The 56,568-nt window shown below is 33.2% G+C and overlaps 6 protein-coding genes across 7 annotated transcripts; 1 reads left to right on the top strand and 5 right to left on the bottom strand.

Moving 5' to 3' along the window:
* Window positions 1–17,451: 17,451 nt before the first annotated feature.
* On the bottom strand, window positions 17,452–24,034 carry LOC147472631 (putative protein arginine N-methyltransferase 6). The gene is made up of 13 exons (XM_086588416.1): window positions 23,650–24,034; window positions 23,487–23,552; window positions 23,334–23,402; window positions 23,189–23,224; window positions 22,678–22,743; window positions 22,287–22,355; window positions 21,095–21,172; window positions 20,245–20,323; window positions 19,493–19,587; window positions 19,298–19,382; window positions 18,845–19,056; window positions 17,937–18,055; window positions 17,452–17,815 (listed from the first exon to the last, which is right to left on the bottom strand). The coding sequence occupies exons 1-13, from the start codon at window positions 23,827–23,829 to the stop codon at window positions 17,773–17,775; spliced, it is 1,197 nt and encodes a 398-aa protein (XP_086444542.1). The 5' UTR covers window positions 23,830–24,034; the 3' UTR covers window positions 17,452–17,772.
* A 93-nt stretch (window positions 24,035–24,127) lies between these two features.
* Window positions 24,128–27,395, bottom strand: LOC147472630 (uncharacterized). Its single transcript, XM_086588415.1, is given in 4 exon segments — window positions 24,128–25,566; window positions 25,900–26,003; window positions 26,447–27,054; window positions 27,057–27,395. Coding segments are annotated over 4 exon segments (1,560 nt in total). The 5' UTR covers window positions 27,328–27,395; the 3' UTR covers window positions 24,128–24,989.
* A 4,243-nt stretch (window positions 27,396–31,638) lies between these two features.
* LOC147472629 (uncharacterized) lies at window positions 31,639–33,712 on the top strand. The gene has a single exon (XM_086588432.1). It carries the CDS (start codon window positions 31,789–31,791, stop codon window positions 33,577–33,579), a length of 1,791 nt encoding a protein of 596 aa, XP_086444558.1. The 5' UTR covers window positions 31,639–31,788; the 3' UTR covers window positions 33,580–33,712.
* Window positions 33,713–33,846: 134 nt separating this feature from the next.
* Window positions 33,847–35,589, bottom strand: LOC147472628 (high mobility group B protein 7-like). Of its 2 annotated transcripts, none has more exons than XM_086588434.1 (8): window positions 35,317–35,589; window positions 35,166–35,248; window positions 35,027–35,075; window positions 34,841–34,954; window positions 34,698–34,755; window positions 34,564–34,608; window positions 34,384–34,476; window positions 33,847–34,279 (listed from the first exon to the last, which is right to left on the bottom strand). In XM_086588434.1, the coding sequence occupies exons 1-8, from the start codon at window positions 35,436–35,438 to the stop codon at window positions 34,109–34,111; spliced, it is 735 nt and encodes a 244-aa protein (XP_086444560.1). In that variant the 5' UTR covers window positions 35,439–35,589; the 3' UTR covers window positions 33,847–34,108. The 2 variants fall into 2 exon arrangements, with proteins under 2 accessions (XP_086444560.1, XP_086444561.1); XM_086588435.1 differs by having other exon boundaries at window positions 34,841–34,945.
* Window positions 35,590–37,220: 1,631 nt separating this feature from the next.
* Window positions 37,221–38,844, bottom strand: LOC147472627 (uncharacterized). The gene has a single exon (XM_086588433.1). The coding sequence runs from the start codon at window positions 38,640–38,642 to the stop codon at window positions 37,356–37,358; it is 1,287 nt and encodes a 428-aa protein (XP_086444559.1). The 5' UTR covers window positions 38,643–38,844; the 3' UTR covers window positions 37,221–37,355.
* A 238-nt stretch (window positions 38,845–39,082) lies between these two features.
* LOC147472626 (CDT1-like protein b) lies at window positions 39,083–43,602 on the bottom strand. The gene is made up of 8 exons (XM_086588461.1): window positions 43,085–43,602; window positions 42,478–42,813; window positions 42,275–42,394; window positions 41,807–42,020; window positions 40,940–41,515; window positions 40,484–40,670; window positions 40,272–40,362; window positions 39,083–39,561 (listed from the first exon to the last, which is right to left on the bottom strand). The coding sequence occupies exons 2-8, from the start codon at window positions 42,807–42,809 to the stop codon at window positions 39,504–39,506; spliced, it is 1,578 nt and encodes a 525-aa protein (XP_086444587.1). The 5' UTR covers window positions 42,810–42,813; window positions 43,085–43,602; the 3' UTR covers window positions 39,083–39,503.
* Window positions 43,603–56,568: the final 12,966 nt, after the last annotated feature.

Here is a 56,568-nt window from a genome sequence, read left to right as displayed (position 1 = left end):
ATTCTACTAAAATACAGTCGTGTGCACTTCTCTATAAGCTCCAAACAGTTTCCACTATTGGGAAAACACATGGAAAGCGTAAAAACTTGTTGCACGCTTGTCCTAATTATTTGTAAAACTCGTTATCATTATCAATAAAATTTCCAAAAAAAAAAAACAACAACAACATTTCTTTTTATTTGAAGATTATATAAAAAAAAAAAAAACCATTATCTTTTATTCAAAAGAGTAGTATAAAAAAAAAAAAAAAAATGACAACAACAACAACAATAACATTTTCTTTTACTCAAAAAGTATATACTAGAAAAAAATCAATAAAAAAAAAAAAAAAAAAAAAAATTTTCATTTTTTCATTTTTTTGAAGAGTATATACTACAAAAATAACTATAAAAAAAAAAAAAAAAAAACCAACAACATTTTTATTTTTTTGAAGAGTATATACTACAAAAAAAACCATTAAAAAGAAAACAAATAAAAAACTCACAAAAACTAAGCTAACTGAACTTATTCTAGTAAAATACAGTCGTGTGCACTTCTCTATAAGCTCCAAACAAATTTCCATTATTGAGTTTCGCCATCAATTCAGAATATACGTGTTGGTCTAACTAATTTGTAATGCATTCTTCCATATGTTCCACCTCTTTACAAAGCCAAGATATTCATCTAGGAAATCTAACGTTATGACAGCTGGTTGTAACGAGTTTATATTTAGGAGGAGTGCATTTGCCGTTCAGAAAGAACTTGCGGCATAGCTTGTTCCACGCTTGTCCTAATTATTTGTAAAACTCGTTATCATTATCAATAAAATTTCAACTTAAAAAAAAACAACAACAACAACATTTTCTATTATTTGAAGATTATAAAATACAAAAAAAAAAAAAACAATAACAATAACATTTTCTTTTACTCGAAGAGTATATAAAAAAAAAAAAAAAAAAAAAAAAAAAAAACCAAAAATTTTCATTTTTTGAAGAGTTTATACTACAAAAAAACCAATACAAAAAAAAAACAAACATTTTAATTTTTTTTGAAGAGTATATACTACAAAAAAAACCATTAAAAATATAACAAATAAAAAACTCACAAAACTAAGCTAACAGAACTTATTCTACTAAAATACAGTCGCGTGCACTACTCTAGAAGTTCTTAACAGCTTCCACTATTGAAGTTTGCGCCATCAATTCAGAATATACGTGTTGGTCTAACTACCTTCTGAAACATTTTTACATATGTTCTACATCATTACAAAGCCACGATCTTCATCTAGGAAATCTGAAGTTAAAAACCCCATCTTGAAAAATTAACTTTTCACGCACATACCACGTAAAAGTGTTCATACAAAAGTCATGTCTCATTTTATGTGCTTTCTCTTATTAGGTGATAACTTGAGGAGGCTTGTAGAGTTAACCAACATTGTTTCATTTTTCAGGTTATTAATCGTTGTTTTCTTTGGCACAACAACTTAAGTTTTTTTAGTGATTGCAGAAAATAATGAACTACAACATAATGACAGTTGGTTCTAACGAGTTTGTATTCAAGAGGATAGGATTTGGAGTTCAGAAAGGACTTGTGTCACAGCTTGTTATACGCTTGTCTTAATTATTTGTAAAATTTGTTATCATTATAAATAAAATTTCCACTTAAAAACAACAACAAAACCAACTTTTTCTTTTATTCGTAGAGAATATACAAAAAAAAAACATTTTCTTTTATTTGGAGAGTATATACTATAAATAAAAAAATATCAATAACGACAACAACATTTTTTTTTTTATTCGTAGAGTATATACTATAAAAAAAAAAAAAAAAAAAAAAAAAAACATCATAATTTTCTTTTTTTTCGTGGATTATCCACTACAAAAACCAAAAAAAAATAAAAATAAAACCCTATAAAAATAAAACAAATAAAAAACTAACAAAAACAAAGCTAACTGAACTTATTCTCGCTCAAATACAATCGCGTGCACTACTCTAGAAGCTCTTAACAAAGCCTTCCACTATTGAAGTTTCGCCATCAATTCAAGAATATAATGCGGTTGGTCTAACTACCTTTCAAACATTTTTCCATATGTTCTACATCATTACAAAGCCACGATCTTCATCTAGGAAATCTGAAGTTAAAACCCCATCTTGAAAAAAATTAACTTTTCACGCACATACCACGTAAAAGTGTTCATACAAAAGTCATGTCTCATTTTATGTGCTTTCTCTTTATTATTGTGTGATAACTTGAGGAGGCTTGTAGAGTTAACCAACATTGTTTCATTCCGCTCAGTTTCGACACTGTTGTTTTCTTGGCACAACAATCTGTTAAGCTGCTTTAGTGATTGCAGAAAATAATGAACTACAACATAATGACAGTTGGTTCTAACGAGTTTGTATTCAAGGAGGATAGGATTTGAGTTCAGAAAAGGACTTGTGTGTCACGCCTTGTCAGACGCTTTGTCTTAATTATTTGTAAAATTTGTTATCATTATAAATAAAATTTCCACTTAAAAACAACAACAAAACCAACATTTTCTTTTATTCGAAGAGAATATAAAAAAAACATTTTCTTTTATTTGGAGAGTATATACTATAAATAAAAAAATATCAATAACGACAACAACATTTTCTTTTATTCGTAGAGTATATAAACAAAATATACTAAAAAAAAAAAAAAAAAAAAAAAAATCATTTTTTTTTTTTTTCGTGGATTATCCACTACAAAAACAAAAAAAAAATAAAAATAAAACCCTATAAAAATAAAACAAATAAAAAACTAACAAAAACAAAGCTAACTGAACTTATTCTGCTCAAATACAATCGCGTGCACTACTCTAGAAGCTCTTAACAGCTTCCACTATTGAAGTTTGCGCCATCAATTCAGAATATACGTGTTGGTCTAACTACCTTCTGAAACATTTTTCCATATGTTCTACATCATTACAAAGCCACGATCTTCATCTAGGAAATCTGAAGTTAAAAACCCCATCTTGAAAAAATTAACTTTTCACGCACATACCACGTAAAAGTGTTCATACAAAAGTCATGTCTCATTTTATGTGCTTTCTCTTTATTATTGTGTGATAACTTGAGGAGGCTTGTAGAGTTAACCAACATTGTTTCATTCCGCTCAGTTTCGACATAATCGTTGTTTGTTTTTGGCACAACAACTGTTAAGTCGCTTTTAGTGATTGCAGAAAATAATGAACTACAACATAATGACAGTTGGTTCTAACGAGTTTGTATTCAAGAGGATAGGATTTGGAGTTCAGAAAGGACTTGTGTCACAGCTTGTTATACGCTTTCTTAATTATTTGTAAAATTTGTTATCATTATAAATAAAATTTCCACTTAAAAACAACAACAAAACCAACTTTTTCTTTTATTCGTAGAGAATATACAAAAAAAAAACATTTTAATTTTTTATTTGGAGAGTATATACTATAAATAAAAAATATCAAATAAATAAATAAACAACAACATTTTCTTTTAAAGAGTAGAGTATATACTACAAAAAAAAAAAACTAAAAAAAAAAAAAAAAAAAACATCATAATTTTCTTTTTTTCGTGGATTATCCACTACAAAAAAAAAAAAAAAAAAAAAATAAAACCCTATAAAAATAAAACAAATAAAAAACTAACAAAAACAAAGCTAACTGAACTTATTCTGCTCAAATACAGTCGCGTGCACTACTCTAGAAGCTCTTAACAGCTTCCACTATTGAAGTTTGCGCCATCAATTCAGAATATACGTGTTGGTCTAACTACCTCTTCTCAAACATTTTTCCATATGTTCTACATCATTACAAAGCCACGATCTTCATCTAGGAAATCTGGGTTAAAACCCCATCTTGAAAAAATTAACTTTTCACGCACATACCACGAAGAGTGTTCATACAAAAGTCATGTCTCATTTTATGTGCTTTTCTTTATTATTCAGGTGATAACTGAGGAGGCTTGTAGAGTTAACCAACATTGTTTTTCATTTCCATTATTTTTCGATTAATCGTTGTTGTTTTCTTTGGCACAACAATCTAAGTCGTTTTTTAGTGATTGCAGAAAATAATGGACTACTACAACCTAATGACAATTATGTTTGGTTCTAACGAAGTTTGTATTCAGGAGGATAGGATTTGAGTTCAGAAAGGACTTTGTGTCACAGCCTTTTTGTTCAGATGCTTGTCTTAATTATTTGTAAAATTTGTTATCATTATAAATAAAATTTCCACTTAAAAACAACAACAAAACCAACATTTTCTTTTTTATTCAAGAGAATATAAAAAAAAAACATTTTTTTTTATTTGGAGAGTATATACTATAAAAAAAAAAAATATCAATAACGACAACAACATTTTCTTTTATTCGTAGAGTATATACTAAAAAAAAAAAAAACTAAAAAAAAAAAAAAAAAAAAAAAATTTTTTTTTTTTTCGTGGATTATCCACTACAAAAAAAAAAAAAAAAAAAAAAAAAAACCCTAAAAAATAAAACAAATAAAAACTAACAAAAAAACAAAGCTAACTGAACTTATTCTGCTCAAATACAGTCGCGTGCACTACTCTAGAAGCTCTTAACAGCCTTCCACTATTGAGTTTTCATGCCATCAATTCAGAATATACGTGTTGGTCTAACTACCTTCAAACATTTTTCCATATGTTCTACATCATTACAAAGCCAACGATCTTCATCTAGGAAATCTGAAAGTTAAAACCCCATCTTGAAAAAAAATTAACTTTTTCACGCACATACCACGTGAAGAGTGTTCATACAAAAGTCATGTCTCATTTTATGTGCTTTTTTTTATTATCAGGTGATAACTTGAGGAGGCTTGTAGAGTTAACCAACATTGTTTCATTCCGCTTCGGGGCCGAAGATTAATTGTTTTTTTGGCACAACAACTGTTAAGCCGCTTTTAGTGATTGCAGAAAATAATGGACTACAACCTAATGACATTTTGGTTCTAACGAAGTTTGTATTCAAGAGGATAGGATTTGAGTTCAGAAAAGGGACTTGTGTCACAAATTTGTTGTTATACGCTTTGTCTTAATTATTTGTAAAATTTGTTATCATTATAAATAAAATTTCCACTTAAAAACAACAACAAAAACCAACATTTTTTTTATTCAAGAGAATATAAAAAAAACATTTTCTTTTTATTTGGAGAGTATATATACTAAATAAAAAAAAAATATCAATAACGACAACAACATTTTCTTTTTATTCAGAGAGTATATAAAAAAAAAAAACTAAAAAAAAAAAAAAAAAAAAAAAAAAAAATCATAAATTTTTTTTTTTCGTGGATTATCCACTACAAAACCAAAAAAAAAAAAAAAAAAAAAAAAAAACCCTATAAAAATAAAACAAATAAAAAACTAACAAAAACAAAGCTAACTGAACTTATTCTGCTCAAATACAGTCGCGTGCACTACTCTAGAAGCTCTTAACAGCTTCCACTATTGAAGTTTGCGCCATCAATTCAGAATATACGTGTTGGTCTAACTACCTTCTGAAACATTTTTCCATATGTTCTACATCATTACAAAGCCACGATCTTCATCTAGGAAATCTGAAGTTAAAAACCCCATCTTGAAAAAATTAACTTTTCACGCACATACCACGTAAGAGTGTTCATACAAAAGTCATGTCTCATTTTATGTGTTTTTTTTTATTATCAGGTGATAACTTGAGGAGGCTTTGTAGAGTTAACCAACATTGTTTCATTCCGTCTCGGTTTCGACATCAATTGTTTTCTTTGGCACAACAAACTGTTAAGCCGCTTTTAGTGATTGCGAGAAAATAATGGACTACAACCTAATGACAGCTTGGTTCTAACGAAGTTTGTATTCAAGAGGATAGGATTTGAGTTCAGAAAGGACTTGTGTCACAGCCTTTGTTCAGACGCTTGTCTTAATTATTTGTAAAATTTGTTATCATTATAAATAAAATTTCCACTTTAAAAACAACACAAAAACCAATTTTTTCTTTTATTTCAAGAGAATATAAAAAAAACATTTTCTTTTATTTGGAGAGTATATACTATAAATAAAAAAAATATCAATAACGACAACAACATTTTCTTTTATTCGTAGAGTATATACTACAAAAAAAAAAAAAAAAAAAAAAAAAAAAAAAAAAAAATTTTTTTTTTTTTTCGTGGATTATCCACTACAAAAACAAAAAAAAAAAAAAAAAAAAAAAACCCTATAAAAATAAAACAAAAAAAAACTAATAAAAAAACAAAGCTAACTGAACTTATTCTGCTCAAATACAGTCGCATGCACTACTCTAGAAGCTCTTAACAGCTTCCACTATTGAAGTTTGCGCCATCAATTCAGAATATACGTGTTGGTCTAACTACCTTCTGAAACATTTTTCCATATGTTCTACATCATTACAAAGCCACGATCTTCATCTAGGAAATCTGAAGTTAAAAACCCCATCTTGAAAAAATTAACTTTTCACGCACATACCACGTAAGAGTGTTCATACAAAAGTCATGTCTCATTTTATGTGCTTTTTTTTATTATTGTGTGATAACTTGAGGAGGCTTTGTAGAGTTAACCAAAGATTGTTTCATTCCGCTCAGTTTCGGAATTAATCGTTGTTTTCTTTGGCACAACAACTGTTAAGTCGCTTTTAGTGATTGCAGAAAAATAATGGACTACAACCTAATGACAGTTGGTTCTAACGAGTTTGTATTCAAGAGGATAGGATTTGGAGTTCAGAAAGGACTTGTGTCACAGCTTGTTGTACGTTTGTCTTAATTATTTGTAAAATTTGTTATCATTATAAATAAAATTTCCACTTAAAAACAACAACAAAACCAACATTTTTTTTTTATTCAAGAGAATATACAAAAAAAATTTTTTTTTTATTTGGAGAGTATATACTATAAATAAAAAAAAAAATATCAATAACGACAACAACATTTTCTTTTTTTATTCAGAGAGTATATACTACAAAAAAAAAAAAAAAAAAAAAAAAAAAAAAAAAATTCATCATTTTTTTTTTTGGATTGGATTATCCACTACAAAAAAAAAAAAAAAAAAATAAAAAAAAAAAACAAATAAAAACTAAAAAAAACAAAGCTAATCGAACTTATTCTCGCTTCAAATACAACAAAGTGCACTACTCTAGAAGCTCTTAACAAATTTCCACTATGAAGTTTCATGCCATCAATTCAGAATATACGTGTTGGTCTAACTACCTTCTCAAACATTTTTCCATATGTTCTACATCATTACAAAGCCACGATCTTCATCTAGGAAATCAAGTTAAAACCCCATCTTGAAAAAATTAACTTTTCACGACATACCACGAAGAGTGTTCATACAAAAGTCATGTCTCATTTTATGTGCTTTTTTTCTTATTGTGTGATAACTTGAGGAGGCTTTGTAGAGTTAACCAACATTGTTTCATTCCGCTCAGCCGGTTTCGACATCGTTGTTTTTTTGGCACAACAACTGTTAAGTCGCTTTTAGTGATTGCAGAAAAATAATGGACTACAACCTAATGACAAATTGGTTCTAACGAAGTTTGTATTCGAGGAGGATAGGATTTTGGAGTTCAGAAAGGACTTGTGTCACAACTTTTGTTATACGCTTGTCTTAATTATTTGTAAAATTTGTTATCATTATAAATAAAATTTCCACTTAAAAAAAACAACAACAAAACCAACATTTTCTTTTTATTCAAGAGAATATATAAAAAAAACATTTTCTTTTATTTGGAGAGTATATACTATAAATAAAAAAAATATCAATAACGACAACAACATTTTCTTTTATTCGTAGAGTATATACTACAAAAAAAATAAAAAAAAAAAAAAAAAAAAAAAAAATCATCATTTTCTTTTTTTCGTGGATTATCCACTACAAAACCAAAAAAAAAAAAAAAAAAAACCCTATAAAAATAAAACAAATAAAAAACTAACAAAACAAAGCTTAATCGAACTTATTCTCGCTTCAAATACAAATCAAGGTGCACTACTCTAGAAGCTCTTAACAATTTCCACTATGAAGTTTTCGCCATCAATTCAAAAATATACGTGTTGGTCTAACTACCTTCTCAAACATTTTTCCATATGTTCTACATCATTACAAAGCCAATGATCTTCATCTAGAAACTGGGTTAAAACCCCATCTTGAAAAAATTAACTTTTCACGCACATACCACGTAAAGTGTTCATACAAAAGTCATGTCTCATTTTATGTGCTTTCTTTATTATTAGGTGTATAACTTGAGGAGGCTTTTTAGAGTTAACCAACATTGAGGCTTCGATTAATCGTTGTTTTTTTTTGGCACAACAACTGTTAAGCCGCTTTTTAGTGATTTGAAAAAATAATGGACTACAACCTAATGACAATTTGGTTCTAACGAAGTTTGTATTCAAGAGGATAGGGATTTGGAGTTCAAAGGACTTTGTGTCACACTTTTGTTGTAACGCTTGTCTTAATTATTTGTAAAATTTGTTATCATTATAAATAAAATTTCCACTTTAAAAAAACACAAAAAACCAACATTTTCTTTTTATTCAAAAGAAAATAAAAAACATTTTCATTTTACATTTTCTTTTTTATTGGAGAGTATATACTATAAATAAAAAAAATATCAATAACGAAAAACAAACATTTTTTTTTTATTCAGAAAATATATACTACAAAAAACTATAAAAAAAAAAAAAAAAAAAAAAAATTTTTTTTCGATTGGATTATCCACTACAAAAACCAAAAAAAAAAAAAAAAAAAAAAAATTATATAAAAATAAAACAAAAAAAAAAATTAACAAAAACAAAACTAACAACTTATTCTCGCTTCAAATACAACCAAGTGCACTTTTTAGAAGCTCTTAAACAGCCTTCCACTATTGAAGTTTTGCCATCAAAAAAATATATAATGTTTGTCGGTCTAACTACCTTTCTTCAAACATTTTTCCATATGTTCTACATCATTACAAAGCCACGATCTTCATCTAGGAAAAAAGTTAAAACCCCATCTTGAAAAAAAACTTTTCCCCATCTTGAAAAATTTCATACAAAAGTCATTTCTCATTTTTTGCTTTTAATGTTGTTCATACAAAAAGTCATATCATTTTATGTGCTTTTCTTTATTATTGTGTGATAACTTGAGGAAAAAGTTAACCAACATTGTTTTTTCATTTTTTTCGATGAATCGTTGTTTTCTTTGGCACAACAACTGTTAAGCCGCTTTTAGTGAAACGTAAAAAAAAATGGACTACAACCTAATGAAGCTTGGTTCTAACGAAGTTTGTAAAGGATAGGATTTTGAAGAAAGGATTTTGTGTCAAACTTGTTGTAGACGCTTGTCTTAAATTTTTAAAATTTGTTATCATTATAAATAAAATTTTTCCACTTAAAAACAACAACAAAACCAACATTTTCTTTTTATTCAAGAGAATATATAAAAAAAAAAACATTTTCTTTTATTTGGAGAGTATATACTATAAAAAAAAAATATCAATAATAACGACAACAACATTTTCTTTTATTCGTAGAGTATATACTACAAAAAAAACTATAAAAAAAAAAAAAAAAAAAAAAAAAAAATCATCATTTTTCTTTTTTTCGTGGATTATCCACTACAAAAAAAAAAAAAAAAAAAAAAAAACCCTAAACCCTATAAAAAAAAAAAACAAATAAAAACTAACAAAAACAAAGCTTTTAATCGAACTTATTCTCGCTTCAAATACAATCAAAGCACTACTCTAGAAGCTCTTAACAGCTTCCACTATTGAAGTTTGCGCCATCAATTCAGAATATACGTGTTGGTCTAACTACCTTCTGAAACATTTTTCCATATGTTCTACATCATTACAAAGCCAATGATCTTCATCTAGGAAATCTGGAAGTTAAAAACCCCATCTTGAAAAAAAATTAACTTTTTCACGCACATACCACCACGAAAGAGTGTTCATACAAAAGTCATGTCTCATTTTATGTGCTTTTTTCTTATTGTGTGATAACTTGAGGAGGCTTGTAGAGTTAACCAAACATTGTTTCATTCCGCTCGGGGTTCGGAGATCGTTGTTTTTTTGGCACAACAACTGTTAAGCCGCTTTTAGTGATTGCAGAAAAATAATGGACTACAACCTAATGACATACTTTTGGTTCTAACGAAGTTTGTATTCAAGAGGATAGGATTTGAGTTCAGAAAGGACTTTGTGTCACAAACTTTGTTAGACGCTTTGTCTTAATTATTTGTAAAATTTGTTATCATTATAAATAAAATTTCCACTTAAAAACAACAACAAAACCAACATTTTCTTTTATTCAAGAGAATATATAAAAAAAACATTTTCTTTTATTGGAGAGTATATACTATAAATAAAAAAAAAAAAAAATATCAATAACGATAAAAACATTTTCTTTTATTCAGAGAGTATATACTAAAAACTAAAAAAAAAAAAAAAAAAAAAAAAAAATTTCATTTTTTTTCGTGGATTATACAAAAAAAAAAAAAAAAAAAAAAAATAAAAAAAAAAACAAATAAAAACTAAAAAAACAAATAAATTTTTTTTTTTGGATTATCCAAAAAACCAAAAAAAAAAACCCTATAAAAATAAAACAAATAAAAACTAACAAAACAAAGCTAAATCAACTTATTTCTCAAATCAAATACAGTCGTATGCACTACTCTAGAAGCTCTTAAATGCCTTCCACTATTGAAGTTTCATGCCATCAATTCAAATAATATACGCGGTTGGTCTAACTACCTTCCTCAAACATTTTTCCATATGTTCTACATCATTACAAAGCCACGATCTTCATCTAGGAAACTGGGTTTAAAACCCCATCTTGAAAAATTAACTTTTCACGCACATACCACGAAGAGTGTTCATACAAAAGTCATGTCTCATTTTATGTGCTTTTTTTTTTATTGTGTGATAACTTGAGGAGGCTTGTAGAGTTAACCAACATTGTTTCATTCCGCTCAGCTTCGGACATAATCGTTGTTTTTGGCACAACAACTGTTAAGCCGCTTTAGTGAGTGATTGCAGAAAATAATGGACTACAACCTAATGACAGCTTGGTTCTAACGAAGTTTGTATTCAAGAGGATAGGATTTGGAGTTCGAAAAGGACTTGTGTCACAGCTTTGTTGACGCTTTGTCTTAATTATTTGTAAAATTTGTTATCATTATAAATAAAATTTCCACTTAAAAACAACAACAAAACCAACATTTTCTTTTATTCGAAGAGAATATACAAAAAAAAAACATTTTCTTTTATTTGGAGAGTATATACTATAAATAAAAAAATATCAATAACGACAACAACATTTTCTTTTATTCGTAGAGTATATACTACAAAAAAAAAAAAAAAAAAAAAAAAAAAAAAAAAAAAAAAAAAAAAAAAAAAATCATTTTTTTTTTTTTCGTGGATTATCCACTACAAAAACAAAAAAAAAAAAATAAAAAAAAAAAAAAAAACTATAAAAATAAAACAAATAAAAAACTAACAAAAACAAAGCTAACTGAACTTATTCTGCTCAAATACAGTCGCGTGCACTACTCTAGAAGCTCTTAACAGCTTCCACTATTGAAGTTTGTGCCATCAATTCAGAATATACGTGTTGGTCTAACTACCTTCTGAAACATTTTTCCATATGTTCTACATCATTACAAAGCCACGATCTTCATCTAGGAAATCTGAAGTTAAAAACCCCATCTTGAAAAAATTAACTTTTCACGCACATACCACGAAGAGTGTTCATACAAAAGTCATGTCTCATTTTATGTGCTTTCTTTCTTATTGTGTGATAACTTGAGGAGGCTTGTAGAGTTAACCAAAGATTGTTTCATTCCGCTCAGTTTTTAATCGTTGTTTTCTTGGCACAACAATCTGTTAAGCTGCTTTAGTGATTGCAGAAAATAATGAACTACAACATAATGACAGTTGGTTCTAACGAGTTTGTATTCAAGAGGATAGGATTTGGAGTTCAGAAAGGACTTGTGTCACAGCTTGTTATACGCTTTTGTCTTAATTATTTGTAAAATTTGTTATCATTATAAATAAAATTTCCACTTAAAAACAACAACAAAACCAACTTTTTCTTTTATTCAAGAGAATATAAAAAAAAACATTTTCTTTTTATTTGGAGAGTATATACTATAAAAAAAAAAAATATCAATAAACAAACAAAACATTTTCTTTTTATTCAGAGAGTATATACTACAAAAAACTATAAAAAAAAAAAAAAAAAAAAAAAAAAAAATCATCATTTTCTTTTTTTTTCGTGGATTATCCACTACAAAACAAAAAAAAAAAAAAAAAAAAAAAAAACCCTATAAAAATAAAACAAATAAAAACTAACAAAACAAAGCTAACCGAACTTATTCTCGCTTCAAATACAAATACAAGGCACTACTCTAGAAGCTCTTAACAGCCTTCAACTATTAAAGTTTGGCGATCAATTTACAATATACGCGTTTGTGTATATACATTCTGAAACATTTTTCCATATGTTCTACATCATTACAAAGCCACGATCTTCATCTAGGAAATCAAGTTAAAACCCCATCTTGAAAAATTAACTTTTCACGCACATACCACGAAGAAAGTGTTCATACAAAAGTCATGTCTCATTTTATGTGCTTTTCTTTCTTATTGTGTGATAACTTGAGGAGGCTTGTAGAGTTAACCAACATTGTTTCATTCCGCTCAGTTTCGACACCGTTGTTTTCTTGGCACAACAATCTGTTAAGCTGCTTTAGTGATTGCAGAAAATAATGGACTACAACCTAATGACAGTTGGTTCTAACGAGTTTGTATTCAAGAGGATAGGATTTGGAGTTCGTGAAAAGGACTTGTGTCACAAATTTTGTCAGACGGTTGTCTTAATTATTTGTAAAATTTGTTATCATTATAAATAAAATTTCCACTTAAAAACAACAACAAAACCAACATTTTCTTTTATTCGAAGAGAATATATAAAAAAAACATTTTCTTTTATTTGGAGAGTATATACTATAAATAAAAAAATATCAATAACGACAACAACATTTTCTTTTATTCGTAGAGTATATACTTAAAAAAAAAAAAAAAAAAAAAAAAAAAAAAATCATCATTTTCTTTTTTTTTTTGGATTATCCACTACAAAACCAAAAAAAAAAAAAAAAAAAAAAAACCCTATAAAAATAAAACAAATAAAAAACTAACAAAAACAAAGCTAACTGAACTTATTCTGCTCAAATACAGTCGCGTGCACTACTCTAGAAGCTCTTAACAGCTTCCACTATTGAAGTTTGCGCCATCAATTCAGAATATACGTGTTGGTCTAACTTTCCTTCTGAAACATTTTTCCATATGTTCTACATCATTACAAAGCCACGATCTTCATCTAGGAAATCAAGTTAAAACCCCATCTTGAAAAAATTAACTTTTCACGCACATACCATTATAAGAGTGTTCATACAAAAGTCATGTCTCATTTTATGTGCTTTTCTTTCTTATTATTGTGATAACTCGAGGAGGCTTGTAGAGTTAACCAAAGATTGTTTCATTCCGTTTAGTTTCGATTAATCGTTGTTTTCTTTGGCACAACAATCTGTTAAGCCGCTTTTAGTGATTGCAGAAAATAATGGACTACAACCTAATGATATTGGTTCTAACGAAGTTTGTATTCAAGAGGATAGGATTTGGAGTTCAGAAAGGACTTGTGTCACAATTTTGTTTGACGCTTTCTTAATTATTTGTAAAATTTGTTATCATTATAAATAAAATTTTCACTTAAAAATAACAACAAAACAACTAACATTTTCTTTTATTCAAGAGAATAAAAAAATTTTTTTTTTATTTGGAGAGTATATACTATAAATAAAAAAAAATATCAATAACGACAACAACATTTTCTTTTTATTCGTAGAGTATATACTACAAAAAAAAAACTAAAAAAAAAAAAAAAAAAAAAAAATCATCATTTTCTTTTTTTCGTGGATTATCCACTACAAAAACCAAAAAAATAATAATAATAATAAAACCCTATAAAAATATGACAAATCAAAAACTCACAAAAGCAAAGCTAACAGAACTTATTCTGCTCAAATACAATCGCATGCACTACTCTAAAATCTCCAAACAACTTCCACTATTAAAGTTTGCGCCATGTTGGTCTAACTACCATGTGAAACATTATTCCATATGTTCTACCTCATTACAAAGTCACGATCTTCATCTAGAAACCGGGTTAAAAACCCATCTTTAAAAATTAAGTTTTCGCTTACGCACTCCATTAAGAGTGTTGGAAAAGCACATATCTTATTTTATGCGGTTTCCTATCAGGTGATAACACGAGGAGGCTTTGTAGAGTTAACCAAAGATTGCTCCATTCCGTTAAAGATCGACATTTTAATTTTTTTTCCACAACAACTGTTAAGCTTAAGAGAGTAAGAAATTTATGGACTACAACCTAATGACAACCGGGTTTGAACGAAGTTTGTATTCAGGAGGATAGGATTTTGCGTTAGAAAGGATTTGGTTTCGAATAAAAGAAAATGTTGGTTTTGTTGTTGTTTTTAAGTGAAAATTTTATTTATAATGATAACAAGTTTTACAAATAATTAGGACAAGCATGCAACAAGCTGTGACGCAAGTCCTTTCTGAACTGCAAATCCTATCCTCCTAAATACAATCTCGTTAGAACCAGTTGTCATTAGGTTGTTGTCCATAATTTTCTGCAATCACTTAAGGAGCTTAACAGATTGTTGGGCCAAGAAACCAAAAGTGTCGAAACTGAACGGAATGAAACAATGTTGGTTAGCTCTACAAGCCTCCTTGTGTTTCCCAATCTTCCCTGTTGTTGCTCTATTAGCTGGTTCTCCCACTTCAAAGACTCCATTCTCAAGCCCTACCAACGGAGAGGCTCAAGTTACATTAACACACGCATGCCTCCCCTCAAACCAACTGTAAACCAATACATCTGCAGGCCGAAATGTTGATCTTCACTCATTCGAATCAATGAAAAAATTCACGGGAGCCTCCTTCTTCACTTGTACTCCATCCCTCCAAAATGCATCACATAAAATATCCCTGACATGATCAAGTCGGTTTTTGAAACCTAGAAAATTTATAAATTATGCTAACAATGATACTCCATGCATGAATGTTCTTGAAAAGATGTAAAAACTATTGCTTACATATTATATTAAGATTCTAAGAACAAATCCTAATTCGAATACTAGTGTGAGAATTCTAGACAATTTTCATCATAAAAAAGGAAACAAGACTTTGTCACTAAGTACACTTATTCATAAAGAAGCTCTATACAACCTAAAAACTACGTAAATTTTGCTTCAGGTTCTTACCCCCAATGAAGGATGTTTTCTCCTCAAAATGTCAAGAGATGAAGAAAGAAAATACCTCTGAAGCTTGAGAAAAAATTTTGCTAACACTGTGGCAAAAAGTGTGTCGAGCACAATATGTAACATGTCAAAAGAAAGTTGAAAATATCACACCAATCAATGAAAACAAGCAAATATCACACAATAAGAAAGAGATAGAACATAAAATGAGATATGTGCTTTTGTATGAACACTCTTACGTGGTATGTACGTGAAAAGTTAATTTTTTCAAGATGGGTTTTTAAACTTCAGATTTCCTAGATGAAGATCGTGGCTTTGTAATGAGGTAGAACATATGGAAGAATGTTTCACAAGGTAGTTAGACCAACACGATATTCGAATTGATAAGCATAAACTTCAATAGTGGAAGTCGTTTGGAGCTTTTAGAATAGTGCCTTGACCGTATTTGAGCGCAGAATAAGTTCGTTTAGGTTTGTTTTTGTGTGTTTTTATTTGTTTTATTTTTATAGGGGTTTTTTTTTTTTTTTGGTTTTTTTAGTGGATAATCTACGAAACAAAAAAAATGATGATATTGTTTTTTTTGTTTTTTTTTTAGTTTTTTTGTAGTATATACTCTTCGAATAATAGAGAATATTGTTCTTGTTATTGTTATTTTTATTTTTTATTTATAGTATATACTCTTCAAATAAAAGAAAATGTTTTTTTTTTTGTATATTCTCTTCGAATAAAAGAAAATATTGGTTTTGTTGTTGTTTTTAAGTGGAAATTTTATTTATAATGATAACAAGTTTTACAAATAATTAGGACAAGCGTGCAACAAGTTTGTGGACGCTAAGTCTTTTCTCGAACCGCAAATCCTATCCTCCCCGAATACAAACTCGTTAGAACCAACCACTACATGAAAATTGAGCATTGGCCACGAGGCACAACCTAGGTTTAGCCACCGGTCATTAGTTGTTGGGGTTCAACGCCCAACGTACCGGGCAAAGTTTTTAAGTGGTCGTCGGGTATTGTGTGTGTAGTTTGTGTTTATTTTGCATTTTGGCCACGGTTGTGTCCATTGTTTCGCCTAATCGTTGGATTAGACTTGGCTTTTGATATTCGGTTAAGATTTAATGAAAACCCTCGTGGAAAATGAGGAGCCTTGAAACAACTACCAAAAATTGATCAAAGAAGAAGACTCGAGTTCTCTCTAGCTTTGTTATCCTTCTTTATCTCCTTTATAAACATGAGCCTCTCTCTCTCTCCTCTCTCTCTCTCTCTCTCTCTCAGGCTGAAGATCGAGGACAGGCATTTAGTATTTTTCACTCACATACTCTCTCTCTCATGCTAGGGCCACGAGTACCAGGTTCGATTTCACTCTCATATTCATTTTCATTTTTACTTATTTTGATGTTAGATGCTAATTTAGGGTTTTCTAATTTTAATTGCTTATGTTAATATCAAGCTTAAGGGTTGGCCACTTTCAGTGTTTTTAGAACTTAATTAGCAGATCTAGGGTTCAGGGAATATCAATTGGAGATGATAAAATTACTTATTAGTGCCAGTAGAAATGTAGAATAATATCTCTTTATACTAAGTCATTATCCTCTCCTATAGGCCATCAGTCCTGTTCTTCAAATCAAAGCATGAAGAGTGCATTTGAATGTTTGAAGAATTCCCTTTTTGGCCAATCAACTGATGTACCATTCACTTCGTCTTGACTTGGTGTTTATAGTATCTATTTTCCGATGGTAAGTATGTAACGAGACCTAGATTATTTGTTGTGTTTGATATCATCTGCATAGTTACCTTGTTTATGTGGTTTAATTGTATACAACATAGTACCTTGTATATATCGTGACCATGAACTGAACAAACTTAAAATGTAAGACAATTTATTGTTGCGAAATGTGGATGATAAATGAGCTTTTTATGGCCATTCCAAACTCTTGTGATAAAATCTGTAACGTGGTGTTCATAATTTTATATTGTTAGTGGTTGAATGTCTATACATTCATCCGTATTTGTCACAGGATTTTATGAATACAAAACCCTCCTCGTGTATTTTAGCAGAATAATTCAGTTAGCTTAGCTTTTATTCGAACATTGTTGTACATATTATATTATGTTTCTAAGAACAAATCCTAATTCGAATACTAATGTGAGATTTCTAGACAATTTTCATCATTGGATTCTTTGAACAAATCCTAATTCAAATACTACAGGTCTGTACCACCCCCAAACAGAAGGATTTTTGTCCTCAAAGAGTCAAGAGATGAAGAAAGAAAATACATGTGAAAAATTCAGCTAACACTGCGGCAAAAAGTAAGTCGAGCACAATATGCAACTCTGCAGCAAACTGTGTCATCAGACACTCAAACCCAACAGGTCTTCCTCTGAACTCTTTGCCAAGCGAATCAATAAGGGATTCTGCATCTATTCCGACGAGGGCCCTGAACTGAATGGGCTTTAACGTTCTAAAGCTGGATCACCGCATTACTGCCTCTTTTACAAAAGACCGACCTCCAGATCTGCGACAAACCCAAGACGAGACAATATGAAACTGTATATATTAGGAAGAAAATAAGCACTGATCCAACATATTTAAAAAATTAAAAAATAAATAATGTGGGGAGAGAGGAATAAACTAACGCATATTCAAGGTGAATATTCAAGAACCGTGCATTTTCCTTGCTCTGAGACAGCACAACAGAACCTTCAATGACTTGATCTTGTTTGACCTCTATTGGCTCATAAAAGTAGAGCAGAGTCTGCACAATAAGTAGGTGAGTGCAAAAACAGGCCAGCTAAAACAATTTTTCATGCATTTAAAATATGGAGAGAAGTTTATGGAGCATCGTGCAAACCACTACCATGTTCACCATAAGAGCAAAACCAGTGAATATGAGTAGTGGGGTCATTTTTCTAGACCAGCACTAGTTTGTAACCATCTCACGGGTCGCTTAAAATCATATTGAAGTTTGATTCCATATGATTAATGCAGCCACAATTCCATATCGACAGTTCCACACCATAACTTACAAATACCATTATCGTTATAGGATTTCCTATTTTTCTCAGTCCTTGTATATGATAATATCCTAAATATTTACAGTTTTATACTAATATGCAGAAAGTGATAATAATAAAGCACTTGTAATTAGCCTTTTAATAAGAAACTCTATGACATAAGATTTTTCATTAGATGTAACAAGCTGTATTTAAATGAAAAAAATAAAATAAAAAAATAAAAAAATAGAAAGGACTTGCAGCGCAGCTTGTTGCACACATGTCCTAATTATTTGCAAAAACTCGTTATATCAATAAATTTCCACTTGATTAAAAAAAAACACTATAAGGTCATTGTTATTCATCATACAAGATACAAGGAATGTGGTGAATATAAAACACTCTAAATGCGTACATCGATGCTCTATTGGGTTGTGTATTTCATTAATTCTAACAATATAATGGATAACTCCACCAAATCAAGCTATAGAATAAGCACCAGAATCGGGTTGTGGCACACCTGAAAATAAGAAAGACTACAGCGAAAATACCTGTTGCCAGTGCGTTGGAGATTCCTCTGGTGCAGTGGACAGAACAAGCGCTTCATTGGATTTTACTCGCTTTTGTCTCTGGCTAGAACCTGGAGGATTTATATCAGAAGATGGATTACTGGTAGGTGCAGATTCTGTATGTTTATCGTCCGCGGAAATTGTGGGGCCACTGAACTCAACATCAAACCAGAACGCAAACCCATTAAAAGGGGCTGAAACAAAAGAGAACATATCAGATATTTTTTACCTCTATATCAGATTGTGGGGCAACGGTTTTTTTTATGTTAAACCAAAGGTGAAAATCCTCTTAAGCTTTAATTGAGGCAAAGTAAATAACCTGATACTCGTTATTCTTTCTAGCGGGGCAAAGATCCTAGCATTAATGTTTTGTACCAACTCCAGGAATCTTTGAAATAGAAATCCTCAACAAAGAACAAAGAAAAAAAAAATCACCTTGCATCATTGAAGTAAATCTATATTTTGCTGTAACAGATTCAAGCTCCTGAGTCGTGATTGTATAACAGTCCACATGCTTTACCTGTTCAGCGATTTCATTGGACATCAAGTTTGAGGACGGCTAGAAGGCATTCTATATTAACAGAACAAGAAATTAAATGAACCCACTTCAAGTGGAGCAAGCAGACTCACCACAAAGGGCCATGTCAAAACGTTCTCCCCTGTTATTGTCTCCACACACGGCTCCTCAAATGAACATTGTTTTGCCAGCGGCATCATGGCAGACACTGCAGTAAATGGAAATTTTTCATCAAGCAAAACTATTTTCCTAACCTAAATCAAACCCGACCACAGATTGACCACATGATATTTATCGACTCATCACTGTTGTGAGTCTATTGAGAAAGAAGCATCAATTTGTCCTTCACATGGTATATATGGGTTATGTCATTTCTTAGCTGACCCATACTTAAGTAATGACCATAAAATTCATGACTAACTTTGCATATTGAACCTTTCCATTAAAATGAACACAAAATCATATTAATCACAGATTTCACCCCCACCCAGACCATCCCAATTTATATTACATAAAGTGCTTCCCATGCTTACAACACTCCGCAAAATTCAACCAAAAGAACCAATTTTGGCAAGTCTTCATGACAAGCCCTCACTTTAAGCACATCGATTGCCCCAATATCCCTTAGTTACTGGTGTTTTATGAAGAAATCAGTATCCATCATGATGTCTTCTTCCTAACACATACATAAGACATTTATTACTAGTCAAAATTGCACGGTACTAGATGCTTTGGAGCATCCGTTTGGATGGATTGACCTAAGAGGTGGAACCCTATGCAATTGAGAATGATTACTCTCCAACCAATTATCACTTGAAAGTTGAAACTATCAGGAGATTGCATCCATCAAGTAGTGGGTACTCACTATCAATCCCATAAACATCGCGCCAGAAATCAATGCTTTCACTGTATCTTTCAGCATGTGTGATGGGAGCCATATATAACTGCAAAGGACACAAACTAAGATCAACTATTCATATTTCAATCTGATAACTAATAAACATACCGTAAACTAAAAGAATTTTTCATTGTATCAATTAGGGGTGCAAGTGGATATCCAAATATTCAATCCGATTGAATTCAGATTGAAAAAATCAGATATTATCCGAAAATTTAGGATATCGGATTCGATATTGCCATATCCAAGATCCCGAAAATATCCGATCCGATTTAAAAAATTAATCGTTATTATATATAATTTATTTATTTATTTATTATTATATAAAATCATAAACTAATAATATAAAACTATAATAACAAAATAATAATAATAAATGACAAATATATATATATTTATAATAGTTTTTATAGTGGTAAAATGAATTATTCAAAGCAAATAAAATTTTAATTAATATTAATTTTCGGATCGGATATTATCCGATATCCGAAATCAGATTCGGATAAAAAATTTAATATCCGTCAGATTTGGATTCGGATATCGGTATAAATTTTCAGATTCGGATTCGGATACAGGCATATCCGAATCCGAACCTATCCGTTTGCACCCTAGTATCAATGCAGCACCACTACAATTTTAATATATGGCAATATTTTTATTTGAATACCAAAAAGAGAAAAAAAATAAAAAGCGGATCTGCCGATTCTATATAAAAAGTAGCAAACTTCAAACGGATATAAAGTACACAAATGATTGCATCATAAGGCCACAATACTAGTTGCACGAGTAAAGTAGAACTCTCGGAGAAAAGTATTACCGTTGCATGTGAGGGAAGAATAAGTCCACCAGGCTTGAGCCAGCGGTCCCTCGCAGTAATTACACTCCCCAGCATGCTCTACATAGATATGCAACAAGAGAGAGAAAATCTAAACTTAGCTACAACTTTGGAAACTATAGTCAGTAACTAGCCTTTAAGTCCTACTACAGTACTACACATGGGTCTCCTAAATTTTTTGTTTGAGCGGAAACAGTTTTTAGTTGTGATTTTTTTAAGCATAAAATTTTAAAGGTCTGAAATTATCATAAAGCAATTTCAAAAGCAATAATTAAGAGTAAATCCTCAACACAAGATGGTATTTAGAATATTAACAGCAACTGATTGTTATTTTTTATTTCTATTGCTTTTTTGAGGCACAATAAGCTGAGATAGGTAATTGTTATCACTTGTGATAGTATTAAACCCTCCAAGGTGATGTGGTCTCTTTTCATGTTCCAAAGTGACAATAGCATTAGCAAAAAATGACTTTAAATCCCGAACTTATCTCGGTAAAGAAAAAACTTCTTCTTCGCGTATTTCCAGGAGACATAGTTTCACATAAATAGTTTATACATATGCTTTTTGCCAAAAGTTTCACCAGTACTCAAAACTTCCTTTTGACTTCATTCTAGTTTTTATTCTAAACTCTATAGTGAAATCAAACCTACTTCTGGATTATTTTCTTATCAAGCATTTGTTAAACCTATGTAGTATTCTAAAAGATCAGAGGCTTTTACGGACTCAAGGCTACCTTACAATGGTATGCTACTCTCTAGGACTTTCTATCTAGGAGTTATCACTCTCTTTAAAACTAATGATCTCTCTAATCATTGGCTACTGCATGCAATTAGGAACTCGTAACCCAGTCACATTGGAAGCAAAATCAGTCTTCGACTCTTCCCATATTTCTCACCGTCAAGTCGTCAACCTAACTTGCCTTTTAAAGTTTAATGCAAAACATTCCCTATATATTCATTTTAATTATTAATAGGGTTTTATTTATGCTAAACAGAAAGTGACGAGCCTATAATCAGGTATCAGGTTTGTAGGGAAACAGAACCAGGAATATTCATCTTTTCCATCATCAACAGAGTCTTTTCAGGTTTCTCAAATATTTGATCTTGACCAATTTCTCAGATAAAAAATTTCACATCTTTCTCATCATCAACGTAACACAAAAGATGTTGAATACCTCATAAAGGAGCATGTAGCCCATCCATTCTGAAATTATAACATCAACCTCCTCCTCAATTTCTACATCCTGCAGGGATCAGCACCATTTAATACATGAACAGTCCATCCAAATTGAAAATAAAGTTGAATATGCGATCGCCCGGGCATGTAGCCCATCCACTGTCCATATGACAAATTATAACAAACCATTCATATGAAAAAATCAAGAAATCCGGAAAACCGAGATGCAGTGGATACTTAACAGAACTTAAATTAAATGGTATGTATACACAAATATTTTCGTTTAACTTCATACCGAAAATAGGTACAAAAAACAAGCAAATGCAAAAAGCCGTTAGCAGAATCGTGGTTTAGACAAAGATTCTTTCTCTATAGCTTTTGGAACTCACCTCAACTCGTCCAAGTAAAACAATGATCTTGTCAGACAAGTTATTTGCCTTCACAACTTCCTTTGCCTGGTAAATAGTCAAAAGAAAACAATGTAAGGAAAATGGAAATGAAAATCCTAGGCTACATCAATTACAGCCATGTAATGACATAAGCTATCACATATATGTAATTATCAAATGCAACAAAAGACACGCACAAAGATGTGTGTGTGTGTCAGTGTGTGTGTGTGTGAAATTGAAGGGAAGGAAACTGGGCAACATTGGATATACTAGAATATGATAAGGAAACACGCTATGATGATGACTACAATCTTCACGTAACACGAGATATTGTTGGAGATGCTCTAGAAGCCTACACACGATAGTAGGATAGATTTAATATAGTAAGATGCTCACTCTCTAACAACTAAAGCTGTTTGAATACAATCCATTAGATGGTTTTGCATTGATTAATTGAGACAGGTGGATTAGTAAAGAAAAGGATATTAGTAAACAAGGAGAAGAAAGTAACCTGTATAGCAATCTGACTAGCATCCACTGCATAGACCTGGCAGAAAGTTTGGGAAAGCAAAATGGATAGTTAGTTATGATACAGCAATTGTTTAGGTGAAAATGGAATGGTGTTTTAAAGAAAGAACAAGTAGTAGGATGGTTACTCGCTTAGCACCAGCACGAGCACAGAAAATAGAAAGAATGCCAGTGCCACAACCAACATCCACTACAACCTGACAAAAAATAATAATAAATAATTAATTAACATGCTTGCTGCTGAATTGAGTTAAAGAAGAAGAAGCAGAAAAGAGTATTACTTTGCCAGCAATACAAGATTGGAACTTGGTGATAGCAGCCCTGTAAGTTTCAGTCCGCGTAGTGTCCTGCAGCAAGCAATCAATCAATCAATCAATCAATATATGTCTTTAATAATAACAACGTTCTACTACTAAGTTGATAATAAGAGAATAAAGGATGGACCTTTATCATTTCCTCATGGATTCCGACATGGGAATAAGACTGAAAGTAGGCCATGTCAAACTCCGTACAACGACTACTAGCCCTGTTCAACCCATTATTCCCTTTTCCACGAAATCGCTTCAAGTGTTGTTGTTGTTGTTGTCCATTACCAGTAGTCGGCCCATCTGAACTCCCCCACATCTTCTTTGCTGTCAACTGCTTCGACCAAAAAAATTGGAAACTTCTCTCTCTCACTCTCTAGTTTGGGCAAAATATATATGTCAACTGACCACAGTAAGTCTAGTATGTATGTCAAAACCAGCGGGCATCTGGGATTCTGCCTGCAACCAGAATAGGGCTCATGTTGGCATTTTTGTTTAGCTCGTCCCAGCCAGCCTTTTACACTTAGAAACCAAATTTGGACTGCCTTATAAATTTGAAACCAAAAAAGGTTAATTTATTAATCACAGTTTGCTAAAAAAATTCAACTCCATTACTGCACAAATCAACATATCAGGCATTTTCATTATGTACTGGATTTACAGATCAATCCAATTAAATTATTCAGCATATTACATTAGGAATATATTGATACAAATGGTAAATCCAACTGCGTATTATACCAACTCGGATCTTACTTACAAGTCCAACCTATTGTCTTCCCTAAAATTTATATATGCCACTATAAATTAAAATCTTAATGCCGGCATGGCGCCTATTTTAATAAACAATTTGTTAAGAAATCCAAGGCTGCCTGCGTTTAAAAATCTGGTCACTGACATTTCCATGAACAAATAGCTCTAGCAGACCGGCATGCTGGCTCCAGCCTTGTCAACTGAGTGAGGATGACTAGCAAATATTAGGTTGCAAGAGCTTCTCAGTACGCTGAAGAATACAAAAGACACATCGGTGGCAGCTTATGTTGAGTTGTTGACAAGACACTTGGCAATGTGTTTGCTTGCATAATGAGCAGACTCCACTTTTAAGAATCTTCTCTCTAACTCTGCAACCACAAATGCCTTCAATAGCACCTACCGTTGCAGACAATCATTACTATGTTCCCTCAGTAGGTCGAGTAGTCAAGTTGAATTGTTGGCAGCTCATCTTTTGTTCGTTAGACAATTGATCGTGCCTTTGCTTGCCAAATGAGTAGGATTTAATTGGAAAAAGAAGGAATCCCAATGGCAATCACTTAGCTTGTCTCTCCCATCTGATGCCTCACAGTGGAGAAGAGTTCATATTTTCCCTGCTTCTGCTCAACGACAGCGAAAATCTAGCTTTTTTCACCTGTTTCTTTTCCTTTTTCTTGCTAAAAGGAAAACGGCGCCCAAATAAGACTTCTTTGTTCGTCCTCCTTATAGTTACCATACTGAAGTCCCCAGAGGGATGGCTTTAATTGCATCCACAACTTTCTCCATTTGCAGTCTACGACTACCCTTCACCAAAACAAAATCGTCATAGTTCAAACGTTTTGCAATTTCTAATGCTAGAGCTTCAGCATCAAGCTTGCAAATAACCTTTGTTGTTCCATACAGATTGAGTCTCTCAGCTGCTGCAAGAAAATTCTTACCAACAAGTGCAACCAGACCAATACTGGTGACACAACAAAGCTTTAACACTGTCTCATGAGCCATTACCTCCATTGGGCCAAGTTCCAACATGTCCCCAATAATGGCAACTCGTTTGCCTCTGCAGTCAATCGCTTTTAATAAACTTATAGCTGCCATTGTACTGGTGGGGTTGGCATTGTAAACATCGTTGATAATCCTTATGCCATTTTCAGCAACATCAAGTTGAGACCTCATGTGAACAGGAGTAAACCTTGATATGGACAGAGCAAATTGGGGAAGAGAAACTCCCAGTAGAACTGAAACCGTAGCAGCTGCACAGGCATTGAGGGCCAAATGTAGACCTGGACTATGAATCACAAATTCCACCCTGAATATCCACACCACCTTTACAAATATTAGTACACTGCAGACAAATGGGCCTTGCAACACTAAACTCGATTTTGTTATTCTAGAAAGTGTCCTCCCTATTTATATGTTGAATAAAAGTAAATTGAAAAGGAGTTCTTTTCAACTAGTAGGTATACTATCTACCTCATTCATGCAGCTAATCATGAACTAACAGTTAATTTCACACTTTGTTATACTGAGAGGCAAGTTCAAAACGAAGGACAGGTTCACTGCACACTGTGCACAGTAGATATTATGTTTAAACAAAAAACTTCCAAAATTGAAGCACCATGAGAACAAAAAAAAAACCCACATTTCTGCATTCCTTGCTAAAACCACTTGAACTCCACAACCTCCATCTGTGCTTTCAGCCGAAACAAGGCGTATGTCACATCCCATCCTTCGTCCAAAGAGCACCTAAACCAAGATAGTCAAATTTCTAATATAAACGGAGGAATATAAACTATGTCTCTAATATAAACAGGCAGAATACAAACTATGTCCAATACAAATGCATGAAGGCTAAAGAAGCATTTGACTTGTACCAATTATAAATAGTTCGAGCTCAAACTTTTGGTCTAACAACAGTATATATATAGCATGGGATGAACTAATGCCCAATGTAATAAGTTATAGTAAGTTAATAACTAATCATTATGTAAAGAAGCATTTGACTTGTACCAATTATAAATAGTTCGAGCTCAAACTTTTGGTCTAACAACAGTATTTAGCGTGGGATGAACTAATGCCCAATGTAATAAATGATAATAACTAATCAACATCATAAATGTTACATAATCACGACATTCGGTAAACCAAAAATTAATAGCAAGGTAGATAATAGAGACTCACTAAACAACCTTCTTCACTCCATGTGGCACAGGAAGGCTCATAACTAGAGGATCATCAGCATTCAAAACACATATATCCCCAGGCTTTAGTTCTCTGAGAATCTCCCCTTTAGCACTGGCAATCTCCTCTATACATTCAAAATTCTCCAAATGAGATGGTTCTACATTCAAAATCAGTACAACTGACGGTTGACATATCCGCGCCAGCTTCAATATCTCCCCTTTCCTTCTCATTCCCATTTCCACAATAGACACTTGGGAAATACGAGGAATCCCAATCAAGGTCAAAGCAACTCCAATTTGATTATTCTGATTCCCACAAGTCTGGTGAACCACACCAAGGCTTTGTAGACCAAGTGCAATCATAGTTCTAGTCGTTGTCTTTCCGACACTACCAGTCACTCCAACTACAGCACTGCCATGAAACCTATTCCGGGCGTACATAGCCATTTTCTCAAGGGCAATCAACGTAGTGTCAGCATCTTCCTCTTCCAATTTCACAAACCCCCTATCCCAGTTGTCACAGACCCTATTCCCAATCACTCCCACACACCCTTTCACATACAATTCAGGACTGATGAAGTCGTGACCATCAAAGTTCTCGCCGACAATTGCGAAAACCATTGATTGGTTACCAGAGGGGATGAATGATTGTTGCTGGGTTTGAGGAGAGATCTAGTGTCTGTACAGATAGTTCCAGGAGGGCCCCATTTGATGAGTTTGCCATTCACAGCTTCTGCTATCTCAGAAGCACTCCAGAGTGCAAGAGTGGGAAATGGAGCATTTCTTAAGCTCCTGGAAATGCCCATGACTGAAATATTACAGCAAGAATGAAACTCACTTCTTCTTCTTCGGACGATCAATGTGTGTCCAGTGGCAATGGTTGCCATTGAGATTTCCAAAGCGGCAAAGCCTTATTATTTAAGTATGTGACTGAATGTAGTAGGCCTTATTATTAGTTCGTTTGGGCTTTCTTCACATACATGGACGATCCGCCTATAGCATCCCAGTTGTCACAGACCCTATTCCCAATCACTCCCACGTGCCATTGGTAATGTCGCGCACCAGTACCACTGTCACATGCTATCGAGTAAAATCAACTTTTAGTTCATTATGTAGGTAGGTAGGATTGCGTATGTCATTTCTGTATGTCCACCCTATATATATAACATTTTCTTTTAATCGAAGAGTATATACTACAAAATATTAAAAAAAAAAAAAACCCCCCAACATTTTCTTTTATATGAAGAGTATATACTAAAAAAAACCAAAGATTTTCTTTTATTCAAGAGTATAAAAAAAAAAAATATATATATATATATATATATATATATATATATATATAGAGAGAGGTAGTGGTGATACCCCTGATCCGCTTGTTGTTCCTTCTCCTCTTAATGAGAAATTACTGGATAATGCATTTTATATACCTTTTCGAACCGCGGAAAAGTATACCACGCGGCTTGTCGATTGACATTTTTTTCGGTAATCAAATCGCTCTCACGGGATATTACAACTGATCCTAGTTCAATTATGCCTTGGGTTCGTCTGCTCCTTTTGCCGTGTTACACTCTGCACGTTTTCCGACCACAGAATTGAAAGGAACGTCGTTTTGGCGCTAGGAAAAACTTTCAGCAAAAACAGATTCTCCATGCTTTGACGACATTGAATGAGCCTGGCGGTATGTTTCGTCTCTTAGAGTCTGTAATAAAGCCTCCTTCAAAATAAAATGTCTACAAATTCTCACATAGCCTACACATTTGATGTGTAGGTTTTGCAGTCATGTATATAATATCATTGTTTCAGCGAAGCTTCACTTTTGATGGCCCAACGTGCATTGTTATTGAGGAAATCTATGAACTCAGCAAGTAGTATAATAAGTGAGAGCATAATTAAGGATTGTATATATTGAATTTTATCAAAGCCATGTAACTTCACATTGCTGGTGACATCTCACGCACTCTTGGAAGGCCTCCTTTTAATTCACATATTTGATTTTGTTGGTAGACCATAATACTTGATTCTCACCACATCAAGAAGAAACATGTTAATGTTTGGCAGTTGTTTAGTTTAATTATTGATATAGTTGGTAACTTATTGTGTGTGGACAAAAATGTGTAGTGTACTTTTATTATGCAGTTAGGGTCTCTGTAGATACAGATTAGTATTGCTAGCTATCGACTTGAGAAGTTGATAGACACGGGCATAAAACCAATAACTAGAAGAAAAAGATTTGACTTATCCCAATTTTACTACTATTTTATTTTTTTTATTTTCTTCGTTCAATTTAAATATTGTTTCTGAAATAACTTCAATAGCACTTCGTGCCTTCAGTAATACCTAGAGTGTAAATATTGAACATGCAAGTTTTGAACATGGGCCACACATACAACGACGTATAGTACCACTTCAAAATAAAATGTCTAAAATTCTCACATAGCCTATACATTTGAAAATATTTGGGTGTACCAAGATTAATACCACAAACAACATAATAAACACATCATAACAAACTGTGTCGTAGGCACAGGTAATACCTAGTATATAATATAAAGAGAAATTAGTAAATTTGAGGCTTAAGAAATCGGCCCCTGTAAACAAGATTTACTGATTTAGAGCATCTCTAGGTGGTGGTAATATCACCTGCAATTTTGAAGCCGAAATTTGAAGAAAGTATCCTCAAATTTTGACCAACTCTAGGTGGACGCAATATCGGTCACAAATTTGTATATAGGGTCTACTCCACGTTCTGTTGGTAATGTCGTGTGCCAGTACTACCACCGTCGCGTGCCATTGGTACTGTCGTGTGACATTACCACTGTCGCCCCAAGTTGAAAAAGTTTAAAAAAAAAAAACCAAACAACATTCCCAATCGCCGCAAAACCAAAAAAAAAAAAACCCTCCACGCGACATTAGTAATGGCACGGTGTGTTGTGGTCAAAGTCAAAAAAATATTTGGTGACATTAGGAATGGTGCGTGACGTTACCACTGTCGCGCCACATCCGCATCCGCATCCAAAATCACAAATTTGCATCCACGGATGCGGCTAGGCAGGTAATAACTCCGAATTTGCTTCCACTTAGAAATAGTTTTTCGCAAAATTCGGAATTGAAGAGACAAATTTGGAGGTGATACTAGTATATTATCATCTAAAGATGCTCTTAGTGAGGCAAGATTAAAATGTTAAATCACATACTTCTGTCAAAGTGTCGTCAAGTACCTAACTAATAACCGCTGTTGGAGCGAAACTAAAACAGCTAACGTGTGGGGCTTATTATCAGGTGTTGTTGAGATCTCTGTGAATGTTGTTCTATTATTTATAAAATTCCTCATCAGTATCAATAAAATTTTCACTTAAAAAAAATATTTTATTTTATTGGAAGAGTATATACTACAAAAAAAAAAACATTTTCTTACATTCAAAGAGTGTACAAAAAAAAAAAAAAAAAAACATATTCTTATATTCGAAGAGTATATACTACAAAAAAAAAATAATAATAAAAACCATATTCTTATATTCGAAGAGTATATACTTAAAAAAAAAAAAAAAAAAAAAAAAAAAAAAAAAAAAAAAACAACAACAACAACAACAACAACATTTTAGTTTATTCGAAGAAGAGTATATATTACCAAAAAAAAAAATCCATGAACTCGCTCAGCTTTCGGAGTATACCATTCGGAGCAACTTTAAAGCTATTTGGCTTATTTCAAAACTCTGGCTTAGTTGTGTGGGTTTTTCTTTTAGGTTTTGATGTGTGTTTTGCAGTCATGTATATAATATCGTTGTTTCAGCGAAGCTTCACTTTTGATGGCCCAACGTGCATTGTTATTGAGGAAATCTATGAACTCAGCAAGTAGTATAATAAGTGAGAGCATAATTAAGGATTGTATATATTGAATTTTATCAAAGCAATGTAACTTCACATTGCTGGTGACATCTCACGCACTCTTGGAAGGCCTCATTTTAATTCACATATTTGATTTTTTTGGTAAACCAAAATACTTGATTCTCACCACATCAAAAAGAAACATGTTAATGTTTTACAGTTATTTAATTTAATACTTGATTACCACTGTCGCGCCGCATCCGCATCTGAAATCACAAATTTGCATTTATGGATGCGGCTAAATAAGTGATAACTCTAGATTTGCCTCTACCAATTGTGGAGGCAAATTTAGAAGCGATACTACCACCTAGAGATGCTCTTACATAATACCGTACGTTAATCCTTGTTTTGTAACACAAACACTAAATTAACAATTCAATGATCAGAAATTCAGAATGCATATTTATTACATCTTTTGTACTTTAAAAAAAGAGCATGTCTTCAGTGCGTGAGATGTATGGTGCGCAAGTAATGTGGGCCTTTGGATCAGTACTTTTGCCATGCAATACACACGCACCCCTTGGTATGAGTGGCCTAGATTTGATAGCATACCATACGACGTACGCACTATAGATTTAGCCTTGAAAAAAATAGGAGACTCTCTAAACAAATAGCTACTTTAGTATCAGAAAACGTGAACATCAGAAAACAATTATTTGACAGGTAAGTTTTACCTGTCCCATTATTCTGGTAGTTTTCTCGATTCTTAGTATAATTTGACCATTGAGAATCTGACAGTTCCCTGTAAATGGGCCCCTATGGTCTTTTTAATGTAGATTGTAGTAGAATAGTTGGAGGCCTTGACAGAGCAGAGGAGTGATTTGGGTCCTCGGGTGGAATTGGGGGCCCTAGGAAGTTGGCAAGAGGTAGGGCCGGCCCTGTTTGCTACTAAAGTACGTCAACAATCAACATAATTGCAAAAGTAGTGCAACATTTTTCTCTCAAGTGGCAGAGTTTGAATTGGACGCCTTCCAACGTTCAGTAGCATTTAGATTTCTTGTGATCTATCCAACGGTTACAAAATTCAATATATGCACAACATAAAAATTCACGTTCGTGTGGCTCCCGGTGTTATGTTTAGAACCAATTCTGGCTTCCTTATTTCACCATGTGGTTTCTTTCCAACATAGTACCAGTCACCATAATTAGTGGATGAGTGGACCCAACACAATTGGTCTCCAAAGAGAGTCAGAGTGGGGTTGGATTACAGCCTCAGGTAGCACAGGATCTCCATTTCGTGACCACAATATTCAAACTTTTAACAGACATTCTTAACTTTTTCCGCTCTTTATCAACTCATTTCGTTCTATATATAATGGGGTACTTGCTTTCTAAGTGAAGAAACAAATCATTTGTGCTGGCCAAATAGCTTTTTTCTTCTTTGTCTGAAAATTAGATATTCTTTAAAGTTCTGACTTAGAACTCAAAAAATACTTGCCAACAATCTGATTGCACTTCACAAAATGCAGTACTGTAGTTTGGTTTTCAAACTTCTCTTCATTTTTTCATTCTGTAGTCTGCTGACAAATACCTTAGCTCAAACCAAAACTTGCTCAGAAGTGGACAGAACTGCTCTTCTCAGCTTCAAAGCCAAAATCCTAAAAGACACAACAGGTGTTCTCTCGTCATGGGTTGGCAGTGATTGTTGTGCAGGAGATTGGGAGGGCATTCAGTGTAATCCCAAGACAGGGAGAATAGTAGCGTTACAGTTACAAGTACCCTCAGATAGGAGCAGTGCCCTTTACATGAAGGGCACATTGTCACCTTTACTGGGTGAACTTCAGTTCCTGGAGGCATTAGTCATAAGTGGAATGAAACAAATTGGAGGAAGCATTCCTGAGACTTTGTCAAAGCTAGTCCACCTCACTCAACTTGTCCTTGAGGACAACATTCTTGAAGGATCCATACCTTCAAGTCTAGGTCAGTTGGCTTCACTTAAGACCCTCTCATTAGGTGGTAACCATTTGAAAGGATATATTCCTTCAAGTTTAGGGAACCTACACAATCTCCTCCAGCTAAACTTAGCCAGAAACTCCCTTACAGGTCGAATTCCAGCTATCTTTGGCAACTTCCATTATTTGCAGTCTTTTGATATTAGCTACAACCTGTTATCAGGCTTTATACCAGATTTCGTAGGCAAGTTTCAGAACTTGACATTTATTGATCTCTCAAATAACCAATTTTCAGGACAGATACCGAGTTCACTATGTAATTTACCCCATCTTTTGGACATCTCTTTGAGCCATAACCAACTAACAGGAAGAATCCCAGATCAAATAGGCAATCTAAAATCCCTAAGTAGTCTTTCAGTGAGTGCTAACCATCTATCAGGGCACATTCCAGAATCAATATCAAGATTAGAAAATCTTTGGTATTTGAATCTGTCTAGGAATGGGTTCTCAGATCCTTTGCCAGCTACCTTCGCAACAGGTATCCCTTCTCTGCTGTCTCTAGATTTATCCTACAACAACCTCCATTTAGGAACAGTTCCAGATTGGGTTAGAAGGAGAGGACTAACCGATCTCCACCTTGCTGGTTGTAATCTAAGAGGAACTCTTCCCACCCTCCTGAAACCAGGCTCTTTGAACTCTATAGATCTCTCTGATAACTACTTTACAGGTGGAATTCCAAGTTTCTTCACAACCATGTCAAATGTACAAAATGTCAAGTTATCAAACAACCTATTGAAACTTGACATCTCAAACATTGTATTACCGAATGGGATTTCCTCAATTGATCTTCACTCCAATCAGCTCTATGGGTCTCTCTCAAAGTTATTACAGAACAGCAAAAGCAACTTTTTGGAGCTTTTGGATATCTCAGAGAATCAAATTACCGGAGGTATTCCTGAATTCAGCAAAGGTTCAGTTCTGAAATCACTCAACATGTCAAACAACAAGATCACAGGCCAAATTCAAAGTTCAATCTCAAATCTTATTGAACTTGAAAATTTGGATATCTCAAGAAACCAGATAAAAGGATCTCTTCCTCCTAGTTTAGGTCAGTTGCAGAAGGTACAATGGTTGGACGTGTCAATCAACGGACTAACTGGGAAAATCCCAGACAGCCTGCTGGAACTAAAAAACCTCAGACATGCAAACTTCAGGGCAAACAAACTTTGTGGACAGATTCCACAAGGTAGGCCCTTCAACATATTTCCTGTGGCTGCTTATGCCCATAATCAGTGTTTGTGTGGGAAGCCTATGCCACCTTGCAGGGGAAGAAGGATAGACATTGAGCCAGTAAGAAGCTGACTCAACTAGCAAGTGTGCACACTCATGCCATTTTAAAGCTTATTATATAGTATAGTAATAGTCAGAGGGTAGTATTGTTTAACTATAACAATTGTAATCCTTTGCCTTCTAATTTTATTAATAACAGTTCATATATTAGTATTCAGCTTCAAGATTTTGATGTACAACATCAGCATTTAGTGCATCATTCAGTGGAGCACACTCAGAATTGGAAACATTCAAACCAGCAATTACACCTCATATGCATATTGTGTGATGCTGCAAAACTAGAAAGACTAAATTTCATTCCATTTCAGACAAAGCACAAACGATGACAGTTAAACCAACTTTAACTCATGGAGTTCGCTAACTAAAGTCTACAACATGCATATCCATAAGACATTCAACTAGCTCAGATTGAAAAGTAGATCCAAGATTTACAAAAGAAGCATTCAAAAAGGCAAGAGTAAAGGACCTTGGGTTCATTCTACTGATAACCAGGCAGACTTGTATCTTCTAATATCTAAACAAATCTTCATTACTAGCCCAATTACTCTTCCGCTTTCTCTAACTCTTCAACTTCCTCCTGTTGATCACTTTTTTCCCCTTTCTCTAAACCCGCTTCTCCCTCCTGCTGAATGCATTCTTCCCCTTTCTCTGTCTCCATTTCTTCCTCTTGTGGAGCACACTCTTCGTCATTATCCAACTCTACTACTTCCTCCTGTTGAGGAAACAAAAATATACAAAACAGCATTAGCTTTCAAAAATAGGAGATGAATTACATATTTAATAGAATTATTTGAAATGCATGAACAATGTCTTTACTTTTCCATCTTCATTTTCAGCATTGAGTTTTTCAATAATCTTCTCATACTCTTCCTTCAGCTCTGCAGCTCTATCCAGATACACTTTCTTCTCCTGATTACAATACAGTAAACAATACATTATATATGTAGAATCTGATAACACAAAGACCATCAAACAAATCCAGTAAGTTTAACATACTTCCTCTTCCATGCTTTTCCACTTCTCACCAGCCTCCTTTGAAACCTTAATTTTAGTAAAACCAGAAGAATCAATTCAAGTGTACCAACAATTAATAGTTCATGTAAAAACAATAAATGGAAAGTTATACATACCACAGTAACTTTATTATTCTCAGGATGTGCTTCCTTGTATGATTTTCTGAAGTCATCCCTACATTAAGAAAAAGAAGGGGGGGATTGTAAACCAAGAAGCAAGTTTGTTCGTAAACGTAATATTTGATTGTTATTATACATACATGAAAAGGAAGTAGGCAGTTGGAGGACGCTTTGGCATGTTTGGGTCAGTTGATTTCTTAGTCCTCTTTCCTTTGGATGCTGCTGGTTTCCCAACTCTCTTCTTACTGACATTTCTTCAAACACCACCAAATCAGAGCATATAATGGAGTGTTCATTTTTTTAATCTTTACAGAAAAATTAATTACCTTTCAGTTGCCTTTTTAGCTTCTTCAGCTCTTTCAATCACCTGAAGTTCTGTGGAGAGAGAAAAACGGACAATTTTTTAGACAAAATTCAACAACAATGGAAAAGAAATTACTAGAGCAGTAGTGAATAAGTAGAGACCCATTTTCATTCTGAGTTTAGATTCTTGGCTGCAACTGTGCATATCTATAAGCACCACCGCTACATCTCTATTACACTCTTCACTGCAAAAAAATATATATATTAACAGATAAAGGTTGAAGTTTTATTTAAGGAGAAGAAAGATTATTACCATCGGGTGAAAGCACTTCCATCTTTGGCACGTTTGAGAGAGTTACTGGTACTGTTGGTGTCGGTTTCAGCTTCAACCCTCTTTCTTGTTCTTGGAGGATTCGTCGATCTTGCTCGAGCCATTATTTTGAGAGATGGTTTGGAATTTGGAAGTGAGAAAGGGTAAGCGGTTTGTTTAATAAGTTGGGTGAAATGTTTTTGGATTTTGAGTTTGGCGCCTAAACACTAATCATTTCGCGCCTATGGATTGATGACTTGGATCATTTAAGGCCGACGATTATTTAGACGCTCAAGATTTACTGGGTCGTTTCAACTTTTTGTTTCCCGCTCTTTTTATGGGGCACGTGCTCGTGTTCTCTATTGGACTTGAGAAGGAAAATTATTGCTAATTATAATGGTGGGGCAGTGCTTAGTCACCAGATGGTGAAGGCTAGAGCGGAAATGGGAGCGCCTAGGTTATTATACACACATTATAAAACACTTGCAGAAAATATGTAATTACTTTGATGTAACACATTATAATTTTTTTTTTTTTTTTTACCAAGTTCAAATTCAACAATGTATTTCTAGGTCTTGGTAGTATACTCTTCAAATTTGAAATTTTTTTTTTTAAGAAGCTGATCGCAAATTTCGACCAATTCTAGATGGTCGTAAATTCGATTAGCAAAAAACAACCCACGCGACATTACCACTGTCGCGCGACAGTTGGAGTGTCGCCCATGTACAATTCCAAAACAACCCACGCGACATTAGGAGTGGCGCGCAACCATTCCAAAAGTAAAAAATAAAATAACACGCGACATTAAGAGTGGCTCCGCATCCACATCCAAATTGTCAGATTTGCAAACAATAATGCGAACAAGTAAGTGATGCGACCGGATTTGAAGCCACCTAGAGATGGAATTCCGAAAAATTTCAAACTTTTCCTTCAAATATGAAGAAAAATACAGGTTATACTACCACCTAGAAAAATGCTCTGAGGGGCCATTTGTTTTAAGACCTTGAGGTATTATAACCTCTTATAATATGTGGCCTAGTGATTTTAGTTTGTTTTTTGCTTCTTATAAGAAGTATTCTACTAGAAATGTCTTATAAGAGGCTCCAATATCATTAATACCACAATAACCACTATAAAACAACTATTTCAAGGTGTGCACATTATAAATACAATAAATATGTGTTGGGTAATTATAATCCAACACACTAACATAAATAATTATCCCAAATAAGCGTTAACATAACTAAAAAATATTGGTAGTAGAATCAGTATTACTTCAGATTTGTGGATCTCTTGCCAAAATCTCCGGTATATGTCCTCGACTGCTCATTATATTGATAAATACTGGAAGTTGTATAAGAGGATACTAAACTTTGTGAAGGTAGATGCGCCTCACACTACAGATCGTCTTTCAGAAGCTATTATGGCATATTTAATGGAATGGAACATTGATGGAAAACTATTTGCAATGGCCAAAAAAGATATGGTATTAATTTGCGCAAAACCATTTTGAGCTTATTAGAAATTTTAGTATGTATAGATATTTCCAAGAGTTGTTTTGGTCTACAATATTAGAGCATCTCTTGGTGGAGGCATAAATATCAATTTTTCTCCACCATTAGGAATTTCAGCAAAACCTATTTCTAGGTGGAGACAAATTTGTTGTTTAGGATGTAGATGAAACGTGGCATTCCCAATATACAATAGGAGTGTGGCATGATTTTGTTTTGTTTTTTCCCTTTTTCAACTTAGGGCGACATAGTGCAATGGGTTTGTCTGTTTGTTTGTTTTAAAAAAAAACCTGAGGCGACTGTAGTAAGAATTTGTGTGCGCTCCACTTAGAGTTGGTCATTGTTTGCAATAATTGCCTCAAACATGACCCACTTGATCCCTCCACCACCTAGAGATGCTCTTAATACATTTCATTTAAAATCAATGTGAACTTTTCCAAAGAGAATGAAATTCCATGAGCTGAAGTGCTACAGAAAGAAACTAAACATTAGTGGCTCAGGCAAGCTTGTGTCTGTTTCCAGAAAGGAGATTTACCTCACTAATCCTAGATTCAGAATCCCCCAAGACTGCTGAGGCCATGACTTCTCTTTCGCCTTCATCACCAAGACCCTAGCCCAAGCAATCCACCCTTCCCAAGACGTCCTCTTATCCCAAGGGCTTCCCCACTCCAAAATAAGGGTGAGTCCCTTTTCAGCCTCTCTCTCAGCTTCATCAAACATCCCTTTTGTCAAGTACACCTGACCCAAAACGACATGAGGCTCCCCAACAAATGGGTTCTTCTCTATACACCTCACTAACAGCTCCTCACTTCTCTCCAACCCTCTTTTAGTCTTACCACCATCACAAACAGCTTCCCAATATAAGTCCCTTGCAATTATCTGGTCTTCAGCATCCAAGACCTTAGTACAGTTTTCAAAAACAGGTGGAATCACTAGCTCAGTCTCTTCATCTCTATCATCACTTGATTCACCACCGGCCCTTTTCCTCTCTTCAATGAATATCTCTTCTTCTCTTGCTATCAGAGTATACAAAGCACCCATCCTAGATATCGAATTCATCCAAAGACCTGGTTTCCCATCTCCAGGCCACAGAGCAGAGTAGTTGTTTCCAGAGAACTGAAGCCGGCCATTTTCGTTATCAAACAGAATATCTTGAAAACCAAAGAGCTGGTCGCTAAAATCAGCCATAGTCATTAGTAGAAACACAGCCACAATCCTTCTAGAGACTAAGACGTCCTCACCAGTCTTTATGTGCTTCACATAAATTCCTTGATGAGGAACAAGGGATTGCAGTCTCTTCCGCCACCCTTCTATTGAATCAAAAACACCCTTCTCTTTTGCGTTACTAAGGGATATCTCAGAAGACTTGAGGTGTTGGACAAGTTCTAAATCAGTATAATGGAAAAGAAGATCATCATGGATGAGAGTTTGGCGAGGAACAATGCAGAAGAGATGAATCAAGCGCTCTGCAGTGTCACCAACGTGATTGCGAACAGTGTCACGGCCGGTAGAAGGATCAAAAATAGCGAGGTTGACATAGGAGTTGGAGTAGGCAGAATGGAAAAGGCCACATAGAGAGACGGAGTCGGGGGAGTTCCATAGCTTTAGAATACGATAAATATCGACAAGGTGGTCGAGAAAACTACCATGCTTGTGCCAACACTCGCCTGCACCAACTGAACGGAGGACGGAAACAAGAGCGGGTAGCTTCGGATCGATGGTTTCGAGCTCTCCACGGAGAAAAGGGCGTGCTGCTTCTAAGATGGTTTGAGGATGATGCATCTGTGATGAAGAAGGTGACGGTGATGGTGTCGGCATTGTTGTCCTTGTAAATAGAAACGAGGACTCTTGTGACACTCAAGTGTGAATATACCTATATATATAGAGAGAGACGTGGGTTTTTAGGACTGTCAAACCATAGATAAGGTTAACTAAAATGAATCACTTATCCATTTTACTTCGTACTCAACGAAACAGAATTGAGATAGTGCCTTGGGTTTACAAATGAACTAGCAGTAACGTGACATCACTCGTGACATACAAACAACCAAGTTGTTGTTGCAAACTCATAAAACGGAGGATTCTACTGAGTGAACAAACTTGTTTTGGACTTAAAATCTGCCCTGCAAGTCCTCCACTGAGCTTGGTCCTCGAGTTACTGACTTTTGTGTTTCTCTTTAATATTTATGCTTCTTTTCTGTTAGCCTTTAAGTTCTTCTAATCATATAACATGATATGACAAATTTCCCAAGCATAATAAAAACCAGTATATGCATTTCTAAAAAAAAAAAAAAATTACTTGCAATCAAACAGGGCGTACGTAATTTTACCTTCAATGAAAAAGAGGAGAGACAACACAAATTCCAAATGATTTTGGCAGAGATTCTCAAGGACAACGACTCAAAAGCCAACAAAGTGATAGACATTGGATTTTTATCTACAAAGCATAAGCAATGTCATTTAACATCCAAGCAAATGAGACTGATCAAATCGTCCTCTACCTTCATTTGATCCTAATGGTGTTTTGTCATAATGGCACCCCCCCAGACCAATGGAAATGGAACACACCAAATCTGTTGACTACCATGACGAATATCTGAGGCATAAACTTTCATCCCTCGTGTACTTCACAAGTGACTTGACCGGGAAAGAGAAAAGTGATGAGAATATATGCCTCCCTCACACAGCTTTTGAAATCTTTGCAAGAACAGACTCCATATATGATACTCTCCTAATGCTGCACAAGCCCAAGAAAAGTTGAATTATAAGTATCTAGCTAACAACTTACCCAAGCTAAGCATATATGGATTATAGTATCAACAACAATATAATGAAGAAAACCATTCGCTCAAAACAAACAATTTTTAACTAAGCTTCTTCCATTTAATTCATAAAAGTTTCAAAACCAATAATATGCAAGTTTACAAAGTACAAACTGAAGAGCATACATACCGACATATTTCTTTAAATCATTCCAAAATCAACTCGGATATATGAATAGATATTTAATCCCAATCAAGATTCAAGACATGATTTCATTTTCATTAATCATGAGTTAGATTTTTAGATATTGAAAACCAAGATATAAGAAGCTTTGCTACTATAGATCAAAACTGGATCTTAGTAATAGACTAATGGGTAACCACTCTTTCATTAAAGTATAAAATATGTTGTTTTGGAGGAAACCCAAAATTGTGGGAGAAGGATGTGATATGGCTGAACATATGTTGAGTCAAATGAGATCAAATATCCACGGGTTAAAATTCATAATTTCATTATCATGCTCAATATAGTTTATAAATACGACATGAGAAATACGGAGCTAAAAATGAGGAGAGGTGGAATGCATGGGCAGGCACACAGCTAGGAAATGATGAAGAAGCAATCAAAACCACAAACCACACCATCTTTAATGAGTTAATCCATCAAATAAAGTAATGTGCGTACCTGTATAGAACATCATCGCTACCTGCCAACTCCCGGAAAATCCAATCTGGAACTAACTCTTCCAAAAGTTCAAGCTGTTCTTCAACAAACCCTAAACAGTAAATTGAGCAAACATGCAATCTTACTTATAGATAAATATAGAAATAAAAGATACACAAAAAGAAATAAACACTCAACCAAACATTAATAATAAACCAATAGGTGATACATACTTCTCTCAACAATATCCAGATTCTTTGTGATTATCTTTTGCACAAGCTCCTGTTTTGTGATAAAAGAGCAGTTGGCAGATTTAAATATGTTTTGGACCATACTAACAAGATCAGGCAAGGAAGCAAGCATCTGTTGGCGTTTGGCGGGACCAGTCTGATTCATCATGTGGTTCTTATACTCTTCTACCTGTAAAGAATATAATTCTGAAATCATTAGGGCACAAACATAATAAGAATCAAGGAATCATCTCTGTGTTTCAAAGCTCAAATTAACTTGATAAACTGAGGCTGACTCGTCCTGGGTTAAGAAATCTTTTCGATATCAGGACTTGTTTACGCTATAGAGTTACTGGACTCGCAGAATCCTATCCAAATGTCTCACTAGCCAAATCAGCCAGGTGAGAGGAGCAGCAACTTCAAAACTATAATAAGGGTAAATAGAAAGACAGAGAGTACCATTTGGGGAAATGCAGAAGGAGATGCATTTACTTTGTCATATGCCAGATTGTTCTCTGCTAATGCAGTCTGAATGCTATTATCCAAGTAGCCTCTGGACTCGGCAACCACAGAGCTTGAAACACCTTCAATTGAAGAAAAATCCAGGGATTTCTTTGCAGTCGCATGACCCAACACCCTAGTCTCAGTGTGTACCTTCTCATCAGAGCTTGGAAAAAATCTCTTTGCTGGTGTTGGTTGTGCTGGTGTTTCCACTGTCAAAGCATGAGGATGCTGGGCAAGCTTCACGAGAGGACTTTCAGTAGCTCTTGAATTGGAGGATTGGGAACATAAGATATGTGAGAAGGGAGGAACAGCGGATGCTAGCAGTTCAGTTTTTTCTGTTTCAGGGACAGCTATCTTCTGAGAAAAGTGTTTTCTGATGGATTGTCCAAGTGACGATACTAGTAATGGCTCACACTCAATGGGGGCTGTGTGAGATTTGAGCAAAAAATTTGGAGACATGGACCATGGTAAAGCAGTGTGATTTCTTTGGCTAAATGGCTCTGGTAGCATGGCCTCTGGGATGTCACAGCTCTGATCACAAAACACACAAAAGCAAGATCCCTTTAGTTTTTTTGACAAAACAAGAATTTATCATTGTATCATTAGAGGTTCCAAACTGATACAAGGACATCACATGTGATCTTCTATGTGGGTATGAGGGTATCGTTATACAAGCAAAACATTTTGGTCAATCGTTTCTTTTCTCACAAATAACAATCCATTTTAGTGGTAACAGTTAAAAAGTCCTAGGAACAAATTTCAATCGACCAAACTAGTCCTCACGCAGCAATCAATTCAAAAGGAGAAGAAGAAAAAAAATACCTCAGAATGGATCTTAAAGAAATCTAATAGCCTCTCATGAAAAACTTGACGTAGGGCCTTAAACGGTGATTGGTTAGGATGAACTTCTACAACATCAAATAGCAACGTAATTTTCATGTCTGGAGTCATGCAGAGATCTTGTGAATGTATCTCTATTTGAATGGCTTCTGGAAACACATATTTCATCTGTGCAAGATGGTTGTAGGATAATATTCTGAAAGAACAAAGAACTATTCAGTCAGAAACAAAAGAGAGAAAGATAGAGAGGCGAGATGAAATACCACACCCAACTGACACATTTAAATGTATACAGTAGCACGCATAACACCATATTATGGGGAGTTCATGTGATCACAGTCGAAAGGATGATGTGATAAGTCAAACCCTATAAAAGTTAACAATGAGATCAAACAAAAAAGGATTAATAAATATTTCCTACCTCGAAGGGACTTTCTAGTTTTCACTTACCTTTTTGTGATTACTTTCACCACAGTGCAAATATTTTGAAAAGTAGGCAGCTTCTTATGCAAACTAAGCAGCCTGGTAGAAGTATATATACGGTCAAAGAACTCAGCTAGTATCTTATATCTGTTACAACAAGAGAGAGAGTTTATTGTTAGCATGAAGTCCAAGATGTTCTTATAGAAAAGAAGAAGTTTCGGGGTACCCACTTCTCAGGTAATTCCACTTTTCCAACTTCCGTTATAGCATCTGAGACTTTAACTTGTTCATTTTCGGCAATGCTATTTTGCGGTTCAACCGTTTCATCTTCAATAGCATCATTGGCATTCTGATATGCTTTAGAAAGTTGTTTCAGTGCCCTCACGGGTAAGGCAGTCCGTTGGTTCTTACTCCTTGACGAGTGGGCTGTTTTCTCTGGAGTTGGTGATGCAAAACTACATACAAAATCTTGGCTCTGAATAGACGCTGGAGATGAAGCAATATCTTTCTTTGCATCAGAAGAAACAACTTTGCCGCTTTCCTCGTAATTTTCTTGTTCCATGACACTGAGATGAAATAGTAAATAACTAAAAAAGTAAACAATGTCGATATATAACGGGTTTTGACCTATAAGCACTATTGTTCATCTGTGAAGGTGCTTGCAAATTGATGGAAAAAATCAATTCCAATCGATTCATCTGACGATAATGTGTGGACTCTACACCAATTAGTTACCTTGATTCGAAATAATACTTACAATCAAACCTTGTTTGCGAAATTAAAATGTGGGACAGGATTAAAAATTATAAATAATCAAAAAAACAAACACGTTCTCACCTGAAGCCTCTATTTAACGATGGATGCAGTAATAATTAATAAGGCCGCCTCCACAATTTTGAAACCTGAGAGAGGACTTCAAATCAACTCAAGTGCAAATCGCAAAAGGAGCGGGAGGGAAACAGATTGGGCTATTAACACTCGTGGACTGGGCTTTAAATAAATAATCTTTATGACCATGGACTCCGCTCGACTCTTCATAGCATTACTGTGAAGATCTGCAATGGCGTTTGTCTACTCTTTCCTTTGCTAGACAGTGGTTTTGGCATTTTATTGTGCATCAGACCTCAACAGTATTGCTTTTGTAGCGTCCCGAGTCCAGTCTAGAGAATTTCAGAATCACATTCTTAGAACCCACAATAGTATTCTTATATATAGGTGATGATTATGAAACTGTCTTTGCTGAACTACAACTTTATCTTCCCGATACTGATCTCAATACTTTATTTTTAAACGTTTTTGTTTCCTCTAAACCACAACATGTGTTGGCGGAAAACATATTTTGCATAGATTATTATAGATTTTGAGAGAGAATTTGAGTTATTAGATTGATTGTTTAAGGTTTGAGCATACGAAAGACTTTCTCATGGCGGTTATTCCTATGGAAGTTATATATTGAACATCGTATGTGTCCGATTGAATATTGTGTCATCCTCCATTACCGGCTCATGATTCATTTGTATACAGATGGTGACCATGCAGACGTGACCATACGAGAGATGTTCTGTTACTTGTGTATGACGTGGTTTGGCGGGTTGGTATACAGGTGAAAAAGGAGGCTCCAATGAACTTCCTTACAAACCCTATAGAGGGTAGATTGACGCTCCGACTGGCAGATATGTTGATTTAATTTATAACTGGTTTGAAAGTAAACATGTTTGTGTTGACGTTACTAGAGTGTCTCCAATGGTGAGGTTTGGGAGTGGAGATTTATGTGTAGGAGAAACAGATAGAAGGTGAAGAAACGCAAAAAAACACATGTTGTTAACTAACACTGTTTCGTCCTACTTGGTTTTTTAACATCTGAAACATTTGAGCTGCTTAGAATGGTGCATAAAGTAATTGACAACAATATGATGACTGCATGTTCAAATGAATATGTGGTTTAAAAGGATTTTGTTTGATGTTTAAAAAGGTCTTGCAGCTCAATTTGTTGCTAAATATTTAAAAATGAGCATGTCTTCAGTGCGCGAGATGTATCGTGTGCAGGATGTAGGGGCCTTTGGATCAGTACTTTGTGATGCAGTACACACGCACCTCCTGTGGATGAGTGGTCCACATTAAATACGTTCTGCGCACTATAGATTTAGCCTTTAAAAATATATATATTATTTAAAAAAAAAACATAGTAAAAATCATAAAAATTTCAAAATTTTATTTAAATCAACAAAACTAGTAATGAAATGTTCCTTATGCATAAATTTTCGATGCCCAGTGAAATAAAATATATTCTTCTAAAACAAAAAATCATTAAATTTCATACAATTTTTAAAAATCAACAAAACTAGTAATGTAATGTTCCTTACACATAAACTTTCGATGGCCAGTGAAAACGAAAATTTCATTAAACATTCGGAAATTTAGTTCCTTTGGGATCACCCATAGTTCGTGATTCCGAACGAAACTCTGGAGTTCTGTCTGGAATTTCGGTTTTTCAAAAAAATTGAATTCCGAATATAGAGTCGAAATCATTTGAAATTCTGAAATCATTTGAAATTCCGAATATAATAAGAGTTGAAATTTAATAAATTTCGGTTTTTGAACGTAGAAGTTGGACTCCCCTGTACATGTGATGTGGTTCATTTTCAAGATTTTTGTGTTGAATGAAGTGGTGAGCTACTTTGTTTTTCTCGTAAGTGGTTCAATATTTCAACGGCGTTTTCCTAGGTATCTAATCATCAAGTGGCCATTGTAAAGGACACAATCAAGTCATACTCACCCAAAACAAAAGTGAGGTCTTCGTTCAATATGGTCATTGCCTCACTGGTGATTGGTCACACGAGGGCGCTTGAAATCCTAATAAACACACCAAATTAAGTTGACTGGTAGCCGTTTTTTTTCCCCACTCTAACAACGTACATAAGTTTGTATCATCTTCATCTTAATCTTCTAAATTAATGTGATGCTTCCACGCGTCATAACGCCAAAATTGAATTAATCTTGGCATTTATTCGAGCTGCTTAGAATGGTGCATAAAGTAATTGACAACACATAACTTTCGATGGCAAGACCCAATCATATGTTTTATCGTTTCTTTCGCGTGGTGTTTTCATTGTTTTGTCCGTTGGCTGGTGGTAGAGTAATAGAAGTAGAGAAGCCGGGTGGAAGTTGGGTCGGGTTAGCCCAAGCCTGATGGGCTAAAACCCGATTTTTGTTCGTCCTACTTTAACATTTCAAATCCATAAATCCATAGTCCGGACTTGGTATTATAAATTCAAAATCCGACTCAATTTCGAGTTGGACTCGGATTAGAACACCAAATAACCGAAAAATCCGAGCTCATCTGCATATATGTACATATATATTTCATTCTTTCTATTTTGTATATTGTTTTCTTATAAGGATTTTATTATTGTCAAAAATAAGGTTGAGTAATTTTAGAGAGTTAGTTTCATTTTCAAATAATCAAATCTCTATAATTTAGTTAGAATATTGAATTTTGGTGTTGTTTATCTCTTAATTTATTTATTTAACAGTGAACAAGTGTTGAATTATTCATTGTTTAACATTGAAACCTGAGAAACTTGACCAATCCGAGTTGGACTTGGGTTGAAAGTTTAATGACCGACTAGGGCTTGGTCCCAAGCTCGGGTTGAAACATTTGAAACTTGGGTTGGACTCGGATTAGGCCTCAACCCGACCCAACCCACTCGAGTTCCACCCCTATAGAGAAATGTAAAAACATGTTTTGAATATGAACTTAAAAGAGCATCTTTAAGAGCGACACAAAAAAAACACCGACATTTTGAACCAATCCCAATACAAAACCAAACTTACACCAACCAACTTTATGAGCGATATCAAAAGGTTGATATCAAATGCCGCAGTTTTGGATAAATCACACCATATAGTCCACGATGCTTTCGCAAAACCGTGTCATAGACACCCACCACAGAATCCCAGGCTTATGTGGTTTTCCAGAAATCGCACGGTGTGTCACACACCACGTGCTATTATCTTTTAACCCTCGTATTTCCTGCGTGGCTCTCTTCATTTTTCATGTAAACACCGCCCTATTTTCGCAAAACCGTGTCATTGAAGCCTACACTCTAGCCCAAGCCTATGCAGTGTTCGAAACACCGAGTGGTTTTGTTTTCCAAAACCGCGAAAGATATTTGATACAACACCAAAACAAACACTAAATTTTGGCCAATTTGATGTTTGCTTTAGTATTTTTACTAGATTTTGGACCCGGACATACGCCCGGGATCTATTAAATATTTTGTACTTGTGCACCATAATCGTTGGTCATTAACGTATTTCGGTTTACTTTCAATAAAAATATATTATGATTTAAAAATTTGCCGCCGTAATTTTCAAATAAAATTTATTCAACTTGATCTAGCTTGTACAATAGTTTTATTATATTTATGGTGATTAGCAGCAAATTTTCGAATCAGAATATATTTTTATTGAAAATAAACCAAAATACGTTAATGAGCAGTGATTATGGTGCATAAGTACTTGGAAACTAAGGGATCAAATTGAGATAGTCTCTTCACTTTGTGGTTTAGAATATTAATCCGTAATTTTCAAATGAAATTATCTTAAACTCAATCTAGTTTGTATAATAGTTTTATTAGATTTATGGTGATTTAGCTGTAAATCATCACCGCTCAAACTTTACATACTAATGTGTACAAATCACTAAAACATATTGATTGTTTCCATATCCTCAAAGAATACACTACTCCCACTTGAAAAGATTTATCACATGAATGTGTCCTACGAATGAGTGTTGTTATATTAAATTATTCTAAAAAATATTATCAACTATGCATAGCTATGAGATATGAAAATTATATTAATTACTCATTTAAATTTCTTGCACCACTCTCTATAAAAATGAAGTATCAAACTTTGATAAAACTCATCGACTTCTTTTTATTATTAGGTTTAATAATAGAAGTTTGATTGAAGTTTTGTGATAATGCCCAATGTGGCAAAGATAATATTGAAGCTACTTGAATAGCAAGACATTCCCAATCACAATAAAAGAATTATAATAAACACTACTTGAAATGCAAAACTATATTTGTCGAAACATTTATTCCCCCTATATATAATACAAATATATTTCAGGGTTATTAGTTCAATGCATTTGCATCAAGTTTCTGATTTTTCATTAATTATTCTTTGAGGTTAGTTTAATGTATTACGTTGCATCCAGTTTCCAATTTCTCATTAATTATTCTTTTAGGTTAGTTTAATGCAGTTTCATCAAGTTTCCGATTTCTTGTTAATTATCATTTAAGGTTAGTTCAGTGCAATTGCATCCACTTTATGATTTCTCGTTAGTTATTCATTAAAAGGTTAATTCAGTATATAGTTGCATCTAGTTTTCGATGTTTCGTTAATTAGTGTTTGAGATTAGTTCATTGCATTTGCATCTAGGTTCCAATATCCCGTTAATTACTCTTTGAGGTTAGTTCAATACATCTGCATCCAGTTTCTGATTTCCCGTTAATTGTTTTTATAAGTTAGTTCGATAGTTTACAATTTCTATACAGTTTGCATATATGTAAGAGTCTGTTTTTATAAACTCACTCTTGTTTTGGGTTCCTAATTACTCGTAATTACTCATGTGAGGAGGCTAAAAAAATGAACATTTATGCTTTGAGGTCAGTGCGATGCAGTTACATCCGACTTTCGATTTCTAGTTAACTATTTTTTTAGGTTAGTTCAATGCAGTTGCATCCAATTTTCGATTTTATGTTAATTGTTCTTTGAGGTTAGTTCAATGCATTTGTATCAAGTTTTCGATTTCCCGTTAATTATTTTTTGAGGTTAGTTCAATGCAGTTACATCAAATTTATAACTTCCCGTTAATTATTCATTTAGGTTAGTTCAGTACAGTTTCATCAATTTTTTAATGTTTCGTTAATTAGTCTATGAGATTAGTTTATTGCATTTGGATCCAGTTTCCGATTTTCCATTAATAACTCTTTAAGGTTAGTTCAATGCATCTGCATATAGTTTTTTATTATTTATGCTTTTAGGTTAGTTCGATACAATTATATCCAGTTTCTAATTTCCCATTAACTATTCTTTGAGGTTATTTCAATGCATTTGCATTTAGTTTCCGATTTCTCACCAATTATTCTATGAGGTTAGTTCAATGTAGTTGCATTCGATTTTTGATTTTCTGTTAATTATTTTTTGAGTTAAGTTCAATGCATTTGCATCTAGTTTCCGGTTTCCTATTAATTATTATTTGAGATTTCTTTGATGTATTTGCATATCGTTTCTGATTTTTCATTAGATATTTTTAAAGGATTTGCATCCAATTTCTAATTTCCCGTTAGTTACTCTCTGTCGTTAGTTTAATACAATTTGCATAAAGTTTCTAATTTCCCATTAATTACTCTTTGAGCTCAATTATGTATTTGAATCCAGTTTCCGATTTCCTTATAATTCTTTAATGTGGTGTATAATACCAACTTCTACTGATCCATATGTAGTGTCCTTGCGGGCAAACATGACATAAAAAGTAAATTATGCTTAATTTACTATGTGCATGGGATCATTGAAGATTATCCAGTTCCCAATTTCTCGTTAATTATTATTTAAATTATGCATGACTCACTACGTGGAATCTAGTAAATTATGCATTTACTATATATGTTTTGAGGTTAGTTCAATGCATTTGCATTCAGTTTATGATTTTCTGTTATTTATATGTTTTGAAGCCATGTTAAGAATATATTTGAAATAAGTCGGTGTTTTATCATAAACACTAAAATTGTATGATTTGTAATAGGGAATTAGTTTTTATAAATTACCTATTTTTTTGCAATTTTTTTTATTTGATCAAATATATAATAATTGGAACACTAAAAGTGTTTGATTCGTAATAGGAAATTACTTTCTACACATCACCTATTTTTTTAGTAATTTTTTTTTATTTGATCAAATATATAAGAATTGGAAATAGACTCAAACTTTCTAAATACAAGAATTAGAAATGCACTCAAAGTGTCTAAAGAGGTTCAATGTACATGGGATTATAGGCTATTAGAAAATATTATCTTTCATACTAAAGTGCCACATATGATAGAGAAAAAACTAACTCTCATATTATAGTGCCACATAAGAGAGAGAAAATCTTTCTTTAAAAGTTTCTGCTTTAGTATATAGACTAGATTTTGGACCCGGGCATACGCCCCGGATCTATTAAATATTTTGTGTGCTGAAAAGGTTTTCACAAAATGTTTTACACAAATTTTTGAATCATAATATATTTTTATTGAAAAGAAACTGAAATAAGTTAATGAGCAGCGATTATGGTTCATAAATACTTGGAAACTAAGGGATCAAATTGAGATAGCCTCTTCAGTTTGTGGTTTATGATATTAATCCATAATTTTCAAATATAATTATCTTAAACTCGATCTAGTTTGTATAATAATTTTTTTAGATTTATGGTGATTTAGCGGCAAATTTTTGAATCGTAATATATTTTTATTGAAAATAAACCTAAATACATTAATGAAGCAAATGATAATGATGCATAAGTACTTGGAAATTAAGAGATCAAATTGAGATAGCCTCTTCACTTTGTGGTTTAGGATATTAATCCGTAATTTTCAAATAGAATTATCTTAAACTCGATCTAGCTTGTATAATAGTTTTTAGATTTATGGTGATTTAATGCAAATTTTCAATCACAATATATTTTTATTAAAAAATAAACCCAAATACGTTAATGGGCAGTGATTATGGTGCATAAGTATTTGGAAACTAAGGGATCAAATTGAAATAGTCTCTTCACTTTGTGGTTTAGGATATTAATCCGTAATTTTCAAATAGAATTATCTTAAACTCGATATAGCTTATATAATAGTTTTATTATATTTATTGTGATTTAGCAAGAAATCATCACCGCATTTTACTTATTACTAATGTGTACAAATCACTAAAACAGATTGATTGTTTCCATATCCTCAAATAATACACTACTCCCACTTGAACAGATTTGTCATATGAACGTGTTCTACGAACGGGTGCCGTTATATTAAATTATTCTAACAAATATTAGCAACTATGCATAGCTATGAGATATGAAAATTATATTAATTACTCATTTAAATTTCTTGCACCACTATGCATAGCTCTATGAAAAGGAAGCATCAAACCTTGATAAAACTTACCGACTTCTTTTTATTGTTAGGTTTAACAATAGAAGTTTGATTGAAGTTTTGTGAGAATGCCCAATGTGGCTTAAGATAATATTGAAGTTACTTGAATAGCAAAACATTTCCAATCACAATAAAAGAATTATGATAAACACTACTTAAAATGTAAAACTATATTTGTCGAGACATTTATTCCCCCTACATATAATACAAATATGTTTTAGGGTTATTAGTTCAATGCATTTGCATCAAGTTTCTGATTTTCCATTAATTATTCTTTGAGGTTAGTTTAATGTAGTACGTTGCATCTAGTTTCCAAATTCTCAATAATTATTCTTTGAGGTTAGTTCAATGCAGTTGCATCAAGTTTCCGATTTCTCGTTAATTATTATTTGAGGTTAGTTCAGTGCAATTGCATCCACTTTATGATTTCCCATTAGTTATTCATTAATGTTAATTCAGTAAAGTTGCATCCAATTTTTGATGTTTCGTTAATTAGTATTTGAGATTAGTTCATTGCATTTGCATCCAGGTTCCAATCTCCCATTAATTACTCTTTGAGATTAGTTCAATACATTTGCATCCAGTTTCTGATTTCCCGTTAATTGTTTTTCTAGGTTAGTTCGATAGTTTACAATTTCTATACAGTTTGCATACATGTAAGAGTCTGTTTTTATAAACTCACTTTCGTTTTGGGTTCCTAATTACTCATGTGAGAAGGCTAAAAAAGCGGACATTTATGCTTTGAGGTCAACGTGATGCAGTTACATCCGACTCCTGATTTCCAGTTAACTATTTTTTAGGCTATTTCAATGCATTTGCATCCAATTCTGATTTCAATTAATTAATCTCCGATTTTTAGTTTAATGCAATTTGCATCCAGTTTTTTGTTTTCCGTTAATTATTCTTTTATGTTAGTTCAATGCAAGCTTGCATCCATTTTCGATTTTGTGTTAATTGTTCTTTAAAGTTAGTTCAATGCATTTGCATCAAGTTTCCGATTTCCGTTAATTATTTTTAAGGTTAGTTCAATGCAGTTACATCAAATTTATAATTTCCGCAATTAATTATTCATTTAGATTAGTTCAATGCAGTTTTATCCATTTTTCAATGTTTAATTAATTAGTCTTTGATATTAGTTCATTGCATTTGGATTCATTTTGATTTATTGTTAATAACTCTTTAAGGTTAGTTCAATGCATCCGCATTTAGTTTCGATTATTTATGCTTTGAGGTTAGTTCGATGCAATTATATCCAGGGCCGATTTCCGATTAATTATTCTTTGAGATTATTTCAATGTATTTGCATTTAGTTTCCGATTTCCCACCAATTATTCTATAAGGTTAGTTCAATACAGTTGCATTCGGTTTTTGATTTTCTGTTAATCATTTTTTGAGTTTAGTTCAATGCATTTGCATCCAGTTTCCGATTTTCCATTAATTATTATATGAGGTTTGTTTGATGTATTTACATACCGTTTCCGATTTTCCGTTAATTATTTTTCAGGGATTTTCATCCAATTTCTAATTTCCCATTAGTTATTATCTGACGTCAGTTTAATACAATTACACCCAGTTTCCGATTTTTAGTTAATTACTTTTTAAGTTTAGTTTATGGCATTTGCATAAAATTTCCGATTTTCCATTAATTACTCTTTGAGCTCTATTATGTATTTAAATCCATTTCCGATTTCCTTTTAATTATCCAATGGTGTGTAATACCAACTTCTCATCGATTCATCAGAGAGTGTCCTTGCAAACATGACATAGAAAGTAAATTATGCTTGATTTACTATGTGGGATTATCGAAGATTATCCAGTTCCTGATTTTCCATTAATTATTATTTAAATTATGCATGACTCACTATGTGGAATATTTAAAGATTATCTATGAACGGATGTTGTTATATTAATTATTCTGAAAAATATTTGTAAATATGCATAACTATTATATATTAATATTATATTAATCACTCAACCAAATTTCTTATAACGTGAAAACCTCACTCTCCATTAAAAAAAAATAACTCACATTTGATAAAATCTTTCGACTTCATTTTGTTGTTTAATAATAAAAGTTTGATTGAAGTTTTGTGAGATTGCCTAATAAGGTGAAGTTCATATATATTGAAGCTACTTGAATAGCAAGGAGTTCCCAATCATAATGGGAAGAGATAAGATAAACACCATTTTAAATGCAAAACTATACTTATCGAGATATTACCACAATATAACCCAACCATGTTTTGAGGTTAGTTCAATGTATTTGCATGTAGTTTGATTTTTCATTATTTATATTTTGAGGTTAGTTCAATGCGGTTGCATCCAATTTCTAATTCCCGTTATTTATTTTTTGAGATCGACCAATGTAGTTGCATCCAGATCCATTTTTTTGTTAATTATTCTTTTCGATTAGTTCAATACATTTGCATCTAATTTTCAATTTCACAATTGTTATTTGAGGTCATTAACGATTTGCATCCAGCTTTTTTATTTCCCATTAATTATTTTTGTGAGATTAGTTTAATGCATTTTCATCTAGTTTCGATTTCTCGTTTATTATTTGATAAAATTGAATTTGCATCTAGTTTCGATTTCGATTTCCCGTTAATTAATTTTTAAGATTAGTTCCACGATTTGCATCATGTTTCTAATTTATAATTAATTTTTCTTCGAGGTTAGTTCAACGCAAGCAACAGCATCCATTTCCATTTTCCATTAATTTAATATTTGAGGGTTAGCTCAATGCATTTGCATTCGGGTTTCGATTTTCCCACAATTATTTTTTATGTTAGTTTGATGTATTTGTATCAAAGTTTTGATTTTTGTTAATTATTATTCTTTGAGGTTAGTTTAACGGTTGTATTCATATTCCAATTTTCTATTAATTATTTTTTAAGATTAATTTAATACTTGCATTTGCATCCTAGTTTTCGATTTTTGTTAAATATTATTTGAGGGTTATAGTTTGATGCGATTTGCATCCAGTTTTGCCCCCCATTAATTTTTTTTACGTTAGTTTCATTCAATATTATATATTTTTAAAATATTTTGTCATTATTGCTTTTCATTATTTATTTTTAAAAAAAATTCCATTATATATTTTTGTGATGTTATTTTTTGTATAATTGTTTTAATTGTGTTTTGAGTCGGTGTTAAGGATATATTCGAAATAAATTAGGTGCTTATTAAAATTGTATGATTTGTAATAGGAATTAGTTTTACAAATCACATATTTTAAAGAATTTTTTATTTGATCAAATATATATATAAGAATTGGAACACTAAAAATGTTTGAATCGTAATAGAAATTACCTTTTATAAATTACCTATTTTTAAAGAATTATGTTTATCCGATCAAATATATAAGAAGTTGTAATACACTCCAACTCTCCAAATATAAGAATTAGAAATACACTCAAACTCTTCAAATAGAGTTTCACATTAAAAAAAAAAAAAAACTAACTCTCATATTAGAAATACCGCCACATGTGAGGATAGAAAATCCCTCTATTGGGCCTCGCTTTTAGTATATAGATAGTAGATAATAGATTAAAAAATGTATCTTATGGAGATAAAAAAAATACTAAATTATTGAAAAGTTGGTGTTTGATGAGGTATGATTTAGTTGCAAAAAAACAAAGAATACTAAGTATGATTTGATATTGATAATTCATCGGAAACAACAAACAGGCTACATCGCAGCCCACACTCAAGTGGGGCTTCACCGACGTACTAACATAGGACCAGGTGGCTGCACCGTCAAGGAGACGTGATGCTTCCACGTGTCATAATGGACCAAAATTAGGAATGACGTCATCATACCTCATCATAAAAACCGTTAAGTTTTTGCTTTCAAACGTGTCGATTCCTTCTCGGTTACTTGTGCCACAGCATGTGAATATGTGATTGCTGTTTTGAGTTAGCGTTACCTACGCGGCAGGTGACTCGCGAAGGACACACAACTAAGAAGTAATTTGGCCGTTCTAATATTGCCACGTGTTGAATTATGACAGAATTATTGGTGGAAGAAAATCTATGGTCGGTCTTCGTTCACTGTTCATGATCTCATGAACATTGATGCACTAGCTGCCAGGTGGCAAGCTACTTGTTAGTTAAGCTTACTTTTCATTAGCAGACTTGTTTATGTGGGTCTATCTATAATCAACTGCTTTAATCGGCAATATAGACCTTCAACATCTCCCTTGAAATTTCACGCTCTTCGTTGCTAATTTGCTACGTATATGTTTTGGATTCGAAGACTAAAGCTGGTATTTATGGTGACTAGGCTAAAACAAAAGTAACCAAGAATCTGCTAATTCATAAATAGTCGAGGAATTAAATCACATAATGGATCAGGTTAAAACAATCAAAGAAAATACGCCCCTGAGAAATATATATTTCAATTTCATGAATTGGCACGAAATACATTGTAATTGGATTATCAGAGGCATGTGATTATGTGAATCGCCTAATAGAAGAGAAGCACATTACGCAACCAATATACCAAAAATGATGTATATGGAGATGAATCATCGACTACATTAAACAGTGACTACACCTGCATTAACAAATATCTATCGCGATTTCGTGTATCTACTACCTTTCTTGAACAGTAATATGACATCTCTTTGAATTGATTTAGTGGATCACATGCAAGTTCATAGTTACCAATAAAAATGCTAGTTAATAATAATGAACTTATATCTTAGAATTTGTAAGGAATTTAATTAAATATTAAGTTACATGCTACCCATTTGTCATATTAAGGTGCTAGTTATTCTAATACAATTAAATAAACCGGCTGTGTAAATGGGTGTGTCCTTTTGAAGATACTTTTTCGTTACTATCATTTTTATATGATTCACTGTGTTCAAGATCGATCACCACATACTACTCGTTTACTATGTCCCCGTTAGGGACCATTAACGGTGTGGGGTTCTGTTTGCGATGGAAACTTTTATTAGGTCACCCATCATATACAGTACGTACTGCTCCTGATGATGTACGTTCGTCCATGTTTTTGTTGTGTTCGTGACTTTGTGTTGGTGCTCTGTCACAAAATCCCGACATTATACTATTCACATTAATTAATTATACGCCATCAAATTTGTCAGTGATTCAGTGAAAATATACTAATAGCAAGGTGGTAGTTTATATATAGATTATAGACGTAGTAGATTTCATTACTAACATCGATCTCTAGCGCACACTGAATTAAAAATATTGTTGCCATTTCATAATAATTTATACTACATGGCTTCAACTTACTAATTTTACCAGATACATGGAAATATATCAAGTTCAACGTTAATTATTCCACCTACTCTTGTAATTGAATATCGACGAGAGCACCCTGATTGATCATCCCTCTCACAAATAAGTATGGAGCAACTACTAACTCCCTATTATTAAGTTGGCCCGTGAAAGTAAGGTGGAATTCGGTTTAAACAAAACCGAAAGCTTTACCATGCTCAAGTTCGGGCTTTTACTAATTACACGAGTTTTAAATTGAGTTCAGTTTCGGCCAAATAGTTAAAACGAAATGGAGCTCGAGTTCGTTTTTTAAACGAGCCAAGCCTAAAGCCGAACCGAACCTTCCGGGTATTTTTTTACACTATAAATATCTTTTATTGAGTTTAAATGAGCCGTTTTCATCAAGCTCATTTTTATTACACGAGTTTTAATTTGACCTCGAAGTTCGCCTCATAAGAAATTAAAGCTTTCGAGCCGAGTTTTTAAACGAGCTGCTAAGCCCAAGCCCTCGGCTCAAATTCCACCCTTACCAGAAAGTGTTCACGCATAAGACTAATAATAAGAGAGAGAGGGAGCAGAATCATCTAGAACCTTCACGAAATCCGAGTCAAAGTCGAGCCAAGGGAATAAAATTCAGTTACAAAGTTTAAATTTCTGGGGCCCAACCTTGTATTGGGGTATGGCAATCCCTATTACTAGGTTAGGTAGTAGTTAAGCAAGTAAGCAATTGGGATCACAGCATCGTGGTCCCAGTATTATATATATAAAAGCGAAGCCGACCGAAGAAGTAAATTTATAAGTTGAGAGTTCGACGGTTGCTTTTACAGTGGACAGTTAACTTACAAGACTCATTCTTCTGTCAGTCAGTTAGTT

The sequence above is a fragment of the Coptis chinensis genome, unplaced genomic scaffold, assembly GCF_015680905.1.
Source record: "Coptis chinensis isolate HL-2020 unplaced genomic scaffold, ASM1568090v1 utg920_pilon_pilon, whole genome shotgun sequence".
NCBI classification, from domain to species: Eukaryota; Viridiplantae; Streptophyta; class Magnoliopsida; order Ranunculales; family Ranunculaceae; genus Coptis; species Coptis chinensis.
Note: the sequence above shows the minus strand (reverse complement) of the source record. Positions and strands in the feature narration are given on the sequence as shown.

What these genes read in the sequence shown, in the direction of transcription:
- LOC147472628 (XM_086588434.1), bottom strand. Translation starts at nt 35,438, where the DNA reads ATGGCTCGAGCAAGATCGACGAATCCTCCAAGAACAAGAAAGAGGGTT. An exon ending in AGAATAATAAAGTTACTGTG is followed by an intron (nt 34,609 to 34,697) that starts GTATGTATAACT and finishes ACTAAAATTAAG; the next exon opens with GTTTCAAAGGAGGCTGGTGA. An exon ending in CTGAAAATGAAGATGGAAAA is followed by an intron (nt 34,280 to 34,383) that starts GTAAAGACATTG and finishes TTTCCTCAACAG; the next exon opens with GAGGAAGTAGTAGAGTTGGA.
- LOC147472626 (XM_086588461.1), bottom strand. Translation starts at nt 42,809, where the DNA reads ATGGAACAAGAAAATTACGAGGAAAGCGGCAAAGTTGTTTCTTCTGAT. An exon ending in AAAGTGGAATTACCTGAGAA is followed by an intron (nt 42,395 to 42,477) that starts GTGGGTACCCCG and finishes TTGTTGTAACAG; the next exon opens with ATATAAGATACTAGCTGAGT. An exon ending in TCTGGATATTGTTGAGAGAA is followed by an intron (nt 40,363 to 40,483) that starts GTATGTATCACC and finishes TTTACTGTTTAG; the next exon opens with GGTTTGTTGAAGAACAGCTT.
- LOC147472629 (XM_086588432.1), top strand. Translation starts at nt 31,789, where the DNA reads ATGCAGTACTGTAGTTTGGTTTTCAAACTTCTCTTCATTTTTTCATTC.
- LOC147472631 (XM_086588416.1), bottom strand. Translation starts at nt 23,829, where the DNA reads ATGTGGGGGAGTTCAGATGGGCCGACTACTGGTAATGGACAACAACAA. An exon ending in AATCTTGTATTGCTGGCAAA is followed by an intron (nt 23,403 to 23,486) that starts GTAATACTCTTT and finishes ATTTTTTGTCAG; the next exon opens with GTTGTAGTGGATGTTGGTTG. An exon ending in AATATTCACCTTGAATATGC is followed by an intron (nt 17,816 to 17,936) that starts GTTAGTTTATTC and finishes GGTTTGTCGCAG; the next exon opens with ATCTGGAGGTCGGTCTTTTG.
- LOC147472627 (XM_086588433.1), bottom strand. Translation starts at nt 38,642, where the DNA reads ATGCCGACACCATCACCGTCACCTTCTTCATCACAGATGCATCATCCT.